This window comes from Manihot esculenta, chromosome 9 (assembly GCF_001659605.2).
Source record: "Manihot esculenta cultivar AM560-2 chromosome 9, M.esculenta_v8, whole genome shotgun sequence".
Taxonomy (NCBI): Eukaryota; Viridiplantae; Streptophyta; class Magnoliopsida; order Malpighiales; family Euphorbiaceae; genus Manihot; species Manihot esculenta.
This window is the reverse complement of record NC_035169.2, coordinates 15256137-15328225: the sequence shown is the minus strand read 5'-3', so window position 1 is coordinate 15328225 and position 72089 is coordinate 15256137. Positions and strand designations below refer to the sequence as shown.

At 36.7% G+C, this 72089-nt stretch overlaps 2 protein-coding genes and 1 long non-coding RNA gene across 3 annotated transcripts; 1 reads left to right on the top strand and 2 right to left on the bottom strand.

Moving 5' to 3' along the window:
* Nucleotides 1–50518: 50518 nt before the first annotated feature.
* Nucleotides 50519–53477, top strand: LOC110622083. The gene is made up of 4 exons (XR_002489051.2): nt 50519–50799; nt 51838–51893; nt 51975–52022; nt 52226–53477. It is a non-coding gene; the product is annotated as an uncharacterized LOC110622083 (long non-coding RNA).
* A 3491-nt stretch (nt 53478–56968) lies between these two features.
* Nucleotides 56969–60964, bottom strand: LOC110622082 (putative ribonuclease H protein At1g65750). The gene is made up of 6 exons (XM_043960142.1): nt 60846–60964; nt 60623–60736; nt 59567–60554; nt 58753–58865; nt 58588–58664; nt 56969–57093 (listed from the first exon to the last, which is right to left on the bottom strand). Exons 1-6 carry the CDS (start codon nt 60962–60964, stop codon nt 56969–56971), a joined length of 1536 nt encoding a protein of 511 aa, XP_043816077.1.
* Nucleotides 60965–61120: 156 nt separating this feature from the next.
* On the bottom strand, nt 61121–64427 carry LOC110623596 (probable pectinesterase 8). Its single transcript, XM_021768592.2, has 5 exons — nt 63993–64427; nt 63447–63618; nt 63046–63252; nt 62095–62354; nt 61121–61788 (listed from the first exon to the last, which is right to left on the bottom strand). Exons 1-5 carry the CDS (start codon nt 64418–64420, stop codon nt 61629–61631), a joined length of 1227 nt encoding a protein of 408 aa, XP_021624284.2. The 5' UTR covers nt 64421–64427; the 3' UTR covers nt 61121–61628.
* Nucleotides 64428–72089: the final 7662 nt, after the last annotated feature.

Sequence of the window (72089 nt, the reverse complement as noted above, 5' to 3'; positions counted from 1 at the left end):
TTGTGGATTTTGATCATATTCACTCTATATGCAATTTATATTTGTTGAATTTGAATAGATTATTTTTTATGACTTCCACACCCACCAATGATTCGAGTGTGCACAAATTCCACAAACTCAAACACATTGGGAACTTTCTACAATCGAAGTTTTGACTAAAGTAATGGTAAGTTCTGATAATTTTAACTCAATGTTTGATGTGTCTACCTCATTGACCCTCCTTATGAAACCGTGCCTTTCTCCATATTTATTGGAAAGTGATAGCCATAGTTTTTTCCCCTACAAAGAATAAAATTAATTAAAGACCGCTCTCCGATAATGGTGCCAAAATTTGATGGGTGTTGTATCCACCAAAAATAAATCTAACTTTTATCATAAATAACTATAGATTTAGTGAGTAGAGTCGAATCTACAAAAAAATATTTTAATCTTATTCCTAATAAAAACAAAGTAAAATAAAATAATAATAAAATATAAAAATGGGAGGTTTTGAATTGAAAATATCTAACTAAATAAAAGAGTAAACTAGAATAGTAAGCAATTAAAGTGACTATCAGATTGAGAAAACATCTAGTTTTAAGAATATTTTAGCTTTAATTCTGGGGATTGATCATAGATACAAAGATTTCTAAATTAAGTTTTAGTCAGCCAGTTATAATTATTAACACAGTCTAACAACCAAATAAATAAACCACATGATTAGCTCTATGGAATTTAATTTGCTAACAGTATTAAAAATTAGGAAGGTTTGACCCTAACCAAGAAGTTCATAGTAGCGCGGTTATGAAATTAGAATACGTTATTTCATAATAGAATATTGTTTGTCACAAGTATCAAACATATAAGTGATTACAGACTTTATAAATTTAAATGATTGTATACTATTCACTCAATTGAACAATTGACCAGATTGTATTAACTAAATAAATAATGATATCAAGAGGAACATAAATAACATAGAAATTAGAAATAAAGATGGAGAATTACGATTAATTTAATCTCATAATTCTTTCGAATCACACCTCAAAAATTCTCTAGCTAGATAAAAAGAGTTAGCCATTGAAGCTCATCGTATGCAACTAACATAAACTGATCAAAAAATATCCAAAAGGTTCCGCAACCTAAAAGAGTCTCCCATTTTTAAAGGGTTTTTTCCTAATCCAAAAATGAACAAAAGGAAATCTCATCCTAAAAGAGATGTAATAATCTCATAATAGTCTCTGTCTTTCAAAAATTATATCTGAAAATAATTTTCTTAAACTATAATCTGTAGAGATCTTAAAATCATATTTGAAAATCGCATAGCGTGACAAAAGACGCGTCTAAGGTCCGCATAAGTCTTGTACAAGGTTTATTTCATGGTTCCATTCACTTTCTAATATAAGTCATCATATGTAAGCTATACCCACAGAGTAAGCTGCACCTACAAAGTGAGATGTGTCCAAGGCTCCTTTTGCGACTTCACCTCTGATTTTTATTTAAAACTTTCAATTCGGAACTCTCCTTCTCAAATAATATAGAATTTATTAATATTGCAAAAAGAAAATAAATATTTATAATTTAGTAGAATCAAATTAAATTAAATATATTAAAATATATACTAAATAGAAAGAATTTATATCCTATCACACACACCTCGCTATACTAAAGAAAAATATTCCATATAATTCCTATGAAGAAAAATACAAAAGTAACTTATCCTGTAATCTGAAGAAAAATAATCAACGAGAGTGAAAGTTCAATTTAGTGAATTGAGATATTAAGTATTGATAAATATTTTCCTCTTCCTGGTCCATGATAGATCTGGTTTTCTTCTGGGTCCTTTCTTGTTGGGCTCCCTGATGGGTCTCTCCATGTTCTACCTGGTGAAAGGATCTGTAAAATAAGAAAGAATGGTCAGAGGCCTACCGGGGGTGCCCCGGCAGAGGCCCTCCGACGCTCAAGTCAGATTTTATGGCTCAGAGTAGTATATTTAGGCAAGGGTTACAGAAAGAATAAAAATGGTGTCCAGGAAGGAGAAAGAAGAAGAAGAGAGCCCCCCTTCTGCGTGGCCTCTACCGTGATATATATATCTGTCTCTCTGCCACAATGCTAGCTGTCTTCTGCCGCTTAGCTCCGTATGTACGGATGTGTCAGGCGCCTGCTCCATGCGTAACGACCATTAATTATCCTCTGATACGTATGATTCTCCTCTGATACGCATGCGGAAGGACCTACCAGCGGGGCATCTTGGTTATTTTCCCCTTTCCGGGCTAGGTTGAATGGTAGGGCTGAAGTTGAGCCTGGTGAGGGCCTGATTACTGGGCTGAGAGGTTTGGGCCGGTTTGATTGAGGAGTCTAGGCGGAGTCCGGCCCTGTGACTGAGCGGGCTGGACCTGGCTCTCGAGGGGAATATTGAAGCCTTCAGATCATGGACTGTTTTCATGGGCCTGGCCTTTATACCGGGGTGAAGAAATCCAGCGATCATCAATTGCCCCTTTATCTCCTCATCAGTTATTCCATGACTGGTGAGGGGATAAATCTTTAAACTCTATTCATGACCGTGAGGTCTGAGAACTGCTCCTGTCGAAAGTATCCCTCTCTTGCCTTTTTATTATTTTTGCCTGAGCGTTGGACTCTTGTGTATGTTTTTTGCCCCTGAGTATTTATGGGCTGTCTTCTTTCGAGCGTTTTGCGGGCTCTTTGTTGATTGGACCTTTCTCTAGGTCAGCTGAGTTGGTTTAGTGTGAGCGGTCAATTCTCGAGGTCGTTGCCTCTCATGATTGCCCCTGATTCTCTGTTTGGCTTTGTATTTTGGTATGCAGTTTGCTTAGGAATCGCCTTGCCTTAATTCGGTCTGTCTTATCGGGTTTACCAGTACTGCGCTCGTTTTCTTGAGATCGGCATGATGCTTTGGTACATTTGGCTGTTGTGTGAGATTAAAGTCTCTCTATCTGATGACTTGAGCTCCTTTGGGAGGTCGGAGTTTAGCTTTTTCATTTATGGTCCCGTGCCCCAATCTTTTATGTGAGATCAGAACTATGTTCTTTATGAGTTGTTTTTGCTTATTGCACCGGATGATCTTGGGGATTCTGGCTATTTTTGCTCCGGGAGATCTTTGAGATCTTTGCCGGTCTTCTACCTCAGTGAGGTCTTCTGCCTCATTGAGGTCTTCTGCCTCAGTGAGGTTTTCTGCCTCTTTGAGGTCTTCTGCCTCTTTGAGGTCTTCTGCCTTATTGAGGTCTTCTGCCTCATTGAGGTCTTCTGCCTTTTTGAGGTCTTCTGCCTCATTGAGGTCTTCTGCCTCTTGGAGGTCTTCTGCCTCTTGGAGGTCTTCTGCCTCATTGAGGTCTTCTGCCTCGTTGAGGTCTTCTGCCTCAGTGAGGTCTTCTACCCCATTGAGGTCTTCTGCCCCATTGAGGTCTTCTGCCTCTTTTGAGGTCTTCTGCCTCATTGAGGTCTTCTGCCTCATTGAGGTCTTCTGCCTCGTTGAGGTCTTATGCCTCAGTGTGGTCTTCTGCCCCATTGAGGTCTTCTGCCTCTTTTGAGGTCTTCTGCATCATTGAGGTCTTCTTTTGCTATGACCTCACCTCATTGAGGTCTTCTCTTGTCAAGACCTCATTGAGGTCTTCCTTTGCTAGGACCTCAGTGAGGTCTTCTCTTGTCAAGACCTTATTGAGGTCTTCCTTTGCTAGGACCTCAGTGAGGTCTTCTTTGTCAAGACCTTATTGAGGTCTTCCTTTGCTAGGATCTCAGTGAGGTCTTCTTTTGTCAAGACCTTATTGAGGTCTTCCTTGTCAAGACCTTATTGAGGTCTTCTCTTGTCAAGACCTTATTGAGGTCTTCCTTGTCAAGACCTTATTGAGGTCTTCCTTTGCTAGGACCTCAGTGAGGTCTTCTTTTGTCAAGACCTTATTGAGGTCTTCCTTTGCTAGGACCTCAGTGAGGTCTTCTTTTGTCAAGACCTTATTGAGGTCTTCCTTTGCTAGGACCTCAGTGAGGTCTTCTTTTGTCAAGACTTTATTGAGGTCTTCCTTTGCTAGGACCTCAGTGAGGTCTTCTTTTGTCAAGACCTTATTGAGGTCTTCTTTTGCTAGGACCTCAGTGAGGTTTTCTTTTGTCAAGACCTTATTGAGGTCTTCTTTTGCTAGGACCTCAGTGAGGTCTTCTTTTGTCAAGACCTTATTGAGGTCTTCCTTTGTCAAGACCTCATTGAGGTCTTCTCTTGTCAAGACTTTATTGAGGTCTTCCTTTGCTAGGACCTCGGTGAGGTCTTCTTTTGTCAAGACCTTATTGAGGTCTTCTCTTGTCAAGACCTCATTGAGGTCTTCTATTGTCAAGACCTTATTGAGGTCTTCCTTTGCTAGGACCTCAGTGAGGTCTTCTTTTGTCAAGACCTTATTGAGGTCTTCTTTTGCTAGGACCTCAGTGAGGTTTTCTTTTGTCAAGACCTTATTGAGGTCTTCTTTTGCTAGGACCTCAGTGAGGTCTTCTTTTGTCAAGACCTTATTGAGGTCTTCCTTTGTCAAGACCTCATTGAGGTCTTCTCTTGTCAAGACCTTATTGAGGTCTTCCTTTGCTAGGACCTCGGTGAGGTCTTCTTTTGTCAAGACCTTATTGAGGTCTTCTTTTGTCAAGACCTCATTGAGGTCTTCTATTGTCAAGACCTTATTGAGGTCTTCCTTTGCTAGGACCTCAGTGAGGTCTTCTTTTGTCAAGACCTTATTGAGGTCTTCTTTTGCCAGGAGATCTTGGGGACCCTGGTCTTCATGCTCCGAGAGGTCTTTTAAGATCCTCACCGGCCGTTTTTATTTTGTTTTCCCGGGAGTTCTAGGGGATCCCGGTCTTCTTTGTTTTCCCAGGAGTTCTAGGGGATCCCGGTCTTCATGCTCCGGGAGGCATCTTTAAGATCCTCACCGGCCGTTTTTGTTTTGTTTTCCCGGGAGTTCTAGGGGATCCCGGTCTTCATGCTCCGGGAGGCATCTTTAAGATCCTCGTCGGCCGTTTTTGTTTTGTTTTCCCGGGAGTTCTAGGGGATCCCGGTCTTCTTTGTTTTCCCGGGAGTTCTAGGGGATCCCGGTCTTCATGCTCCGGGAGGCATCTTTAAGATCCTCGCCGGCCGTTCCGGGGTGACCTTGAGGCCCCGCCGGCTGTTTTTTTTTTTTTTTTTTTTCCCGAGAGTTCTAGGGGATCCCGGTCTTCATGCTCCGGGAGGCATCTTTAAGATCCTCGCCGGCCGTTCCGGGGTGACCTCGGGGCCCCGCCGGCTGTTTTTTGTTTTGTTTTCCCGGGAGTTATAGGGGATCCCGGTCTTCTTTGTTTTCCCAGGAGTTCTAGGGGATCCCGGTCTTCATGCTCCGGGAGGCATCTTTAAGATCCTCGCCGGCCGTTCCGGGGTGACCTCGGGGCCCCGCCGGCAATTTTTTGTGCCTTCTTGAGGTTTTTGCACAAGATTCAGGCTCATTGGCCTTACTGTCGCTTCGTCATCTCAGCTGGTTTTGTGCCTAACTGAGGTCTTGTTCATTTTTCTGAATTTTTCTGCAAAATAAGAGCTTGTACCGAGCGTATATAACGAGGGTACTCATTTTTAATAATATCCGTCAATAAATAATATGTCACACATGTCACTTGGTTTCATTCTTCAGATGAACAAATGCAAGTATTAACTCTTACAACGTTAACCCATGCATTTTTAGAGATGCAATAAACAATATTTTGCATGTGTAAATTTCTTCAGGACTTTTCGATCTATAAAATGCAAGCTATTATCAGGATATCGAAACTCATAGAGATTTATTTTAAACTTAGTCTTACTATTTACATGCGAAGCATGCCTTTTAATCAATTTATAAAATCATCTGAAAAAATAATTACCAATAACCAAAGGCAATCTTGAAATTTAAATTCTATCTTACCTATTTGGGACTTCGAATACTAATTGTAAAAAGAATCGGTTAATTTATAAAAAAGTCTTTTTCTTTTTCTTTTTCTTTTCTTTTTTTTTTTTTTCATGCGTGTCTATATGTTATATTATCATGCACATGACATGGCATGAGATGAATGCATATGTAGACACATGCCTACATAGAACTACGAGAAGAGGAGATAGGAACCTGAATGGGAAAAGCATCCATGTCAGCTCTGATGGCAACAAACAGAGGCCCATCAGTGCCGATCTAAGCCCGAATACCCATTTTCTTCTGCTTTTTCTTTTCTCTTTTCATCCTTGTTGTCCTTTAATTCATTTGCAAAACTCTCTGGACCTTTCTTCTGGTTCTCCTCATTCAGATCTTTCACATAAGCTACACCAGAATGATTATCTTTTTTAAATAAATTGTCCTTCAATCCATTTCTGCACTTCTCTTCATTGGCACAGGATGATCCCGTCCCCTTGGTTTTCTTTGAATGGGTCATGAAGTCTTCATCGTCACTCAAATTTTCCTTATAAGAGACCTGTTGCTTACGCCGATCAGATCTCCTTGGGCGCTTTCCATAGCTACTCTAATTCACTTCTGCCTTAAACTCACCATCTTCATCAACTAGCATATCTTCTTCAGCAGGTGCGATTCTTCTTGCATTGATATAAATGTATATGTATTATTGGCATACAAAAAAGCCAATAGAGAGGACACTTGTCCTGCTGTTATAGGCTCTAGCCCATTCACGCGTTCACCTTCCTCATCTCCTTTTCCTTTCTCTGTTTAGTTCCCGAGAGCATTAAACTGCCTCCCAAATACTTGCTGGTGTTGTTTCTTGCAGTGGTGTTACTCACTACTCACTCTCTTACCCAATACAAGCCACCAATTAACAAGCCTCCTCCTGCAGAGAGATACGCCCCATTTGACCCAACAGACAAACACCACGGACTCCCAAAGAAGTGGCCACCCAGTTCGATTGATGGATCGATAGGAGCTGGTGATCATCAAGAGAAGGCATTCCCTGACAAAGACAAGCCATGAAAACGCAAGGGAGTGCCGTCACCACACAAGCCTGGAAATCTGAGGTGAAACAGAGCCACACAGATTCGATTCTGTCAATTCCAATGAAACAATACGCCCTTGGGAGCAAACGGACTCCAACCCATGAACAAATTGATCTTGGATTTGAGGAATTCCACGTTGTCGACTTGGCTGACCTGCTCAGTCAGGCCATCGTACTCCGCTAAATTCAAGTTTGAAAATTGCATGTCTTCAGGCTAGCCAACATCAACAACATCATTCCCTCCGATCTGAATCGCGAGTCCGAGCTCAAGCATGCTCCGACCTCGAACACAAATCTAACTCCGAGCTCGGGTCTGACCTCGACTTATAATACTGTAATTGCTGGATTTCTTGAGTTCCTTTCAGTCCTGCTCTTGAGCTTGGACTCAAAGATAACTCCGAGCTCGGGTCCGACCTCCACTTATCTTGAGGACAGTCTGGCCATCCGACTCAAAATGCGAGACCGACTTCTTCTTCCGACCTGTTGAGTTTGATCTGCTGGAGCCTTCCCACTCAAAAGTTGATCATCTGGTGGTGGTGTCTGCTTTAATTCTTGAAGGTTGTGGTTTCTTCCTTTGCATACGTGGTGTCAGCTCCATCATGCCTTCATATCTGGTCCAGTTCGGTGTCGTGACGACCTCACTTGTTGGAGCTTGACCAGACCAGCGACTTCTTCATCAGGTCGGCGCGCCTTTAGCACCATCATGTCTGTCTATCTGGTCCATTTCCATGTCGCTCCGGCCTCATTTGTCGGGTCTTGACCAGACCAGCAACTTCCTCCTCAGGTCAGTGCGTCTTTAGCAGCTCGAGCTCTTTCCACTCCTGCTATTTCTATATATATATATATTATTATTTTTTTTTTTTTTTTTATAACTTGGAATCTTACAGCCAACCTGCCCATCTAACCCTTTCAATATATATACGGCCGACCTCACAATCTCAACAAATATGTATATACTTCTCATTCTTTTTTTTTTTTTTTAAAAAAAAAATTAAAATCTACACTCAGAGACAAGCATTTCGATCTGAAGTTTCACCTTGTCAGATCTCAAAGAAAAAGTTAGTAGTAATAAAATTCAATAAATGTTAAAATAAACAACGAGGGTAGGAAAATGAAGATTAAGAGACTGTCAAGATATTCTTACACCAGCTGGGTCTTTCCTTTCAGCTGGGTTACTGTAAATCTCCAGCTTTCTTTTTCGTGTAAGCTTTCTTTTTTGTATTGTCTCCTTGTCGCCCCGATGCTTTCCATCTGTCCTGAAATGCGACTCCAACCTCGACCACGAATCTAGTTTCGAACATGGATCCGACCTCAACGAGCAATCTATCGCTGTGGTCGTCGGATTTGCTGAGTTCCTTTCTGTCTTGCTAAACACGGCTCCGACCTCCTTTTTTCTCACGGACGCCTCTTCTCTTTCTCTCACCTTCCTCTTCTCTCTTTTTTTTTTATATATATATATATACAGCGGACCTCAGAATTTCAACAATACATATATTCCTCACCCTTTTTTTTTTTTTACAGAAAATATTCACCAGACTTCAAAGAAAAAATCAGCCGTAATAAAATCTAATAAATATTAAAATAAATTATCTGAAAGACCATCAAAATATTCTTTAGCACAATGAACCTTTCTTTTCAGCTGGGTTATCTGCTCAAACTTTCGTACCTTATGTGGATCTCAATGGGTGGATCTGAAAACTTTTGAGATAGTAAAATCTCTTTCGTGGAGGGCACATTCCCGGCCAAGCTCGGCGAGGGGTTAAAAGGAATGGGTGGTTGGTTGTTTGGAGTTGTAGGACTGGAAAATAAGAACCGCTGCCCCTCTTGGGCAGAGCTCAGATTATTTGGAATGACGTTAAGGTTATTTTCTTGGTGGTTTGCCATTGTGGATCTCAGTGGGTTTTGAAAGTGAAAACTCCGGTGATGAAAAGATCTCCTTCGTTTCCCACAGACGGCGCCATTTGATAAATATTTTCCTCTTCCTAGTCCATGATAGATCTGGTTTTCTTCTGGGTCCTTTCTTGTTGGGCTCCCTGATGGGTCTCTCCATGTTCTACCTGGTGAAAGGATCTGTAAAATAAGAAAGAATGGTCAGAGGCCTACCGGGGGTGCCCCGGCAGAGGCCCTCTGACGCTCAAGTCAGATTTTATGGCTCAGAGTAGTATATTTAGGCAAGGGTTACAGAAAGAATAAAAATGGTGTCCAGAAAGGAGAAAGAAGAAGAAGAGAGCCCCCCTTCTGCGTGGCCTCTACCGTGATATATATATCTGTCTCTCTGCCACAATGCTAGCTGTCTTCTGTCACTTAGCTCCGTATGTACGGATGTGTCAGGCGCCTGCTCCATGCGTAACGGCCATTAATTATCCTCTGATACGTGTGATTCTCCTCTGATACGCATGCGGAAGGACCTACCAGCGGGGCATCTTGGTTATTTTCCCCTTTCCGGGCTGGGTTGAATGGTAGGGCTGAAGTTGAGCCTGGTGAGGGCCTGATTACTGGGCCGAGAGGTTTGGGCCGGTTTGATTGAGGAGTCTAGGCGGAGTCCGGCCCTGTGACTGAGCGGGCTGGACCTGGCTCTCGAGGGGAATATTGAAGCCTTCGGATCATGGACTGTTTTCATGGGTCTGGCCTTTATACCGGGGTGAAGAAATCCAGCGATCATCAAGTATTAATACAAATTTTTATAACTAACTAACCCTAATGTAGTCTTAGAAATGAAAAATTCTCCAAACATATAACACGTACTTAACTCGTAGTGACAAGAGTTAATAATAATATAATACACGTGCTTATCTCGCTCATTCATATCTATATTCATGGGAGTTAGAGAATATTCAAGTTATACCTATCTCTGAATTATATTACTCATCCATATATATAAATATAGAAACTCCAATTTATTCCTATAGCAGGTCTTGATATATAACTTTTAATTATTTTAAAACATTGATCATCTAAAATTAGTAGTAAGATTTAAAATATAATCAAAATTAAAAATTTGTCCTTTGAATATTTTTAAAAATATTTTAATAGGTTATTATAATTTAATTTTTTTTATTATTTAATTGCTAAAATATTTATTAGTATTTTTAAATATTAATACAAAATTTAAATAATAACAACAAATACTTTTAGCTTTCATTAATTCATCCCTCAAATTTTCTATTGGTATATAATAATTTATAATATATATATTTTAAAATTAAAATTAGACCACTAAAATTATTTAATTGTCATAAAAATATAAAATTAAATTAAATTAATTATTTTGAAGATTTATATTCACAAATTAAAATTTGATAAGTATTTTATTTTATAACTAAATATAAGTTAGTCTAGCCATTTCTTAACATTCAATTTAAACTTGAATTTTTTTTTTCACTCTACCTTAAATATATTTATTTATTCATTTGTATATGATATACTATATTATTATTTTATTAATATTTAACTTTTTCATATTAATTTAATTTTTTAATCTTACATCATTATGCCATATAATTTATCATTTTTTGATATATTTTTTTCTAACTTTTAAATCTTTAAATTTTATATAAATTTGATATAACATTGTGATGATGATATCTTTTAAATAATGAAAATTTTTTAAATATATAATGATCAAAATTATAAACCCACAATATTTATATTTATTATAGATGTTTTGTTTTGTTTTTTTTTGTTGAAATGGTAATTGGGAATTAGGAAAGTAGAATCTGATATCTCAGATTTATTTAGATATACTTACCGCCAGACTAAGCTTGTAAGTGCATTATAGATGTTTTGTTATAATGTTTTAATCAATATTAGGTTTTATTGTTTGATATTTTATATTATTTTTATTTCTATTATATATATGCATGTCCAGGAGTAAAAAAAAATGTTTCTCCCACTACTGCAATATATTTAATAATGTGACAATCAGGGAATACTCCTAAAATAATAACTCAATACATAAACATAAATAAATGTATAAACACACTAAAATTCACAAAACTGATCATCCGATTGAGTGGAAGAAGGAAGTTGTTTACCTTAGTCGCAATTGAATATTAATTAAAATAAAATAAATAAATTACAGAAACAAATATACAATCCTAATTTTGTTGAAACTTTAACAAAGTTTTCTTTTATAATTATATATTTAACGTTTTAGGTGAGTAATTGAAGTAAACAGAAAAAAAATTAAGATTTGAATTTATTAAGATTATAAAAACAAAACTAATTTAGAAAAATAAGCGAATTCAGTTCTGTTATTCTGTTTCTTTCACTTTAATGGATCATCCTTTTTGAAAAAAAGAGCTCTAGTTTTTTTTTTTTTTTTGAAAAAAAATTTCATTAAAAAATTAACAATAAAACAAATCTAGATTTCTAAAATTTAAATTATTACAAATCAAAAACTAAAAATTGCAAAATTTTATGTATTTGCTATAAACACAAGAAAAGCTTAATAGCTTGGTTACAAATCAGATATAATAGCCCTAAAACACCAACATTGTTACAGATCAAAGAATAAATATCTAGCCATAAACTTATATCCATGAATCCCAACTCATAAATGAAGACTTAGGAAGAACAACGATTAGCTACCAACTCAATTGGGTGAGCATGAGGGAGAAGGCGAGCGCGAGAGTTTGTTCATGCCTAGCCTTGCAATTCTCAACGAGAAAAGGCAATGGCAAGAGTGATGATGAAAAAGAGAGCAATAGCGAGGGCAACGCGAGAGGGAAGGAGTGACAACGAGATGGCAAGAGCAACAGCAACCTTGCAAGAGAGACTACAGATAGCGATATGACATCGATGGCACTAAATACAATAGGAGAGGAGAAGAATGGTCATAGCAAAAAAGAAAAAAAAAAAGCCTATTGGTACAAAAAGACCCCAACTTTACAAATTCACATTTATAGTATAAACTTTTAATTTTGGATCAAAACGCTCCAACTATTAAATTTGTTGTAATTGTAGTAACTTTACTATTAAATTTGTTGTAATTGTAGTAACTTTTTAAATTAATTTTGACCATATTTAAATTAGCTCACCCTTCACACTATGTTTCATTATTTTTACCATATAAATAATTTGATTAACTTAAATTAAATTTTGGTTAAAACCTTAAACCCCTAATTAATTATCTAAAATCCTCAATTAAGATTTTTATTTAAGTGTGAGAGAATTAAATATTTTAATTTTATAATTTAGGAATTTCTTATAATTAAGAGTTTAAGATATTAATTAAAATTTAATTCCAATTAATCAAGTTACTTATATAATAAAAATAATAATATGTAAGTTAATTTAAATCTGATTAAAATTAATTTAAAAACTTGCTACAATTACAACAAATTTAAAAGTTAAAACTTTTTGATTAAAAATTAAAAGTTTAGACTATAAATATAAAAACTCCTAAAGTTGAGGTCTCTTTTAACCAATAGATAAAAATAAATAAATAAATAAAAAAAAAAAAAAAAGAAAGAAAGAAAGAAAGAAAGAAAGAAAGTGGAAGACGAGAGGATGGAGAGTAGCCGAGTAAAGAGAAGGAGGGAAGGAGGCTAGAGTTTTAAAGACTATATTATGAATTTTAGATTATAAAAGGAATAAAGTGTCTATACTATAAAAGACAGAATTTTGAATGCCTACTTTATGGTTTTGCCTTCTAGCTTTCTTCAAATTGACTAATAAGCTTGAAGAATCCCATTGAAGGCACAAGAGTAGTTTCATTTGTATTTGGTTATGCTTGTATAATGATGTGTCATTGAGCATTTTGAAAGAATTGAGCATGATAATTTAATATCTTTAGGTTTAAATTTTAAAATGGGATACTTTGTCCTATATTCTCTGTGCTTTCAATAAATATATTAATCAAAAGTGTTTGCATGTGTCAACAAAGGTGAATGTGGCTCTTATGAATTCAGATATTAATTGAATTAATTTGTAAAATCTACTTAAGAGTAGGCTCATTCAATTAAAATTGAAATTTTACCAAGCATAATATTACATAAATACAAGAAAAAGCATAATATTGAGATAAATACTGCTTTAATTAACAAGATTATGGGTATTAGTGAAAAAAATATATTTTTTAAGCAACAACACTTATCGTTACCAATAATTATTTTTTAAGTAGTAATCACAATTTATTATAAAATATTATTGAAAATTAGAAGGAGTTGCACATGTGGGGTCAAACCCAATTCTATCAAAAGACATATCCTTTCTAAGGGATATATCTCATAGCCAATAGATGCCATATTAAAGAGATGCATCATATGGTTAAAAGACATTATCCCTTAGTATTTTTTTCTACATAAAGAGAAGATGAGTCATTTCTTTAGGGGTAAAGCATATCAAGGGATATATTTAAGGAAAAAAATGTATGCACTTTCATCTTCATCTTTTAGTAGACTCTTAATCAATCAAATGTTTGGAATTTTAGTAGACTCTTATTTAATCAAGTATGTAGAGCATTTTGATTCTTCAAATAAGGTAAACATCTAAATTGTGAAATCCCTAATATAGTTTATGTTACATACATATAATTATATTAGAGACTAGTGATACAAATAATGATTATAAAGTATTCTATATAGACATGGATTAAGATCAATTTATAAAAATATATGTATAAGATAGTTTATGATTTTTTCATTGGTATCAAATCTCTAATATGTGTTTTCCTAGTCCATAATATACATTAAACATGTCATAATATTTGAATTGAATTAAAATTATTTCAAAAATCTTTTTAGTAAAAATTTATGAATTTTGATAATTTCATCATATGCATTATTTTAGGATTTAATATCGCTATGTATAATTTGTATTATTAAAAAATAAATACATCAAGCTTTCTAATAATATAATATATGTTTAGTTTTAATGAGAAATAATAGAGATGTGACTTTAAATTTATGCAATAGTCTCAAACTTTTACCCTTAAAGAAAGCCCATATCTGAAAAATTGTTTATCGAAATTCCCTTAAATGATATATGAGAGTAGAAAGTCTACATGTTAGGATAAATTTAAAACATCATGTTGCTTCATATGAAATGATGTGTCATTTCATATGAAATGATATGTTTGTTCATTCGAAGCAATACATTTTTTAAATTGAAATGACGTGTCATTTCATCTATAAAAATGTATCATTTCATAGAACGTATGTGCTCTTGATGCGAGCACGAGGTGATATGATATGTTATGAGATGGAAAGACCAGGTGTGGCCGTATTTGCCCCTGGCAATATGTAAGAGAAGACCAGGTGTGGCCGTATTCGCCCCTGGCACAGTTGGACATGTTATGATATGCTATATGTAAGAGAAGACCAGTTGTGGCCGTATTCGCCCCTGGCACAGTTGGACATGTTATGATATGTTATACGTAAGAGAAGACCTGGTGTGGCCGTATTCGCCCCTAGCACAGTTGGACATGTTATGATATGTAGAGGGTTATTGGTGACAAGTCCATCCGAGATGTGAATTGTTTGTGATGTGATGCATTTCATGAAAGCATGTTTAATATACTATTTTTACTGTTCTGCTCACTAGGTTTTAGTAGCTCACCCCTTTCCTCTAACCCCCAGGTTTGCAGGGTTAAGGATAGCAAGAAGTCAGCAAAGGTAATGGTTATGTATATGTAATAGTCTAGTAGTGGACATAAAATGTAATAATATGATATAATGTAATGTAATGTAAAGAAATGTTTCATGGTTTAGTATTGTGCTTGGCCCTAATAGTAGTGGTAATCCCTTTTTGTACATGATCTATATGAAATGTTTTAATGATGATATATGTTGAACCAGGCTTGATGTATGTAATGTTGACCCACATACTACAGCAACTCTAGAAACTTATCAGTGTACTCGTCGACACTCATATCCTCTGTCTACCTTAGCTGCTCAAACTCAACAACTTTCAGCTCTCTGAAACTGTCTGGAAATGCCCATCCAACAAACTCATTTACAAACTCCTCCCAGGATAGGCTATCCAACCTTGGGTCCACATAATTTTTAAACCATTCTCATGCTTTCTTGCATTTCAATGTGAACCCCGCCATCTGAATGGCTCTACTGTCATTTGCCCCCAACTCATCTGTTATCATCTTTACCGTTTTGAGGTACTCAAACGGATCATCACTTGTCTTGAACTTGGGAGCATCTAGTGTAACATCCTCCAACCCATAGCTCGAGCAGTGTCATCATTAGGTATGAGTTAGACTATTTCATTACTAGAGTAAGTGGCATTAGGGGAGGTGCTAACTTAACTCTAAGCTGCTAATAATTGAATCATAGAAAACTCAAATAAAGAAACGGACATATCCAGAAATGAAGTAGCCAATGTGATTAGTGAGTCGGGAAAGAGTCACTTTCAGGAGGTGCTTAGGGTTTTCCGACGTGCTTGCTTGAGGTGCTTGTTTAAATCCGTCATGCTTATGGTATAATCAATACACACTGTTCCGGATGCACTAACTCTGTGTCCAGTTTAGGTTCACTTGAAATTTTCATCATCTTACCTATAGATTCAGAATTTGGTCAATTCATGAAAGTTTTAGATCTTTGTCTCAGCTTTCATTTGGTATATCTTAGGCCTAATTTCAATAAAAACACAATAAGTTATGAACTTGTTAACATAAACTGCCCTGTTAAAACCTATTCTGCCAGATTTGCACTTTTAGCTCTCATGTTAAATTTCTTTACTCTAAGCCTTTCAAACATCATTTTAACATTTATATAACATATTTATACAATCAAAGCGACATTTCCAGCAAGTAAAATCAACCTCTAATCTCACTTATTCATGGCAGAATCAAAAGAAAATAGAAAATCATGCAAACACCAAACCTTTCTTGAAATTTGTCTGAGGATGGCAAGGTATGGCATGCCATATAAACATACAGAGTTCACAGTACTGCTACCGATACATGATTTTATTTGAGGTTACATATCAGGTACCTCATAAGCACGGTCACAGAGCCCTGCTATCACAGTTTTGGCCTTTGAGCCTACCGTTCGGCACTCTGTGCCTACCGTTATAATTCCTTATCTACCTAGTCAACCCTACTATGTGTTTATAAAGGCTAAGGACCAAATTAAGATTGATACTTGTTTTGGTGAAATTATCAGTGAATGTTAACAACTTTTGATTAGCTGGAAATTGTTTACTTGATTTTCTATAGAAGTGACCTCGTTTGCTTTATTTTGTTATTTGTTTTCTATCACCCACTGAGCATTAGCTCAGCGTGTTGGTTCTTACCTCACGCAGGTTGTGGTGTTATATCTAGCTTCAGGTAATCTGTCATCTTTACCTTGCTCCCCACAGATGAGCTAGGTTTAGGTATTTGGATTTCTGGGGCTACAGGTTCTATGGGTGGTGGAGGAGGTGCAGCAATCCCTGGGTTAGGGTTTGCTGTATTTGGGTAGAAGGGTGAGGGTGGATACATAGGGTACTGTGGGTATGGTGGGTAAAAAGGAGGATAAGGCATGAAGGAGGGATATGGATTAAAGCTGGAGTAATCCAATATATCTCCCATCGGATACCCTGGGCCCTGTGGAAAGGGTTGATATTGGGGTGGATAACCAAACCCCGAGGCCTGAGCGCCTCCTTGCGACTCTCCCATGCCCTCTTCTGACATACTCATGCCCAAGCTACCATCTCTTCTCTGTTCATCCTCCTCTGATCCCCTCACATCAGCTGACATTCTACCCTGAATTGTTCCCCTCCTGCTTACATCAAAAGACCTTCTAGGGTCCCTTGACATTCCCTCTCTACTTGATCTACAGACATTGCCCTTGGCAAAGCAGGGGAACGGGTATCCATGCCCTCATTTTCCGGTGGAGCTCCTGTCAATCTAGCGGATCGACGTGAGCCTCTCATCCTGCTTCTGAAACACGACACAAAACACATAAACATTAACATCATATGGTTCATGTGAAAACACATGAACCCATATTATACATAGCATATCATTAATGCACATGCATATCATCATGGCATTTCACATCATCATCAAGACAGGACTCTACATCCTATCCTAGTGGCCATGATTTTTCCTATTGTGCTTGCCTTTCTATGACATCTATGAGTCTGACACTCTCTAGGTCCGACCATATGAACCTAAGCTCTTATACCACTATGTAAAGATCCAAAAATTAGACCACTACCGGCGCTAGGATCCAGATCGACTTAAGGTCGCCGGGACCCGTAGCAAGCCTAACATACATCCTGTACACCTGATAAAATCCCATACATGATCATATATTTCTATAAAAACTTAAACTTTTCATCTACCAAGCTTGACATGTGCATGCACCATAACTCTATACATACAAACCCCATGCTAGAGCCCTCATCAAATGCTCTAGTTGGGTCAACATTGCATACATCAAGCTTGGTTCAACATATATTATCATTAAAACATTTACATAAAGATCATGTACAACAGGGATTTACAATAAACATTAGGGCCAAGCACAATGCTAATCCTCATTACATTACTTTACATTACATCATTTTACATTTCATGTCCACTACTAGACTATTACATAACGTAGCCATAGCCATTACCCTTACTGACTCCCTGAGCTATCTCTGATCCTGCAAACATGGGGGTTAGGGGAGAGGAGTGAGCTATTAAAGCCCAGTGAGCAGAACAATAAAAACAGTTCATAAATATATGCTTTCATGAAATGCATCACAACACAAACAATTCACATCTCAGATGGACTTGTCACCAATAACCCTCTACATATCCAACCGCGCCAGGGGCGTAGCATGGGCCTCGTTCTAGACTTTCTCTTAACATAACATAACATAACATAACCAATCGTGCCAGGGGCATAGCATGGGCCTCGACCTGGACTTTCTCTTACATGGTGCCAGGGGCGTAGCATGGGCCTTGACCTGGACTTACATATCATATCATATCACATCATATCGAGGGCTAGTAGGTCATCCAATATCCATCCACATCAACAGCAAATTATGCAATGCGTCATATTCGTGAATTCTAATGCAAACAACCTATTACATATCATGATGCATGAACATGCTTAAAAGTTTGATTGCTTTGAAAATAAAAGAAGTTATGTTCTACTCATCTCTGGCCAACTCTGAAACAGCTAACACTGCTGGCCTCCTCGGTTCCTCGGGTCCGATCCTACACAGGTGGACTTAAATGAGGGACCAAACATAATCTAACATGACTCTAAACAACTCCCCAAAAATCCCCTAAAACATCATGAAACATGTATAGAAAACAGGCAAAGGGAGGCTTGACAGGGGACTTTCAACGGCAGGTTCGGTGGCCGAAAGTCCCTACAAAGCCGAAAGTCAGGCACTTTCGGGAGCAGGGTTCGGCGGCTGAAAGTTCTTCCAGAGCCGAAAGTCACCATCCTTAGGGGGTAGGTTTGACGGCCGAAACTCCCCCTCCAAAGCCGAAAGTCCAAAATTTACAGGGCAAGTTTAGGCGGCCGAACCTGAATCCTCCTGGGTGGCAGAACCCGATTCTGCCATCCCACATTCAACCATCCCAACTTTCCAACATGCATTCAACTATTCTAAAATATGCATAACCACTTATTCAAGCATATAGGGGCATAAAACTAACCTATACCCCAACATACATCACATAGCATCACATTTCTCATTAAACTAACATAAACCCTAACATTTTACATCTACTCTAAACATGCATTAAACATCCTTAAAACCCCTCAAAACTTACTTAAAACATAAAAGAAGGTGAGGATCTACGCTTACCTCTTGAAGATCGAGAGGAGAGGTGATCCAAACTTGGAGATTGGGAGAAATCGAGCTCCGGGGGTCTCCAAGCTTCAAAACTTTGATCTTAGCTTAAAAATCTTCAAAACAAAGTTAAACTCATCAAAAACTTGAAGGGATTGAAGAAAAACACAAAACAACCATTGGAGGGCGAAATCTCACCTATGCCCAAAAATAGAGAGAGAAAACTCGCCCATTTTTGGACAAGGGGCCTTTTATAGGTGGCTGGCCAGACCACCTTCGGGGGCCAAAGGTGCCTCCGCCACTCTACCATGTTCGGCGGCCGAACATGAGGTTCAGCGGCCGAACCTGGACTTTTCCTTCATGGTGTTTTCTTTCAAAACTCAATTTCTTTCTTCATTAAACCATAAAAACATATAAAAACATTTTAGAAAACCTTTATTTTACCCTTCTAAAAGGCTCCGACATCTGAGAAATTCTGGATTCCAACGGGAATTCTGCCGGAAGGTAGGAATTCCGATGCTGGGGTCTAGCCGGGTATTATATCATGTATGAGATATTTTAGTGTGTTTTGATGTCTTTTAGAATTCTATACATTTTAGGAGTCAAATTAGTAGGATTAGATGTACTTATCCTATTCAAATATGATCACCTTATGTATTCCTATTTCAACTAGGATTTGTCTTATTTTTCTATTTCAATTATGTAACGACCCGAAAATCGGACCGCTACCAGCGCTAGGATCCAGATCGACTTAAGGCCGCCGGGACCCGTAGCAAGCCTGACATACAACCCGTAAACCTGTGTAATCTCATACATGATCATACAAATACATAAACATGTGAACTTTTTCTTTCATAAATCAAGCTTAACCTGTGCATGCACACTAACATAACCATAAACCTCACACTTGAGCCCTCATCACATGCTCCAATGGGGTATCAATAACATATATTAAGCTTGATTACTCATCTCATCAATAATAATAGTGATCATGCATTAAAGGGATACCATACACATAGGGTCAAGCACACCCTCTAATCCTTAATATCATTTTACATATCATGACTATATAAGACATTACATTACAATTTCATCATGTCCACAACTTCTAACTATTACATAAAAACTGACTTTACTCCTGCTGGCCTCCTGGTCTACCCTGTACCTGCAAGCCTGGGGGATAAGGGGAAAGGGGTGAGCTACAAGAGCCCAGTGAGCAGAATAATAAAAACAATTAAAACACATGCTATCATGAAATGCATCACATCACAGCTAATCACATCAAGGATGAATTTGTCACCTATAGTCCTCAACATGGTCCAACTGTGCCAGGGGCGTAGAATGGGCCTCACTGGTCTTTCTCTTACATAATCATAACATAGCATAACATAACATCCCAACTGTGCCAGGGGCGTAGAATGGGCCTCACTGGTCTTCCTCTTACATAGTGCCAGGGGCGTAGAATGGGCCTCACTAGTATTCCGTACCGTATCATCATCATATCATAACATAGGAGGACTAGAGGATCATTCAACATTCATCCACATCATCAACATATTATGCAATGCAGCATATTCGTGAGTTCTAATGCAAATACCCTATTATATCTCATGGCATTCATGATGCGTGAATCATGCTAAAACTGATTTATTTATTTTAAAGCATAAGAGTTATTCCACTCACCTCTGGGTAGCTCTGACTAGACACTGGAGCAGCTGACTCACTGCTGGGGTCCTCGGTTCCTCAGGTTCGAACCTACACAGGTGGACTCAAATGAGGGACCAAACAACTAGAACATAACTCTAAAAACATCCCCCAAAAAACCCCTAAAACACCTTAAAACAATCATGCAAAACATGCAAAGGAAGGCTGAACAGGGCAGGTTCGGCGGCACCTTCGGCGGCCGAAAGTCCCTCTAGAGCCGAAACCCAAGCAGGTTTGGCGGCACCTTCGGCGACCGAAAGTCCCAAACAGAGACGAAAGTCTCTTTTCGGCAGCCGAAAGGCCTGCCTCCCAGGCAGGCTCGGCGGCCGAAAGTCCTTCGGCTGCCGAACCTGGTTTCTGCCAAAGGGCAGAAACTTGGTTCCCTTTGCAGAAAAACCTCTCCTTCCCATTCCAACATGCATATAACTCATTCAAATCATGCAAATATACATACATTGGCTCCTAGGGGCTTCAAACTATCTTAAACCCCAACTACAACACACAACAACAACACATTGCTCAAAAACACAACATAAGCTCATAAACCTAAACATAAGCTAAACATGCATTCTACCTCATAGATCTTACATAAAACTTACTTAAAACATGCAATGAGCTTAAGATCGGCTCTTACCTCTTCAAGATCGAGAGAGAGACGACCTAAACTCGGAGATGGGAGAGATTTGAGTTCTTGAACCTCAAAGCTCCAAAACTTGCTCAAAACTTGAAAATCTTCAAAACAAGATGAAAACTTGTGAAAATCGTGAAAGATTTGAAGGAAAAGTTCAAAGATTGGTGAGAGACGGCGGAGAGCTCGCCTTGGCAGACAATGGGGAGAAAAGCTCACCCATTTCGGCTAAGGGACCCTTTTATAGTGGCTAGCCAGGCCACGTTCGGGGGCCGAACGTGCCTCCGCATGCATGCCATGTTCGGCGACCGAACTTGAGGTTCGGCGGCCGAATCTGGACTTCCCTCACTTATGCCTTCGGGGGCCTAAGGCACACCCGCAATGCATGCATGTTCGGCGGCCGAACTTTGAGTTTCAACAGCCGAACCTGAATTTCCTCCAAGTTTGTTTTCATTCAAAAACTCATTTCCTCTTTACTTAAAATCATCAAAACACATTAAAACCTTTTTATGAAAACATGGTTTTACCCTTCTAGAAGTCTCCGACATCCGAGATTCCACCGGACGGTAGGAATTCCGATACTGGAGTCTAGCCGGGTATTACATTCTCCCCCCCCTTAAGAACATTCATCCCCGAATGTTCCTCAACTAACACATAGTATGGCATACACATATCATACACATAAAACACATGAAACATATAAGAACTAACCTTAGAAAAGATAAGGATATTGCTGGAGCATGGACTCCCGTGTCTCCCAGGTGCACTCTTCCATATTGTGGTGGTTCCAAAGGACTTTCACCATCGGGATTTCCTTGTTTCTCAGCTTCCTGATCTGGGTGTCTAGGATCCGTACTGGCTGCTCAACATAGGTGAGATCTTCTTGGATCTCCACATCAGGCTCACTAAGAACCTTGCTCGGATCTGACACAAACTTCCTCAACATTGAAACATGGAAAACCGGATGGATTCTTTCCATTGAAGCAGGTAAATTCAGCTTGTACGACACATTCCCAATCTTTTGCAAGACTTCAAAGGGTCCGATGTATCATGGAGCCAGTTTACCTTTCTTTCCGAACCGAACCACTCCTTTCATTGGAGACACCTTGAGCAATACCAGATCCCCCTCCTGAAACTCTACTTGCCGTCTGCGGATGTCTGCATAACTCTTCTGTCTGCTTGCAGCAGTCTTGATCCTTTCTCTAATTATGGGTACCACCGTGCTGGTAATCTCTACTAGCTCAGGCCCTGCCAAGGCCTTCTCTCCAACTTCTTCCCAGCAAACAGGTGATCTGCACTTCCTCCCATACAAAGCTTCATATGGAGCCATCCCGATGCTAGCATGATGGCTGTTATTGTAGGCAAACTCCACCAAGGGTAGATGCTGCCTCCAAGAACCGCCAAAAGTCCAGCACACACATTCTAAGCATATCCTCGATAGTCTGGATGGTCCTTTCTGACTGTCCATCAGTCTGGGGGTGGAAGGCAGTACTGAAATCCAACCTAGTACCCATGGCACTCTGCAGACTCCGCCAAAACCTGGAGGTGAACTGGGGTCCTCTATCCGACACTATTGAAACAGGAACCCGATGCAGCCTGACGATCTCATCAACATACACCTGCGCCAACTTGTCCACAGAATAGCCACTCCTGACAGGGATGAAGTGAGCAGATTTGGTGAGTCTGTCCACAATCACCCATATGGAGTCAAATCTGTTGGACGCCACCGGTAACCCCACTACAAAGTCCATAGCTATATTCTCCCATTTCCACTCTGGAATAGGTAGCGGGTTAAGCATTCCAGCCGGCTTCTGATGTTCCAGCTTCACCCTCTGACACACTTCGCAGGCTGACACAAACTGTGCCACTTCTTTCTTCATAGCTGGCCACCAATAAACTTTCTTCAAATCTTGGTACATTTTGGTGGCTCCAGGGTGAACGTTGTACCTTGCATTATGAGCCTCTCTCATAATGTCTCCTTTTAGCCCTATGTCATCTGGTACACATAGTCTGCTCCCATCGCGGAGGATCCCTTTGCTGTCGAATCTGAACTCACTATCTTTGCCTAACTGAACAGTCCTAGCAATCTTTACTAACTCTGGGTCCTCATGCTATTTCTGAGCCACCTGCTCCAGAAACACGAGTGCCACTCTCATCTGGGCTACCAAAGCACTTGTACCAGACAACTCCAACTGTAGACCTTCCTCAATGAGCTTGTAAAACTCCTTCACCACTGGTCTCTTTTCTGCCATGATGTGGGATAGACTGCCTAGTGACTTCCGGCTTAGGGCGTCTGCCACAACATTCGCCTTACCCGGATGGTACTGAATCTTGCAATCATAATCACTCAGCAGCTCTACCCACCTTCTCTGTCTCAAGTTCAAATCTCTTTGACTCAGGATGTACTGCAGGCTCTTATAATCTGTAAAGATCTCACATTTAACCCCATAAAGGTAGTGCCTCCACATCTTGAGTGCAAAGATTACTGCTGCCATCTCTAGGTCATGTGTGGGGTAATTCAACCATTGCTTCTTCAGCTACCTAGAAGCATAAGCAATCACCCTCTCATTCTGCATTAGTACACAACCCAGTCCCACACAGGACGCATCACAAAAGACTGTAAAGTCCTCATCACTAGATGGCAGACTAACACTGGTGCTGAAGTCAACCTCTTCTTGAGCTCTTCAAAACTCTCTTCGCACTGGTCGGTCCACACGAACTTCTGATTCTTCCTGGTTAACCTGGTCAGAGGAGCTGCTATTTTCGAGAAGTCCTAAACGAACCTCCTGTAGTAACCTGCTAAACCCAAGAAACTCCTGATCTCTGTCACTGTAGTGGGTCTAGGCTAGTTAGCTACAGCTTCCACTTTCTTGGGGTCTACCTCGATTCCATTTTCTGACACCACATGCCCCAAGAATGAAATGCTCCTCAGCCAGAACTCACACTTAGAGAACTTGGCATACAAGCCATGTCCCCTTAAGGTCTGCAAAACCAACCGCAGATGATGGGCATGCTCCTCTGCATTCCTGGAATACACTAAGATATCGTCTATGAAGACAATAACAAAGTGATCCAGGTATTGACTAAACACTCTGTTCATGAGATCCATGAATGCTGCAGGGGCGTTGGTTAACCCGAACGGCATTACAAGGAACTCAAAATGCCCATATCTGGTCCTGAAAGCTGTCTTTGGCACATCCTCCTCCCTTATCCTTAGCTGATGGTACCCCGATCTCATATCTATTTTGGAGAAACAACCTGCTCCGGCTAGCTGGTCAAATAGATCGTCGATCCTAGGCAACGGGTACTTATTCTTGGTAGTGACTTTGTTCAACTGCCTGTAGTCGATACAAAGTCTAAGGGATCCATCCTTCTTTCTGACAAACAAGACTGGTGCACCCCAAGGTGAGGTGCTCGGTCGGATGAAGCCCTTTTCTACCAGCTCTTGCAACTGTTCTTTCAATTCCTTCAACTCAGCTGGAGCCATCCTGTAGGGAGGGATAGAGATCGGTCGGGTTCCAGGCATCAATTCTATCTCGAACTCTATCTCCCTAGCAAGTGGTAAACCTAGCAGCTCGTCTGGGAACACATCCAAAAACTCTCTGACCACCGGCACCGAGGCGGGCTCTCTAACCTGACTGCTAAGCTCTCTCACATGAGCCAAATACCCCTGACATCCCTTCCTAAGCAACCTACGAGCCTGAAGAGCTGATATCAGACCTCTAGGTGTACCCCTCCTGTCTCCTCTAAAGACAACCTCTGACCCATCCTGACCTCTGAACCTGACTACCTTGTCTCTGCAGTCCAAGGTAGCACCATGGGTAGATAACCAGTCCATCCCTAGAATGATGTCAAAATCTGTCAAGTCTAGAACCACAAGGTCGGCGGAAAGGCATCTTCCCTCAACAAACACAAGACTACACCGGCAGACTGACTCTGCCACTGATGGATCACACTTGGGTCCACTGACCCAGAGAGGACACTCTAACCCAAATATCATCAACCCCAACCTCTCAACGGCTCTCAGAGCAATAAAAGAATGAGATGCACCAGGGTCCATCAAGGCATACACATCTGAACAACCAATGACTAAGTTACCTGCCACCACGGTGTTAGATGCATCTGCCTCCTGTTGAGTCATCGTGAATATCCGTGCTGGAGCTGATGGACCTTCACCTCTGAAACCCGCTGAAGAAGAGGATGCTCCTCTCCCTCTACCTCTGCCACTGGCCTGAGTCACAGCTGGAGCTGCTGGCTGAGCCACACTGCCAGAAGCTGTCTGCTGAGACTGTACTCCAAAAGCTGCCCTAGGACACTCCTGAGCCATGTGTCCCTCTTGCCCGCACCTGAAGCAGGCTGCTGTCCCAGCCCGGCAAACTCCCCTGTGTGGCCTACTACACTGTGCACAAACTGCATTATCCACACCAGAGCTCGAGCCCGAGTGTAACAGCCCGGAAACCAAACTGCTACCGGCACTAGGATCCAGATCGACTTAAGGTCGCCGGGACCCGTAGTAAGCCTGCTATACTGTCTGTGTACCTGTGAAATCCCATACATGATCATACATTTTCTGTCAAACTATTAAAACTTTTCTTTCCTCCAGGGCTTAACCTGTGCATGCACTAGTTCTTGCTACCTGAAGCTGCTGCACTAAAAGAAGAAGAGCCTGGGGTCTTAGAACCAGAAGGTTGTGCCACTGACTGCTTAACTGTCCCCTGAACGATGGCACCCTTTCATTCTGCATTAGCACACAACCCAAACCCATGCTTCTTCAGCATTAGCACACAACCCAAACTCATTCTGCATTAGCACACAACCCAAACCCATGTGTGGGGTAATTCAACTCATGCTTCTTCAGCTGCCTAGAAGCATAAGCAATCACCCTTTCATTCTTCATTAGCACACAACCCAAACCCACTCGAGATGCATCACAGAACACTGTGAAGTCCTCACTGCTAGCTGGCAGAGCTAACACTAGTGCTGACGTTAACCTCTTCTTAAGCTCTTCAAAACTCTCTTCGCACTGGTCGGTCCACACAAACTTCTGATTCTTCCTGGTTAGTCTGGTCAGAGGAGCTGCAATTTTTGAGAAGTCCTGAACGAACCTCCTGTAGTAACCTGCCAAACCCAAGAAACTTCTGATCTCTGACACTGAAGTGGGTCTAGGCCAGTTAGTCACAGCTTCTACCTTCTTGGGGTCCATCTCTATACCATTTTCTAAGACAACATGCCCCAAGAATGAGATGCTCCTCAACCAGAACTCACACTTGGAGAACTTGGCATACAAGCCATGCTCCTTCAAGGTCTGTAGAACCAACCTCAGATGATGGGCATGCTCCTCTACATTCCTGGAATACACCAAGATATCATCTATGAAGACAATCACAAAGTGATCCAGGTACTGGCTAAACACTCTGTTCATGAGATCCATGAATGCTGCAGGGGCGTTGGTTAACCCGAACGGCATTACAAGGAACTCAAAATGCCCATATCTGGTTCTGAAAGCCGTCTTTGGCACATCTTCCTCTCTTATCCTTAGTTGATGGTACCCAGATCTCAGATCTATTTTGGAGAAACATCCCGCTCCTGCTAGCTGGTCGAATAGATCATCGATCCTTGGCAAAGGGTACCTATTCTTGGTAGTGACTTTGTTCAACTGCCTGTAGTCGATACAAAGTCTGAGGGATCCATCCTTCTTCCTCACAAACAAAACTGGAGCACCCCAGGGTAAGGTACTCGGTCGGATGAAGCCCTTGTCTACCAGCTCTTGCAACTGTTCCTTAAGCTCCTTCAATTCTGCTAGTGCCATCCTGTAGGGAGGGATAGAGATCGGTCGGGTTCCAGGCATCAATTCTATCTCGAACTCTATCTCCCTAGCAGGCGGTAAACCTGGTAACTCGTCTGGGAAGACATCCAAAAATTCTCTAACCACCGGCACCGAGGCGGGCTCTCTAACCTGACTGCTAAGCTCTCTCACATGAGCCAAATACCTCTGACATCCCCTCCTAAGCAACCTACGAGCCTGAAGAGCTGATATCAGACCTCTAGGTGTACCCCTCCTGTCTCCCTGAAGATGACCTCTAACCCATCCTGACCTCTGAACCTGACTACCTTGTCCCTGCAGTCCAAGATAGCACCATGGGTAGATAACCAGTCCATCCCTAGAATGACATCAAAATCTGTCAAGTCTAGAACCACAAGGTCGGCGGACAAGCATCTTCCCTCAACAAATACAGGGCTGCACTGGCAGACTGACTCTGCCACTGATAGATCACACTTGGGTCCACTGACCCAGAGAGGACACTCTAACTCAGAGATCATCAACCCCAACCTCTTAACGGCTCTCGGTGCAATAAAAGAATGAGATGCACCAGGGTCCATCAAGGCATACACATCTGAACAACCAATGACTAAGTTACCTGCCACCACGGTGTTAGATGCATCTGCCTCCTCTGCGTCATTGTGAAGATCCGTGCTGGAGCTAATGGACCTTCACCTCTGAAACCCGCTGAAGAAGAGGCTGACCCTCTCCCTCTACCTCTGCCACTGGCCTGAGTCGTGGCTAGAGCTGCTGGCTGCGCTACACTACATGAAGCTGTCTGCTGGGACTGTGCCATCGGGACTGCTCTTGGACATTCTCGAGACATATGCCCCTCCTGACCACATCTGTAACAGGCTGTCATCCCAAACCGACATACTCCTTTGTGTGGCTTACCACACCTTGCACAAACTGCATTATCCGCACCAGAGCTTGAGCCACCTCCAAATCCCAGACTGGACTTGACTTTGTTCCAGAACTTGTTCTTCTTAGACTTCCTAGAGCCTCTGTCCCACTTTTTACTACCTGAAGCTGCTGCACTCAGAGAAGAAGAGCCTGGGGTCTTAGAACCAGAAGGTTGTGCCACTGACTGCTTGACTTTCCCCTCGATGATAGCACTAGCCTCCATCCTCCTAGCCATATCCACTATGGCATGGAAGCTCTCCCTATCTGCGGACTGAATCAAGGAGGAATACCTGGAGTGAAGTTTCATGATATACCTCCTTGACTTCTTCTGATCGGTGTCAAGAGTTTGCCCTGCAAACGGCAACAGCTCCAAGAATCTGTCGGTGTACTCATCTACACTCATTTCCTCTATCTGCCTTAACTGTTCAAACTCGATCATCTTCAATTCTCTTGAACTGTCGGGAAAAGCCCATCCTGCAAATTCATTTGCAAACTCCTCCCATGATAAGCTGTCCAACCTCGGGCTCACATAGTTCTTAAACCACTCACGGGCCTTTTTGCATTTGAGTGTGAACCCAGCCATCTGAATGGCTCTACTGTCATCAGCTCCTATCTCATCTGTAATTGTTTTGACCCTTTCAAGGTACACAAACGGGTCATCACCGGTTTCAAACTAGGGAGCACCCAGCTTCATGTAGTCGGTCATCTTGACCTTGCTCCCACCAGATGAGCTAGGCTTAGGCATATGGGTTGCTGGAACTGTGGGTTCTGCTGATGGTGGAGGAGGTGCAACATTTTCTGAGGTAGGGTTAGCTGGATTTGGATAGTAGGGTGGGGGTGGATACATTGGGTGCTATGGGTATGGTGGGTAGTAGGGAGGGTATGGCATGTGTGTGGGATAAGGGGTAAAGCTAGGGTAATCCGATGTGGCTCCCATCGAATACCCGGGATTTTGTGAGAAGTGTGGGTAGTGGGGTGGCTGAGCAAATCCCGAGGCCTGAGTGCCTCCTTGGGACTCTCCCATTCCCTCTTCTGACATGCTAACTCCCAGACTGCCATCTCTCCTCTGCTATACATCCATATCATCCCCCATGTCCTCTGACATTCCTCCCTGAACTGTTCCCCTCACTGATCTGCTTCTACCCAGATCCAGAGACCTTCTAGGGTCTCTTGCTGCTCTTTCTCTGCTAGCCCTACTAGACATTGCCCTAGGCAATGCAGGAGGACGGGCGCTCATGCCCTCATCCTCAGGTGGCACTCCAGTCAATCGTGCAGATCGACGAGTTCCTCTCATCTTGTTTTCTGAAACACAGTACACATCACATAAACGTTAGCATCATATGGTTCATGTGGGCACACATGAACCCGCATCACATACATATCATTCATATCATAGCATTAATGCACATGTATATAATCATGGCATTTCACATCATCATACAAGACAGGACTCCACATCCTATCCTAGTGGACATGACCTTTCCTATTGTGCTTGACCTTCTATAACATCTATGAGCCCGACACTCTAGGTCCGACCATATGAACCTAGGGCTCTGATACCATTCTGTAACGACCCGAAAATCGGACCGCTACCGGCATTAGGATCCAGATCGACTTAAGGCCGTCGGGACCCGTAGCAAGCCTGACATACAACCCGTAAACCTGTGTAATCCCATACATGATCATACAAATACATAAACATGTGAACTTTTTCTTTCATAAATCAAGCTTAACCTGTGTATGCACACTAACATAACCATAAACCTCACACTGGAGCCCTCATCACATGCTCCAATGGGATATCAATAACATACATTAAGCTTGATTACTCATCTCATCAATAATAATAGTGATCATGCATTAAAGGGATACCATACACATAGGGTCAAGCACACCCTCTAATCCTCAATATCATTTTACATATCATGACTATATAAGACATTACATTACAATTTCATCATGTCCACAACTTCTAACTATTACATAAAAACTGACTTTACTCCTGCTGACCTCCTGGTCTACCCTGTACCTGCAAACCTGGGGGATAAGGGGAAAGGGGTGAGCTACTAGAGCCCAGTGAGCAGAATAATAAAAACAATTAAAACACATGCTATCATGTAATGCATCACATCACAACCATATCACATCAAGGATGGACTTGTCACCAAGGGTCCTCTACATAGTCCAACTGTGCCAGGGGCGTAGTGCAGGCCACACCTGGTCTTTCTCTTACATATCTCATAACATACATGTCCAACTGTGTCGGGGGCGTAGTGTAGGCCACACCCGGACTTTCACTTACATAATGCCAGGGGCGTAGTGCAGGCCACACCTGGACTTCCATATCATATCATATCATGTCTCATCATACTGAGGACCAATGGGTCATCCAATATCCATCCATATCAACATCAAGATATGCAATGCAACATATTCGTGAATTCTAATGCAAGCAACCTAAGATATCACATGGCATTCATGATGCATGATTCATGCTAAAGTTTTTCATTTATTTAAAACTTAAGAGTTTATTCTACTCACAAGCATCATACATTGCTCAAAAACTTAACATAACCCTTAAACCAACCAAAAACTTAAACATGCATTTCTACCCCAAAGATCAACTTAAAACTTACTTAAAACATGCCATAAGCTCAAGATCGGCCCTTACCTCTTGAAGATCGAGAGGAGAACGACCCTAGCTCGGAAAATGGGAGAGAGAGAGTTCCTTGAACCTCCAAGCTCCAAAACTTGCTCAAATGCTCAAAATCTTCAAAACAAGGGTAAAACTAATGAAAATCGAGAAAGATTTGAAGGAAGAAACTCAAAACCGGCGAGGGATGGCGGAGAGCTCACCTTGGCCGAAAATGGGGAGAAAAGCTCGCCCGTTTTCGGCTAAGGGACCCCTTTATAGGTGGCTGGCCAGGCCACGTTCGGGAGCTGAAAGTGCCTCCGCTTGCATGCCATGTTCGGCGGCCGAACAGAAGGTTCGGCGACCGAACATAAGGTTCGGCGGCCGAACCTGGTTTCCCTCACTTATGCTTTCGGGGGCCTAAGGCACACCCGAAACGCATGCATGTTCGGCGGCCGAACTTGAGGTTCGGCGGCCGAACCTGAGTTTTCCCTCCAAGGTTGTTTTCATGCAAAAACTCATTTCCTTTTTACTTAAAACCATGAAATACATTGAAACATTTTATGAAAACATGTTTCTACCCTACTAGAGGCTTCCGACATCCGAGATTCCACCGGACGGTAGGAATTCCGATACAGGAGTCTAGCCGAGCATTACAAATTAGGATTTATTTTGTTTTCCTATTTCAACTAGGATTAGAAGATATTTTGCAATAAATAGCATTTATTTTGTATGTAGGAGAGCAGAAGTTAATAAGTAAAGATTTAATATTTTTCTCCATAATGAGAATTTATTCTTAGAACTTTAGTTCTTCTTCGTTATTTAGCAACTTATCAAGGTTCAATCTTGTGACATTCTAATATGGATATCCTCCATGCTTGGTTAACTTATCAAGAATTTCTTGTGGCATTCTCTAACTAAAATTGCTTGATTATCTATGTTACTAATCACATTGGTTGGTTAGGGGTATAGTAGAGCTACCTTTGGAAGATATGTTAGCCTCGTTTTTTGTCAAGTTATATGACGGGGTTTTTAATTACGAGTTGATCCCGGATTCTGTATGACATGGAGCAACTAGTCTTGGACTTTACGGCAGATTTGGACCGGGTCTAACATTTGCTGTCGACGTCCGATGGAGACCGACGATAGCTTTTCGAAAAGGAAATTTCGAGACGCACGACTTTCAAAACTGTGACAAGCACAAAGTTTGATATGGAAATTTCATCGTTTAGGGGGTCAATTTTGCATTTTAATTATTTTTTTAGATATTTTTATAATTTTGCATAATAGGGTTTTTTTTTTCGATTATAAATAGTCTCCCTTGACTTTAGAAACTCATTTTTCAATCTTTAAAGAATTTTAATAAGATTTTTCGGTTTCTAGCCTATCTTTCTCTTATATCGTCTTAGCCAAGTGATATTGGTTAAAACTTATGACGGAGTTTAAATAGTCATTTATCACTGTAACAATTAATATCAGAGTATGGTGATAGATAAATTCATATTTATCTATATTTATTTATTTCATAAGTTTTATTTTTATTTTTATTTAATTTTAGTTTTATCTCGTTATTTCAGTTTGCAAGAAAAAATAAAGAAAGAAAAAGAGAAAAAAAAAATCAATTACATTTATGTTAAAAAAAAGTCAAAGTTCCCTGCTTCATTCGAAAAATTTCTATTGAATTCAATGATTTCATGAAAATCTTAGAGAAAATCATCTATACAAAGAATGCAAGAGCCATCGATTGTGATGTCATTCAATCTAAACAAGAGCGAGAAATTTAATTTGAATCGAGTTTAGAAGATTGCTCTATAAAAGATATCATAGATGATGAGCTTATGCAAAATTTAAAAGCCATTGAAATCAAAATTTTCTCTGAAGTTATTGAACAAGACAACAAGCACGAAGATATATTTATGATTGATACTCCTTTATCTAGTATTGATAATTTTTCTTTGCAGGATCCTATACATGCACCCTCAATCTAAAAGCTTATTTATTTACCTACGTTTGATCTTGAAGGAGATTGGCAATCACTCCATCTATATTAAATCTTCTCTCATGATCATAACTGAAGATTCGAGGACGAATCTTTTTAAGGAATGAGAGAATGATGTGAGCATAGAATGACATGATTCTTTAACAACAAGTTCTGCATTGAAGTTTTTATACTCTTCAAAGGTTCAATACAGGAAACTTCAAATCATGAGAAATCAAGGACAATTCAACTTATTCATATTGAATACCACATTTGGGAGAAAAGAAAAAGAAATGGGCTTATTTACTTAAAATTCGTGGCTCTAATTTTAATCATTACAAATTCACTTTTGGAAACTCATGTATAAGTTATTTTAATTTATTTTAATATATTTTATAATCCTATATGGATTAGGAGTCAAATTAGTAGGATTAGATGTAGTTTTTCTGTTCAAATAGGATTACCTTATGTTTTCCAATTTCAACTAGGATTTGCCTTATTTTCCAATTTCAATTAGGATTTGTTTTGTTTTCCTATTCCAACTAGGATTAGAAGATATTTGGCTATAAATAGCCTTTATTTTGTATGTAGGAGAAAAGAAGTTAATAAATAAAGATTCTATATTTTTCTCCATAATGAGAATTTATTCTTAGAACTTTGGTTCTTCTCCATTGTTTAGCAACTTATCAAGGTTCAACCTTGTAGCATTCTAATATGGATTTCATCGATGTTTAGTTAACTTATCTAAAAGTTCTTGCGGCGTTCTCTAACTAAAATTGCTTGATATCTATTTTATTAATCATATTAGTTTGTTAGGAGTGTAGTAGAGCAACCTTTGGAAGATATCTTAGCCTCGTTATTTATCAAGTTGTGTGACAGGATTTTTTATCACAAGTTGGTATCAGAGCACATAATAGATAAATTCCTATTTATCTATGTTTATTTGTTCATAAGTTTTTTTTTTTTTTTTAGTTTTAGTTTTATCTCATTATTTCAGTTTGTGAAAAAAAAAACAAAGAAAAAAGTTATATTTTTATTAAAAAAAATGTCAAAGATCGTTGTTTCATTCGAAAAATTTCAGGTTGAATTCAATGATTTTATGAAAATATTGGAGAAAGCCACTATAAAGAGAATGCAAGAGCTATCGATTGTGATATCATTCAATATGAACAAGAGCGAGAAATTTAATTTGAATCGAGTTTGGAAGATTGTTCTATTGAAGATATCAAAGATGATGAGTCTGTGCAAAATTTAAAAGCCATTGAAATCAAAATTTCCTCAGAAATTATGGGTCAAGACAATAAGCACGAAGACATGTTTATGATCGATACTCACTTTATCTAGTGTTAATAATTTTTCTTTGCAGGATCTTATACATGCACCCTTAATCAAAAAACTTGTTTGTATACCTACGTTTGATCTTGGAGGAGTTGCAAATCAAGAACACAATAGTGGCAATCACTCCATCTACATTATATCTTCTCTCATTATCATAGTTGAAGATTCATGGAAGAATCTTTTCGAGGAAGGAGAGAATGATGTCAGCACATGAATAACATGATTCTTCAATAATAAGTTGTATATTGAAGTTTTCACACTTTTCAAAGATTTAATATGTGAAACTTCAAATTGTGAGAAATCATGGAGAATTTGAGTTATTCATGTTGAATGCTACATTTGAAAGATAAAAAAAGAAAATAAATGTATTTATTTACTTAAAATTCGTGGGTTCAATTTCAACCATTATAAATTCACTTTTGGAAGCTCATATATGAGATATTTTAGTGTGTTTTGATGTCTTTTATAATCTTATATGGATTAAAAATTAAATTAGTAGGATTAGATGTAGCTTTCCTATTCAAATAGGATCACCTTATATTTTCTTATTTCAACTAGGATTTATCTTATTTTTCTATTTTAATTAAGATTTTTTTTATTCCAAGTAGGATTAGGAGATATTTGGCTATAAATAGTGTTTATTTTGTATGTACGAGAGAAGAAGTTAATAAGTAAATATTTAATATTTTTCTCTATAATAAAATTTATTATTAGAACTTTAGTTTTTCTCCATGTTTAGGAATTTATTAAGGTCAACCTTATGGCGTTCTAATATGGATTTCCTCCATACTTAGTGAACTTATCAAGAATTTCTTCTAGCATTCTCTAGTTGGAATTGGTTCATTATCTATGTTACTAATCACATTGGTTGGTTAGGGGGTGCAGTAGAGTAACTTTTGAAAGATATCTTAGTCTCGTTCTCGATCAATTTGTGTAACATGATTTTTAATCATGATTTAATCTTGGATTCTGCATGAGTTCTCTCATATGAAAAGACGTATCTTTTAACCTGAAAAGGCATATGTCATTTCAATTAAAAAGAAGTATACTTTAAATTGAAAGAGTTGTTTTTTCCATCGAAAAGATATGTCCATTACATTGAAAAAACATTTTCATTCCATCGAATGTTTTTAAAACTATAGCGGCGCATTATTTGGTCCTCACATAAGTGTCATAGTCTAAATACATATCCTCATCCACATTCATTGGAGTAATATGAGGGCAAATGCAACAATTCTAAAAAATTTTTTATGACCGTAATAAAATTTTAGAATTTTTTTATGACCATAATAAAATTTTAGAAACTTTATATTTTAATAGTATTTATTTTTTGAAAATAAATAAAATTACTTTTATTATATAAATAATATAAATTGTCCAAAATTTATAACTATTTTTGATGTGGAGCAATTAGTTTTAGATTTTATGGCAGACTTGGACCGGACTTAACTTTTACTGCCCATGTCCATTGGAGGCCTATGATAGCTTTTTAGAAAGGGAATTTTGGAACGCACGACTTTCAAATGTGTGACAAGGGATGCAGACTTGTCACAAAGTTCGATGCGAAAATTTCATCATTTAGTGGCCAATTTTACATTTTTATTATTTTTTGGATTTTTTCATAATTTTTCATATTAGGGTTTTTGCTATTATAAATAGCTCTTTTCTTGGCTATTTGACACACTTTTCAATTTTTAAGAGTTCAATAAGAGATTTTGGCTTCTAGCCTTTCGTTTTTTAAATTTCATCTTAGCTAAACGTTATTAGTTAAAACTCCTGACATAGTCTAATCAGTCCTATTTCAATTGATATCATAGCAAAGTTCATCTATGGCCAACAACCAAAAGGTGCGACTCGCTATAATTGAGGCATCCTTGGCAGAATTGAGGGAGATGATCGGATAGTTAGCCCTACAATAGGGCAACAACAAACCTACTGCAGCCGAACGCCCATAGCCAGTTCCAAATATTACGATTGCAAATCCTATGGTCGCAAATCTTGTTGTAACGACCCGGAAACCGATACCCCTCTGTAACGGCCCGAACCGCTACCGGCGCTAGGATCCAGATCGGCTTAAGGCCGCCGGGACCCGTAGCAAGCCTAACATACATCCTATCACCTGGTCAAATCCCATACATGATCAAAACTTTAACATAAAAAACTGTAACATCTTATGTAAATACTGAGCTTGACCTGTATGCGGCATAACTGGAAACATAAAAGAACCCCATACTAGAGCCCTCATCAAAACTTTAGCTGGGTCAACACAACATACATCAAGCCGAAGTCACATCCAATGAACCAAAACTAACCTGTGCATGCATCAAAAACCATGAGCATAGGACCTCCACTAGGGCCCTCATCAACTCTAACGTGGTAAACAACACATGCCACAAGTTTAATTCAAATACAACTCAACATCTGACATAACATACATCATGTACTAAACAGGGACTAACCAAGTCTTAGGGCCAAACACAGTACTAATACATAACACAACTCTATTATACTTTACATTACATTACATTATCTTACAATTCATTATCTCAGTTTACATTACATGTCCACACTAAAACACTACTCTATTACATAAGCATAACCTTAACTCTTGAGACTTCCCGATCGACCTCATACCTGCAACACTGGGGTTAGGGGAGAGGGGTAAGCTAAAAAGCCCAGTGAGTAGAAATAATGAAAACAGTTCATTAATTACATGCTTTCATGAAATGCGTCACAGCACAACCAATTCACATCACGGATTGGACATGACCTCCAAAGCTCCCTCTGTCGGTGCCCGGCCCCCAAAGGAGCTCACACAGGACTTTCATTACATAACATGGTGTCCGGCCCTCAAAGGAGCTCCACAAGACTTCTCTTGTCGTGACAGACTTATAGGCCATTGGGGTCGCCTTGGTCCATCCACATCAACAGTAAATAATGCAATGCGTCATATTCGTGAAACTAGTGCAATCAACCTATTACATATAAACATGATGCATGAATATGCTTTAGGCATTTGATTTCGTAATATAAAAGATTAAGTTAGTTCTACTCACCTCTGGCAAACGCTGGACTGACTCTACAACTGCTAACACTGATGGCCTCCTCGGTCCCTCGGGTCCAATCCTACACAGATGGACTCGAATGAGGTGCCAAACACACTCTAAACAACTCATAAACAACTACCCAAAAACTCCCTAAAACATCACTTAAACATGCATAGAAAACAACCTTGAAAGGGCTGGACAGGGCACTTTCGGCGGCACTTTCGGCCGCCGAAGGTCCCTTCCAGAGACGAAAGTCATGCAGGTTCGGCGGCAGGTTCGGCAGCCAAAACCTCACTACAGATCCGAAAGTCAGGCACTTTCGGCGGCCGAACATCACCTTCGGCGGCCGAAAGTCTGCTCCAGATTCGAAACACAACTTTCGGGGGCAAGGTTAGGCGGCCAATCCATGCATCCATAAGCAGCTTCGGCGGCCAAACTTGAGTTCATCCAGAACTCAGCCTCTCATGCATTCAAGCCTCCCAAACCTTCCAAACACCCCAAAACAAGCACCCAGCCTTTTAAAAACATGCATAAACCCTTAACCATGCACAAAGGAGCTTAAACAAGCTTAAACACCAACAAAGAACATCATAGAGCATACATAAATAGCTTATGACCCACATAAGCCAAAACCATCAAAACTACTCAAAACCTCACTTGCTCTCTCCCAATCATGCATACACTCTCCCACATGCATAAAGGAGCATAAACTAACATAAACTCCTAACACAACCATCACATAAACATACATTGGGCATAAAACCCATAAAACCTAAACATGCATATCTACCCATAATCAACCATTAAAACATCTTTAAACTTACTTAAAACTTCATTAAAACACAAGGAAAGCAAGGATCTACACTTACCTCTTGAAGACCAAGGGGTGGTGCGATCCCTAACTCGGAGGTGTGGAGGATCCAAGCTCCAAAAGCCTCCAAACTCCCAAAACTCCTATTTAAGCTTCAAAACTTCAAAACAAGGGTAGAACTCATGAAAACTTGAGGGATGGGCAGAGAAAACATGAAAACGACCAAAGGAGGGCATAAACTCACCTGAGCTCGAGAATGGGGAGAAAACTCGTCCATTTCCGATCTGAGGGCTCTTTATAGGTGGCCTGGTCAAAGACCTTCGGCAGCCTAACGTGCCCCCTAAACTCATGCATGTTCGGCGGCCGAACTTAAGATTCGGCGGCCGAACCTTGGCTCGTTCAAACAAAGCTTTCGGAGGCCAAAAGCGCTCCCAAAACCTTTCCATGTTCGGCGGCCGAACTTCACTTTCGGCAGCCGAACCTGGCAAATGTCTCCTTGGTCTTTTCTTTTCAAAACTCAATTCTTTTTCATTTAAAAACATGAAATCAAGTGAAACCATTTTAGAAACACATTTTACCCCTCTAGAAGCCTCTGGCATCTTCAGAATTCCAGATTCCAACGGAGATTCCGCCGGAAGGTAGGGATTCCGATGCCTGAATCTAGCCGGGTATTACATTTTTCCCCCCTTTAAGAACATTCATCCCCGAATGTTCCACAAACAAACAAGCAATCTGAAATCATAGCATCAATCATACATAAACAAGCAAGCAAAACCTAAAACCTCTCTCCTAAAAGAGAGACACTGGTACTGCTGGAGTAAAACTCCCGGGTCTTACAAGCATTCACTACCAACCAGTGGTGATTTCCAAAAGCCTTTCACCATCGGGATTTCCTGGTTCCTCAGCTTCTTGACTTATGTGTCCATGATCTGCACTAACTGCTCAACATAGGTGAGATCCCTTGAGGTCTCCACCTCTGGTTCTTTAAGAACCTCACTTGGATCTGACACGAGCTTCCATACACGGAACCCGGAAATCCGAACGGATTTTTCTCCATAGGAAATCACCCTTACCAAAAGAAACACCTCAGCAATACCCAACCTTCTCCTGAAACTCAACACGCTTCCAAAGCGCTACTCTGCTCCTTTCTCTTCTCTCTTCTTCTCTACTAACTGGCTTCTTCTCTAACTCTCAACAGGTAAGGAATACCTGCTCTTGGTAGTGACCTTGTCCGACTGCCTCAAGTCGCCACAGGGTCTCAAGGACTCATCCTGCTTTTCCCACAACAACACTGGAGCAATCCAGGGTGAGGTACTAGGCCGGATAAAACCCCTTTTCTACCAAGTCTCGCCCCCTACTCTGACTACTACCTCTCTCTAAGCAGGCGCCATCCTGAAGGGGAGAATAGAAATGGTTCTGGGTCCAGACACCACTCCTAAGCTCAACTCTAACTCCCTAACAGGTGGTAAACCTGACAACTAGCCTGGGAAGACATTTAAGAACTCTCTAACAACTGGCACTGAGGCTGGTTCTCCGACTCAACTACTAAACTCTCACACAAGAGCTAGAACCCTCAGACAACCCCTCCTATGCACCCTATGAGCCTAACAGGCCGACATCAAACCTCTAGGCATCCCTACACTATCCTCTCAGAAGACCACCTCTGACCCATCCTGTCCTCTGAACCTGACTACCTTGTCTCTACAGACCAAGATAGCACTACGAGTAGAAAACTCAGTCCAACCCTAAACTGACGTCCAGACAGTCAAGTCTAGGACCTTAAAGTCGGGTGGGGGCATCTACCCTCAACTGTCACAGAACTGAACCGGCAGACTGACTCTGCCACAGATGGATCACACTTGGGTTTACTGACCCAAAGAGAACACTCTAGCCCAGAAGCTATCAACTCAACCTCTCGATGGCTCCTAGAGCAACTAAAGAAAGAGAACCACCAGAGTTCACAAAACATACACATCAGAACATTTGAAAGTGAGCGTACCTGGCACCACTGTGTTCGATGTGTCTGCCTCCTGCTGAGCTTGGGTGAAGATCCGAGCTGCAGCTGACGGACCTTCTCCACGGGAACTTGAGGAATGAGGGACTGACCCTCTCCCTCTGCCTCGACCACTAACCTGAACCATGGCTGGAGCTGCTGGCTGAGCCGCTCTACCTGAAGCCGTCCACTGGGATTGAGCCATCCAGGGCGCAGTGGGACACTCACGTGCTATGTGCCCCTCCTGTCCGCACCTAAAACAAGTTGTAGTCCCCACTCGACAGACTCCTTTGTGCGGCCTTCCACACCTCATGCATTTCGAACTGCCTGAGCCAGAGCTTGAGCCACCAAAACCCAGACTAGCCTTCAACCGATTCCACAACTTGCTCTTCTTTGACCTTATCAGGCCTCTGTTCCCCTTTTTAGTGGTGTTTCCCCACCTTTTATCTCTTGTGGCAGCTGTACTCAGAGTGGAGGGATCAATCCCCCCCGAACCTGAGATTCTGGAATTCTGAGTCTGAGCATCCTCCTGAGAATCTCCCATGCCTTCCTCTGGCGCTCTGATTCCCAAACTGATATCTCTTCTCTGAACATCCAACTCTACTTCCCTCATACTAGCTGACATCCTTCTTGGAGACATTCCTTCTCTGCTTACATCAAAAGACCTTGCAGACCCCTTGATGTTCCTCATCTGCTGACACCCCACGACTGCGCTCTTGGCAGAGTAGGGGGAAAGGTGCCCATACCTTCCCTCTCAGATGGAACTCCAGTCGATTCCACAGATCGACGAGCACCTCGCATTCTGGCTCCTCTGAAGAACAACACACAAGCATACAAACATTAGCATCATACGGTTCAGGTGGAAACACATGAACCTGCAACATACACAGCATACATAGCATATCATACATAAAATTAATGCACATGCATAAACTCATGGCATTTCACATCATCATCATACAAGACAGGACTCTACATCCTATCCTAGTGGACATGATTTTTTCTATTGTGCTTGCCCTTCTATGACATCTAAACCAACCTCTTTCCGATGTGGGATATCTCTAATCCTTGAGCATCTTTGCTCAACACACCGTACTAATGAGGCCCAAAGCTCTGATACCACTCTGTAACGACCCGAAAACCGATACCCCTCTATAACGGCCCGAACCGCTACCGGCGCTAGAATCAAGATTGGCTTAAGGCCGCCGGGACCCGTAGCAAGCCTAACATACATCCTATCACCTGGTCAAATCCCATACATGATCAAAACTTTAACATAAAAAACTGTAACATCTGATGTAAATACCGAGCTTGACCTGTATGCGGCATAACTGGAAACATAAAAGAACCCCATACTAGAGCCCTCATCAAAACTCTAGCTGGGTCAACACAACATACATCAAGCCGGAGTCACATCCAATGAACCAAAACTAACCTGTGCATGCATCAAAAACCATAAGCATAGGACCTCCACTAGGGCCCTCATCAACTATAACGTGGTAAACAACACATGCCACAAGTTTAATTCAAACACAACTCAACATCTGACATAACATACATCATGTACTAAACAGGGACTAACCAAGTCTTAGGGCCAAGCACAGTACTAATACATAACACAACTCTATTATACTTTACATTACATTACATTATCTTATAATTCATTATCTCAGTTTACATTACATGTCCACACTAAAACACTACTCTATAACATAAGCATAACCTTAACTTTTGAGACTTCCCGATCGACCTCATACCTGCAACACTGGGGTTAGGGGAGAGGGGTAAGCTAAAAAGCCCAGTGAGTAGAAACAATGAAAACAGTTCATTAATTACATGCTTTCATGAAATGCGTCACAACACAACCAATTCACATCACGGATTGGACATGACCTCCAAAGCTCCCTCTGTCGGTGCCCGGCCCCCAAAGGAGCTCACACAGGACTTTCATTACATAACATGGTGCCCGGCCCTCAAAGGAGCTCCACAGGACTTCTCTTGTCATGACAGACTTATGGGCCATTGGGGTCGCCTTGGTCCATCCACATCAACAGTAAATAATGCAATGCGTCATATTCGTGAAACTAGTGCAATCAACCTATTACATATAAACATGATGCATGAACATGCTTTAGGCATTTGATTTCGTAATATAAAAGATTAAGTTAGTTCTACTCACCTCTGGCAGACGCTGGACTGACTCTACAACTGCTAACACTGATGGCATCCTCGGTCCCTCGGGTCCAATCCTACACAGGTGGACTGGAATGAGGTGCCAAACACACTCTAAACAACTCATAAACAACTACCCAAAAACCCCCTAAAACATCACTTAAACATGCATAGAAAACAACCTTGAAAGGGCTGGACAGGGCACTTTCGGCGGCACTTTCGGCGGCCAAAGGTCCCTTCCAGAGACGAAAGTCATGCAGGTTCGGCGATAGGTTCGGCAGCCGAAACCTCACTCCAGATTCGAAAGTCAGGCACTTTCAGCGGCTGAACATCACCTTCGGCGGCTGAAAGTCTGCTCCAGATCCGAAACACAACTTTCGGGGGCAAGGTTAGGGGGCCAATCCATGCATCCACAGGCAGCTTCGGCGGCCGAACCTGAGTTCGTCCAGAACTCAGCCTCTCATGCATTCAAGTCTCCCAAACCTTCCAAACACCCTAAAACAAGCACCCAGCCTTTTAAAAACATGCATAAACCCTTAACCATGCACAAAGGAGCTTAAACAAGCTTAAACTCCAACAAAGAACATCATAGAGCATACATAAATAGCTTATGACCCACATAAGCCAAAACCATCAAAACTACTCAAAACCTCACGTGCTCTCTCCCAATCATGCATACACTCTCCCACATGCATAAAGGAGTATAAACTAATATAAACTCCTAACACAACCATCACATAAACATACATTGGGCATAAAACCCACAAAACCTAAACATGCATATCTACCCATACTCAACCATTAAAACATCTTTAAACTTACTTAAAACTTCATTAAAACACAAGGAAAGCAAGGATCTACACTTACCTCTTGAAGATCGAGGGGTGGTGCGATCCCTAACTTGGAGGTGTGGAGGATCCAAGCTCCAAAAGCCTCCAAGCTCCCAAAACTCCTATTTAAGCTTCAAAACTTCAAAACAAGGGTAGAACTCATGAAAACTTGAGGGATGGGTAGAGAAAACATGAAAATGACCAAAGGAGGGCATAAACTCACCTGAGCTCGAGAATGGGGAGAAAACTCGCCCATTTTCGATCTAAGGGCTCTTTATAGGTGGCCTGGTCAAAGACCTTCGGCAGCCTAACGTGCCCCCTAAACTCATGCATGTTCGGCGGCCGAACCTTGGCTCGTTCAAACAAAGCTTTCGGAGGCCAAAAGCGCTCCCAAAACCTTTCCATGTTCGGCGGCCGAACTTCACTTTCGGCGGCCGAACCTGGCAAATGTCTCATTGGTCTTTTCTTTTCAAAACTCAATTCTTTTTCATTTAAAACCATGAAATCAAGTGAAACCATTTTAGAAACACATTTTACCCCTCTAGAAGCCTCTGGCATCTTCAGAATTCCAGATTCCAATGGAGATTTCGCTGGAAGGTAGGAATTCCGATGCCGAAATCTAGTCGGGTATTACATTCTTCCCCCCTTTAAGAACATTCGTCCCCGAATTGAGGCATCCTTAGCAGAATTAAGGGAGATGATCGGATAGTTAGCCCTACAATAGGGTAACAACAAACCTACTGCAGCCGAACGCCCATAGCCAGTTCCAAATATTATGATTGCAAATCCTATGGTTGCAAATCTTGTGGTCGCCAATCTTGTGGCTGCAAATCCCCAATAGGATTATCACGAAGATTACAAAATAAAGATAGACCTTCAAAACTTTTTTGGTTCGTTAGATGTAGAATCTGTCCTTGATTGATTGGCAGAGGTTGATTGGTTCTTTGAAGTTATGAACGTGAAAGAGGATCGAAAGGTTCCAATTGTGGCTTATAAATTAAAGGGTGGTGCAACAGCATGGTGGAATTCTGTTCAAAATGAACAATATCGCAGGAGGCTAGAATCTATACGAAACTGGTTGTTGATAAAGTAGATGATTGAACAACAATCTTTGCCTAGTGATCACGCTCAGGTTTTGTATGACCGGTATCATGACTGTATTTAAAGGAGTTGAAGGGTGGATAAATATACAGAGAAATTTTTAAAGTTGCAGGCGAGGTGTGAAAACTATGAAAATGAAGCCCAGCAGGTTGTTCATTATCAGAAGGGCATGAATCACAAAATTTGTTGTATAATGGGAGTAGCTGTGATTTTTACTTTGAATGATGCCATTGAGATGGCAAAAAGAGCTTAAGAACGTGTTGATTGGCAGCCTCAAAATCAGTCTAATAAGGATTTTAATTATAGAAATTATGGTTCGATAGAAACTCAGCAGTATAGAGGTAATTACAGCGGACAGCCTTCTAGGATTATAAATTCTAGCAATCCTCAGAATATTATGGAAGAAAGAGAGACAATAAGGGAAAAGCAGTCACCACTATAGCAAAAAAAGGAGGCAAAACCAATCCTTATCAGAAACCAACAGAAGACATATGTTATCACTACATGCTGGTCATCGATCAAATAATTGTCTAGAATGCAGAGGAGTTAATAATGATCGCCGACAAGTTAATATGGTTAAGCAGGTGGTTGAATCTGAGGAGGAAGTGGATGACGATGATGGATCTATTACTGGTTCTGAAGATGGAGAGTCACCTATATGGTGAAGAAAATTCTATGCTCGACAAAATAGGATGATGAGACGCAAAGAAGAAAGATTTTCTAGGCGAAGTGTTGAGTGGGAGAAGCGATTTGTAGGCTAATTATCAATAGTTGTAGTTGTGAGAATCTGATAGTTAAGCAATTGCTGGAGAAGTTACAGTTGCCTACACAGTCTCACCCTTCACCATACAAAGTTAAGTGGATTAAGGAAGGTCTGATAATTAAAGTCAATAAAATCTCCAGCGTGTCTATTTCGATCTGTAAATCTTACACTGAATCTGTTAATTGTGATGTTGTGAATATGGATTGCTGTGGAATATTGTTAGGTCGACCTTGGTAGTTTGATGTTGATGCATTACATAAGGGGAATGAGAATTCATACATGTTTATATGGAATCGGGAGAAGATTACCATTTTACCTTGTGGTTCTATGAAACATTCTAAAGTGGAAAGGAAAACTGCTGTTGTTGTTTCTACAGGGGTTCAAAGGCTATTAGGTGCAGCTGAGAAATTTGGAGGTACACTGGCTTTATTAGTGAGAGTAAAAAGTGCAATGAAGGATGTACCATCTTTACCACCACCTGTAAAAGAGCTGTTAAAGGAGTTTCCTAGGATAGTAGAGAAACCCTCAAAGCTTCCACCTTTATGGGATTCAACATCGGATTGATATCATTATTAGATCAAAATTACCGAATCTGCCTTATTACAAGATGATTCCAAAGGAGAGTGAAATCCTCCAAGAACAGGATGAAGAGTTATTGAAGAAGGAGCATATTCAGGAGAGCATTAGCTCCTGCGGAGTCCCTGCCTAATTGGTTCCAAAGAAATATGGAACTTGGAGAATTTGCGTGGATAGTAGAGCCATCAACAAAATTACAGTTCAGTATCGATTTCCTATTTCTCGGCTGGATGACATGTTGGATCAGTTATCAAGGCCTAAAGTCTTCTCTAAGATCGACCTTAAAAGTGGCTACGACCAAATTCGGATTAAGGAGGGAGATTAAAGGAAGATAGCCTTCAAAACTAAGGAAGGTTTGTACAAGTGGTTGGTTATGCTGTTTGGTTTGAAGAATGCACCTAGCACCTTCATGCGACTTATGAACTAGGTTTTGCGTCCTTTCTTACTCAAATTCGTGGTTGTTTATTTTGATGACATCTTGATTTTTAGTCGCAATGAAGAAGAACATTTACAGCACCTCCGTCAAGTCATGACAGCCTTGCAAGAAAGTGAGCTGGTTATTAATTTAAAAAAATACATCTATATGATGGAGCGCATTTTATTTCTTGAATTTATTATTAGCAAAAGAGATACATGTTGATGAGAAGAAGGTAGAAGCAATATGGAACTGGCCTATTTTCAAAACTATTTTAGAAGTTCGCAGCTTTCGTGGACTTGCTACTTTCTATTAGCGATTTATTAGAAATTTCAGCAGTATCATTGCCCCTATCACAGATTGTTTGAAGAAAGAGAGAGTGTAGAAATTTACTTGGACTGACACTGCCAAGAAGAGCTTTGAAGAGATTAAAGATAAGCTTCCTTCTGCCCCTATTCTTATTTTACCCGATTTGATAAATTGTTTAAGGTTGAATGTGATGCTTGGTGGAGTTGGAACTGGAGCTATATTATTGCAGTCTAATAGGCCTATTGCCTTCTTTAGTGAGAAATTGAATGATGCTAGAAAGAAGTAGTTTATTTATGAGCAGAAATTATATGCAGTATTCCGGGCCTGTAAAACTTGGAAACAGTATCTGATGGGGCGAGAGTTTATTATTCACATATATCATCAATCTTTGATTTATTTTAAGACTCAAAAGTATGTGAATAAGATGCATGCTCGATGGGCAGCTTATTTTGGTATTTTTCATTATGTCATAAAATATAAGGCTGGTCCTAGTAATAAGGTAGCAGACGCTTTGAGTAGGAGGGCTGCTCTGTTGATTATAGTTAGTCAGAAGGTCGTGGATTTTGAATTTTTGAAGGACTTGTATGCTGCATATGATGATTTTGCTGATATATGGGAAGGTCCAAGCTCACTAGCCTCCTGATGAGTTCTTGATACATGATGTCTTTCTTTTTAAAGAAAATAGGTTATGCATTCGTGCTCTTCTCTGCGAGAAAAATTGATTCGAGAGGTCCATGGAGGAGGTTTGAGTGGTCATTTGGGGCGTGATAAGACTATTGCTAATTTAGAGGAGCGTTTTTATTGGCTACAATTAAAGAAAGATATAGGTTGGATGGTCTAGAAGTGCCCAGTTTGTCAAACTCAAAAGGGTCATTCACGGGCTTATACATTCTATTGCCTATTCCAGAATATCCTTGGGAGGACTTGTTTATGGATTTTATTCTTGGTCTTCCATGTACTCAACGTGGATCTAATTTCATTTTTGTTGTTATTGACAGGTTCTCCAAAATGCGCATTTCATTCCTTGCAAAAAAACTAATAATGTTTCTCATATTGCAAAAATGTTTTTTCAAGAAGTTGTTCGTTTACATGGCATTCCTAAGACCATATAGAGATGTGAAGTTTCTAGCTCACTTTGGGTGACTTTATAGAAGCATTTTGGGACTGAACTTTAATACAGTAGTGCTACACATTCCCAAACTGATGTTCAAACTGAAGTGGTGAACCAAACTCTTGCCAATCTTCTGCGTTGCATCTGTAATGATAAGAAAACTGCTTGGGATTTTGCTCTTACCTAAGCAAAATTTGCTTACAATAGTTCTGTCCACAGCTTTACAAAAATGTCACCCTTTGCAATTGTATACAGAAAAATTTTTGCGCATACAATTGATCTTATTGTTCTTCCTACAGGTTTTCATAACAGTATTGCAGCAAACAACTTGGCAAATCAGTATTTGGACGTTTTCAAACAGGTACAATAATGCCTTACGAAAGCCAATGGTAAGTATAAAGTTGCAGCTGATAAACATAGGCATTTCAAGTCCTTCAACGTCAAGGATCAAGTTATGGTGTATTTGCGCAAGGAACGTGGTGGATGACAGAAAAAGCTTGATCCAAAGAAGATTGGTGTAATGACCCAGAAACCGGACCGCTACCGGCGCTGGATCCAGATCGACTTAAGGTCGCCGGGACCCGTAGCAAGCCTAACATACATCCTGTATACCTGTTAAATCCCATACAGAAAAAGCTTGATCCAAAGAAGATTGGTGTAATGACCCGAAAACCGGACCGCTATCGGCGCTAGGATCCAGATCGACTTAAGGTCGCTGGGACCCGTAGCAAGCCTAACATACATCTATGGGATTTAACAGGTATACAGGATGTATGTTAGGCTTGCTACGGGTCCCAGCGACCTTAAGTCGATCTGGATCCTAGCGCCGGTAGCGGTCCGGTTTTTGGATCATTACAATTGGTCCATTCTGGATTATGCAAAAGATTAATGACAATGCCTATGTTCTTGACCTCCCAGATTATATGAAAATTTTCGAGACATTTAACGTGGCGAATTTATTTCAGTATTATCCTACTGATGACAACTCGAGGTCGAGTTCTTTACAAGTGGAAGGGAATGATGCGGAGTAATTAGTCTTAGATTTTATGGCAAATTTGGATTGGGCTTAACTTCTGCTGTCGATGTCCATTGGAGGCCCACGATAGCTTTTCAAAAAGAGAATTTGAAGATGCATGACTTTCAAAAGTGTGACAAGGGTCATAGGCCTATCACCAAGTTCGACGCGAAAATTCCATCATTTAGGGGATCAATTTGTATTTTTATTATTTTTTTGAATTTTTTTTCATAATTTTGCATATTAGGATTTTTGCTATTATAAATAGCCCTTTTCTTAACTGTTTGACACACTTTTCAATTTTCAAGAATTCAATAAGAGATTTCGACTTCTAATCCTTCATTTCCTAAATTTCATCTTAGTCATACGTTATTGGTTAAAACTCCTAACGGAGTCTAATCAGTCCTATTTTAATTTTTTAATTAAGTCACCATATTTCCTTAAAATTATTTATTTTATATAAATAAATTCTTTTATTGGCATTTAATTTTTTGTATGTCGTATAAAAAAATTTTGGCAAAATTTGTGAGGATATCAATAATAATATGCACTTTATAATAGTGGTTTAGAATGATTGGAGATTACTATAATTTAATTAATCTACCGATGGTTCTAGTTGTTAAAGAATGACCTAAATTGCTTTGTGAAGCAAATCATTAGGTCAATGAGTAAATTTATGATATAATTTGATAAAGATAACTGATATATAGAGATATAAAGCTCTTAAGTTTAGTTTTACTAATATCCTATCAAGAGGAAAATATTTGATATGTTGTGATATAAGTTGGACGCAATGTTAGTAATTCCTATAAGTTTTTTGTTTAAAACCTTCTCAAAAAATGAGTCAACCGGGTATTAAGGAAGACTGGATATCATCCTATTAAATTGGTCATAAGGGATACTAAAGTCAAAGTTTTATGAAGCAATATTATGTAAAGTTGACAATGAGCTGCATCTAGGCCTACATCTAGATCTCATTAGTCTTGTAAAAATCTATTAAAATTTTTCGATCATGTTTATTTTATATTGAACAATATGTTTATTCTCATAAAGTCTTTATATAATGAGGCACATATATGTATTTATGTTTTTATTAAATAGTTTAATATATATTATTGAATAAATATTAATGTTTAATCTTAAATTTAAGTAATTTAAGATTATCATTCCTTTACATAATTATTAAACTAATTACGTATTAGAATACTATATGGTAATTGGGAATTTAGTGAATTTTTTATTCTAAATTTAATATGAAATAAGTATTAAAATATTTAATTATTATATATATGTTTAATTATTATATATATATATGTGTGAATTTAGACTTATTATATTATATCTCTTTAGTTTATATTTATGCATCAGTATGAAAATGCAATATGTATCGAATGAGCAAGAGGCTCTCGAGGTGAAGGTTTAAGAACTAAAACTTTATTACTATTAATTCATTTTAGCATTTGTAATTTAATGAATGCGAAGACAAGACAAGACGATGTGCAAGCAAGTCTGTTTATTGCCTATTGAGGTAATAAATTACTTTACATTTCATTTTTATTTAATCGAGTACCTTTTAAGTAAGTTACTATTAATTCCATATAAGTTATAGATTAATAAGAAAATCTAGTTTAAGTGTTTTAAAACCTTAAATGTGTGTTGTTTTTGTTCATAATTCTTTTCATAAATGTGGAAAATTATATCCAAACAGAAAGAAGTGTATTTTTATAAGATATTATTACAGTCAAAATGATATTTTTATTAGTTAACATGATAATGATAATATAACTGAATTTAAGTAAATATTAATGTTTAATCTTAAATTTAAAATTATCCTTCCTTTAAGTAATTAATTATGTTAAACTTATTACATATTAAAATACTAGATGATAATTGAGAATTTAGTGAGCTTTTTATTCTAAATCTAATATGAAATAAGTACTAGCATATTTAATTATATATATATATATGAATTTAAACTTATTATATTATGTCTCTTTAATTTATATGTATGTATCAATATGAAAATACAATATGTATTTGATGAGCAAGAGAATCTCAAGGTGAAGGTTTAAGAACTGAAACTTTATTGCTATTAATTCATTTTAGCATTTATAATTCAATAAATGCGAAGACAAGGCAATTTAATGTACAGCCAAATCTGTTTATTATCTGTGATGGTAATATATTATTTTAATATTTTATTTTTACTTAACCGAATACCTTTTAAAGTAAGTTCCTACTAATTTCATACAAGTTATGCACTAATAAAAAAATTTAATTTAAGTGTTTTAAAACCTTATAAATGTGTTATTTTTGTTTAATATCATTATCATAAATGTGAAAAATTATATTCGAGTGGAAAAAAGTGTATCCTTATAAGATATTATAACAATTAAAATGATATATTTTTATTTGTTAATATAATAATGGCATGGTAGCTGAATTTGAATAACGATATATTATATTTCATTATAAGACATTAAATTTCTAGCGATCATATTTTAGCGATGGACGTCAAAATGGATCGGAATTGAATATTTTTAGATACTAAATTAATTTTGTGTCATAAAATTATAAACTTTTAGAGGCGGGCAAAATTCCCCTTGGCTGTTAGTTAAAGTGCCCGTCCCTGTTATTCCACCAAACTCGCATTTTACATTGTGTTGGCGCTGGCTCCAATATTACCAAAAAAAATAAAAAGAAAATCTTCTCATAAAAAATAACAAAAATAGCATCCATTTTAGAAAGACAAAAAGAAAGTTGGAAAAGAGACTTAGGGTTCTCAACGAAATACTCATAAATTTATGCTTTTATTCTGAATCTTCAAACAAAAAATCAATAGCAGACACTGGGTACCCGATCTGCAAATTTTTCTACCACAAATCTGCTAGCAAAAGCTCGACAAAATCCGTGTGATTAGGTTGCAGGTCGACGGTTCTGCGTGCTTCCGAAGGTGGGACAATCTGCTGCCTCCATTTCTTCCCCCTATATCTTGCAGAGGTTTGACGGTTCTAGGTGAATTTAGCTTGAAAATGGTGTTTAGGTGTTACTGATATGGGTGTTTATTGTGCTTTAATTGGAAAGTGGGCCATGTGAGACTGCTTTTGATGGTTTAAATATGGATTGTCTATGTGTTTAATGACTTATGGGTTGTTTTCTTGGAGGTTTAATGTGATACTCGTAGTAGTTGTAAGATGGAATGGATTAATAGGTGTAGGTCCTGCTGGTTTTGAATCCTTAGATGTGTTTACATGCTGTCACTGGTTGATGTGAATGAATGTGGATTTTTTTTTTTTGTGCTTTTGCTGCAGAATTAGCAGGTAGGGATAACAGATTGTTGGCTGCAGATTTTTTTATTTATTTTTTTAATTATGGGTGTAACTCTTCATATGTTTTGCTGGGTTACTGTTGCTATTTGTAAATGGGTAAGGTTTTATTTTTTTTCTCTTTTTGCTGGATTTGTTACTGTGGATAGGTTAGAGTTGAGCTTTTGTTCTTTGGTAATAAATTTCATTTTTATTGACAAAAAAAAACTTTATTACTGTGGAATTGAATTTGTTATATAAATAGATGTATATATGGTGTAATTTATATGTTAACTTTATTTTTTAATATATAGTTTATGAGATACTTTACATAAGTATTGGGCATACATTAGTGCTTCATAAATTATGTTTCAACTGATTTAAAGTTAAGTTTAATTTCTCCTAGAGGTGTTATCTGATTTAAAGTTAATTTAATAATGTCGTTTTCAACGGTGCACAAGTACAAGAGTGCACTTGCTGCATAACAAATGCAGTAGTGCATTGTAGTGTTGCAAGTGCACTGCACAACAAGTGCAACACTGCACTTGTGTGCAACAAGTGCAGCACTGCCCTTGCTGCATAAATCTGATGGCTTGTTGCATAAATATGATGGCTTCACCTACGTAATTTTGCTCGAATAAATGGATCGTTTTTATCTCTTTACACTAATGTACTTTTTTCTTCAGACAGGAAATTTAAAAGAACTGATTTTGGTACAGTAGTATTCACTGAAATTAACCTAGTAAGTCATTGTCTACCAACTGAGAACTGTGGCCATTCATCCTTCTTTGGCATCCATATTGATTTTTTTTTCTATTTTCAGATTAGCGGAATGGAGTAGACCAGCTTTTTATTTCAACAAGTTTCAAAGGTACTTTTTGTAATATTTTGTGCTATGGCCTTGAACTATATAATTAGCCTTCTCTGCATTATAACAATTTGATTTTGCCTTTGTTATATTTTTTTCTATGCAGACTGCTTGCAGTATTGTGAATGTGAATACCTGAATACTTGTTCCATTATCAAATATTTGCAATTATAGATTTCTTTCACTGAATCTAATGATCATATCAGGATAACTATCTGAACACCCTTTTAGAGGGTCTTTACACTGGAGCATGCAATAAAAGAGATTGTCAAATATGAACATGGAATCTTGCAGCCATTTTGTTGAAGCTTCTTTATTATTTAAGGACTTGGACTTCATATTTGCTCTGGTATGATACTGAACTGTCCTCCTAGCAATGCCCTCAACTTTTTCATGGATGCATTATTTGTTCCACTAAATGCCTGAGAAATTATATAGGATACTTAATTGGTTTAAGTTTCAAGGTTTTTATGGTAATATACCTTAATTTGAATTTACTATTTTAGCACTAATTAGCAATTTTGATCAATTTATGCAGAAACATTTTTTTGCCTAGAATTTTCATGCTTCTCTTTTCTAGGCAAAAAAAATGTTTACTAGAATTTTCATATCTTGGATTTTAGTAAATTTACCACTGATAGATTATACAGATAAGAGGAAGTAGTTGTTTTGATAAACCAAGATATAAGGGATATCTAGGAGTGAAGCAAGTGCATTGGGCAGTTGTTTGCACTTGCAGCAAGTGCAAGCAAGGCTGAGCACTTGCAGCATTTCAGCAAGTGCTAGCAAGTGTGCACTTGCTTGTACTTGCTGCACTGCTAGCAAGTGCAGCTGTACACTTGTTGCACTTATTGCTTTGGGCACTTGTTGCACAGAATTTTAGATCTAATTTCATCTTTTATTGTATTTGGGTTGAATACAATATAGAAATTATTAAGATGATTCCAATAATCTACTTCAAATTTGAGTTGATAGATTGAACAAGCATGTGTTTTGAATATTATATTCGCATAGTGGGTTGTATTGATATTTAGGTTCTTTGTTGAGATTTGAGCCACTTTTTAAACCTAGTGATGCTATTAAGTGGTATAATCATATAAGTCATATTGAAATGAATAAAAAATTAAATAAATTTAATCTAAATAAATAATATGCTATTTATGCTTTGTGTGTACTTTTTATGTTTTTTTTTCCCTTCTTTTGGAACATTCTAAATTTTATATGTTGTTATTTATCTGAGGTGTACGAATAAATCAGCCATACATTAATCTTTCATTTGGATATGAAGTTCGTTTATACTCTTTTTGGAATGAACTTTATCTATTGGATATATGTAATTAAGATTTTTTTTCATTTTATTTAGAGCTAATTTACATTGATTGTATAAGAGAATGTTTTTGGATTAGACATCGTATAACAAATATTTTTTAATTGATATATATAGAAATTGTTTCATTATGCTTGCTTTTTTTATTCTTTATGTTACATGCAACATTAAAGTATAGAAAAATGTAAAATATTTTAAATTGTACTAATAGTTAGGTTCAAGAAAATTCAATATTGAACTTGTTATTTATGAAAAAAAGTGATCATATCCTAAAATGATAAGACGATCGGATTTTTGGTTGCAATTGCATGGGAATATAGGTTTGTGATTCAATTGCGAAGGTATTACCATCGCAATTGTCTTTAGGATACGGTCACAACTGAAATTTTAGCGATCAATAATACATATTTTTCCTAAAATTCAATTGAGACTAGTTTTTTTTTTTTGTGGCATAAAACTTTTAACGGCGGAGCTTGTTGCTTTTTGCAATGGGAAATTGTTATTTAGAGATGAGATTTTTTTTTGCTAGAAAGCCATTTTCTTGTAGTGTTCTTAGAAAATGAACTTCCTAAACAATGTAAGATAGGTCAAAAAATAATTCCTATATGAGTCTGTGGACTAAATTTCTTTCGCTATAAGAACCTAAAATGGATTCTTTTCAGTGGGAGTAAGTATAACATTGATAAATCAATATATTAATTTTAATCGCGATAAATGAGTTGATCGTGCATTCCCCATTATCGCTATGAGATTCACTCCACAAGAATATAAGGTTCTCACATGTCTTGTTAAGAAAAAATAGAAGCAATAAAAGATGAGATAGAAATTAATAACATCAAACCAAGTTTAGGAACTGGTTGATTTATCAATATTATGAAAAACTATTGAGAATAATGATTTCTTTTTTTTTTTAGCACTATCTACAGTTGTATAAGTAGCTTAGTGGCTAATATGATTCCTAATATAATTGGGTATATGCAATAAGATTATTGGACTAGTGACTATTTATTGTGATGGTCAAGTTACAATAGCTTATAAAAGAATTCCAATTACTATGGAAAAATAAAGCATATAGATATTAAATATAATTTTGTAAGAGACATAGTTGCAAAGAAAGAAGTGAACATGAAGTATATATCTATGTATGATATGGCTATAAATTTCTTTACAAAGCCTATTAAGAAGATTGTTTATAATAAGCATACTAAGCTATTGGATTTGCATCAAGGTTTTAAATCGCGGTCGCGGCCATGTTCGCGGTCGTAGTCGCGGGTAACAGAAACAAACCTATAACGGCCGTAACGTAACGGCAACGGTCTGGCGCTACGCAAATTTTTTAAAAAAATTTGCAAAGTTCATAAATAAAATGATATTGATTAGATTTAATTTAGAACAATGTATACAAATGCATAATAAACATAAATATATAAAATATAGATTATTTTACTTAAGTTAAACATCATATAGTTTAAAATAATAAAAATCAACATAATCTTTATAGATCGAGTAAACTAATAGTTCAAAATATAATTTTAACTCAAAACTAACACTTTAATCCACAAAAACTTACAAAAAAAAAAAAACAATTAAAAACTAAAATAGATAAAATTTAACTAACTTTTTAGAAGAAATAAGCTTGGAAATAGAGTAATTTATAATGGATCTAAGTTTATATGAGAAATATGCAGGGAAGATTGAAATTTGAAAGAGAAAGGGAAGAGAAAAATTAAAAAATATAGTATTTGAAGCTGCTAAAAAGTGTAGAAACTATTGAAAATGAGAATGGAGCAAAAGATAAAAGATATAAAAAAATTTTAATTATTGGCAACGGCCGTTACCGTTACATAACGGTCTGTAACAGTCGTTACGCCTGCAAATCAGGAGAGGCCGTTATATAACGGGATAACGGGTAACGGCCCCCCAAAATCCATTACATAACGGCCATTACGTCTGTTATGTAAAACCATGATTTGCATAGATATTCATGTAAATCATATTAATATACATTAAGATTTGAGAAGCATGTCAGACAAATAAAGTATCGGCATTTTCACATAGGCAAACACCTTTATTTTTTAAGTGACCAATAAAGATAAAATAATTATAAATTCAATATTGTCAAGAGTGATAATTAGAGCTCGAAGTTTACAACATTAATATCACATTCGGAAATGAATTTAATTATTTTGATTAAATTAAATAATGTCTTAACACTAGATGTGAGGTCTATTACATGTAACTTGGAGAGATATGTGAACTCAAAGTTAAACATTAAATATTTGAACTATTATCTACACAAGATTGAATAATATAAAGACATGTGTTCCATAGGAAAAAGAGTTAATATTATGGTATATGATTCATACTGCATATGTGATAAGTGTCTAATAAGGATAATGCAAGTTTAATTTGTACTTGATATTGTATGAAACCCTAAAGGCTATAAGTAATCTTCACCCAGTGTCCTTATTACTACGATCAGTTACTCGAGATTTAATTTAATTTTTGTTATTTTAGACTATTACCAAAGAATTATGAATGATTCAAACCCAAGGGATATGTCTAGATAATAAACTAAATTAAGGTTAAGAGGATTATGAGATAAGGAAGATCATCAAGTACTATCATATTAATTAATGTTCATTGACCAATCAATTATGTTTTTCTTTGAAATAAAGACATAATTATAAACAAGAAAATATTGAAATTAGATTGTGAGAGATATGAATGTGATAAATGATTTAAGGTACTGCATATTGCATTTATTCTTAGTTCTATCAGTCGAGATGCTAACAAAATGGCATGACTTGAAAAGGATAACCAAGAGACAATGTGAAGAGAAACCTTAATAAACCAAAAAATAGTTGTGCAGTATCATGGCCATATAAGGATATTCGTTTCATGTAATCCTCTCCAAAGCAACAAATTCAAACTAAAAACACCAAGTAAACAAAATCATGACTTACAGGATTGATTAAAAGCTCTTCTAATTTAAAATGTTTGTACTGAGACTTCTTCTTAGCCAGTTCACTTAACCAAAGTGAGCAATCAGCTGGCAAAAATTCCAATAAGAGCTGCCAAAATAACTTAAAAAATTAAGTAACCATGCTACGTTAAATCCACACATGATAGGGGGAATTCATCCGAAAATTGCTTGTAACTTGAATGTGAAATTCTTGTTGATAATTCCATAATCAATTACCTCAAAATCATCTTAAAAAACTATTCTACATGTGCTCTCTGTGTGTGTGTATACATATACAGGCAATTTACATATTTACTGCAATCCATTATGCATCCCATAAAATGAATGCTTTCTATAAACTTTTTGCAGGAGTTAATGCTATTTTTGCAGTGTGCACAGGAGGATGTATTTTATGTAATTATTATCTCAACTTAAAATAGCAAAAAATTCACTATAAGTTTTGCGGCGTGCATTTTCTGTTCACTATAAGCCTCTCCTCAATTTAGCTAATAGACTAGTACCTTTTATTCTAATATGACAGATTTCGATGTAAAATGCAATTGCTAGTATTACATGGCATTTTAGTTCAACAAAAAGGCAAGAAACGAATTCTAATTTCTGTGCATGTATAAAAAACAATTTTCCATCCATTATCAATTAAATCTTGAAAAACAATTCAATATTTAGTTGCTGCTTAATTTCCACATTGTCAAGACCACATAGCTCTTGCATAATAGGCATGCTAATTTCCACTTTAATTAGTTTAATGCGCCACTTGCAAGCTGCTTATTTTCCACATAGCTTAATCTTTATAATTTAATAGTAATACAAACACCACATGTGGTGCTGCATCTAATACCTGCTAGTACACATTCTTCAGCAGTAGTAACACTTGCTACTGCACCTGCTTTCATCCACAATAGGTGCAACTTGCTACTACACCTACTTCAACAGTAACAAGTGTGCTACTGCACCTGTTTTCAGCTGCAGCAGGCCCTACAGGTGCATTAGCACCTGCTTCCAGGTGCACACCTGCTACTACTAGTGCAATATGTACCTACAGTAGAGCAGGCACCTGGTATAGGTGCTAATATAGCTGCCTGCTTTAGCAGGTGTACACCTGCTACTAAAGTATATAGTCTAAGACTTTAGTTTAATTCAAGACAATACATCAACCAAGCTACACATTTCTAAGATGTCTCCCTTTCACACCAAAGACCTTGATTTTCCATAGTTTAGTTCATGACAATACACCATTTTAAAATACATGTTTTTAAAATATAATAGATAACATGGATTTATAAGTAAGAAACTACAAGCGTCACCTCTTCCAAAATACTTAAAATATTAGAGGATAAAAGCCAAACCACCATCTTCGAGATGAATTGAACATCTTTAAATGCATAATTAATATAACTTTTTTTATTCTGTTTTGAGAACTGAATTAAAAAAGATGAATCGTGTAGCAACAAGTGCAAATGCACCTGCACCAGGCCTTCCAGGAGCAGAATGCACCTGCAGGAGAGTAGGCACCTCTTTCTAAGTGCAAAATGCATCAGCAGCAGCCAAAAAATGGGAGTAATTTACTAATCTTAATGGCTTTGGCATCTTGTGTCATTGTTAGTAACTTGGTTTTCTATAGCCACGCAATTGAATCACCAAAGCAATTATTAGTACACTCGGAATTAGATTATGAGATAAGACTCCACAGAGACACCTCCTAAAATATTTATATTACTCAAAGAAACCTCCTTCAAGAAATATATTGAAGGTGGCTTTCATAGTTTTAATTTCTTAAGCCACTAATTTAAGACAATTAATTCCATCACCTAGTTCTTATGTTGGTTCATTCTTCTCTCTACTTTAAGTTGTATAGCATATTAAAATGTTGTGAAATTACTTTAACCACTAGTTAAATAGTAGATAATAATGTAGTGTTAACAGATTAGTTATAATTTGGTGATTATCATATTTCTAACATTATTGGAAGTGAAATTAATTTTTTTTTAAATCTGTTAATTAAAAGAATGATGGAAGGAAGTTGATTCAATTGCTCAAGGAAACTTTCCAATCTCAAAGACGGCAAAAATAAAATTAACAAGAAAATAGAAAGACATATATATAATAGTAATGTATTGTAAATCTTGCTTATTTTCTAATTAGAAAATTAATCATTTTGCCAAGCAAAATGGTATTAACTAAAAGAAACTAGCAAACTAATGATATTGCTAAGCAAAACCATGTTAATGAAAGAATTTATAAGAATAAAATTCTACCTATTTGTATTGATGCAATGCAATTAGAAGCAATCTCTAGTTCCAAATCAACAACACCCAATAGATCCCTCTCTTGGCTACAAAAAATATTCATAAAATCGACAAATTACAACAACCAAAAAATTCACCAACTATGAGTATTAGGTGACAACAATAATGCGTAACCTTGAGAAGAACACTACCTCAGCAATGGGTCTTCCAATCTTGAAAATTCTCCAATCTTGACAATCCTCCAGTCTCGACAAACTAGTAATTCTAATCTCAGCAGATTGAGTCCTCTATTGTCACAGCAAGCTAGCAGGTCCCAAGCAGATTCCTCACAATCTCGGAGAGACCAGATCCCAACAGCAAGTAGGTCGACCTCTCCTCCCAAACTCGCAACAATAAGGTCCCAAGCAGGTCTCCTCCCAAACCCCAGAATCATGCAAGTCCTAATCTCCTCCCAAACTCGAGCAAGTATGTCCCAATTTCGTAGTCAGTAAGAGAAAGCAGGTATTTTATAATGTCGGCACAATTTTCTGGTTTTGTCATTCCTAATCTCGCAATAATATGCCCTTGATGGTCAATCTAGGTAGAGACTAACACTGGGCACAATGGAGAGAGAGATATCGATGGAGAAACCCTACAATAATGTTCTTGTTTACGAGAGGATTGAGATTAGGTCTCAAGGAAGTCACCATTAGGAGATAAGCTCCCGCGAGAAGGAAAAGAAAATTTCTTTAAAAAATAAAAAATAATTTTCTTAAGAATATCATAATTGTGGTTAAGATAAAAATTAAATTTAACGACCATAATTTTTTTTTTTTTTTTGAACTAAAAATGTAATTGCATTCAAATTTTGAAGTCTAACATCAAAGCATGAACAATCAATAATCAATTGTGGAGGGGTGCTCAGCCACTCTATCCTGTATGAAATAGTAGTGGCAGCTCTAGCTATAAGATGTGCCACACTATTGGCAGATCGAGGAACAAAACTCACAGATACTGAATTCATCTCTGCTATTAGAGATTTACAATCATCAACAAGGGACCCAAAACTAGAAAAATCAGAAGTTGAAGAAGAAAGCAAAGCCTTCACTACCGTAAGAGCATCTGATTCCAACACTATCTGATCATAACCCAGCCTCTTAATCCAACTCAGAACTTCTCTAATAGCAATTAGCTCAACTGTTTTAGGAGAGAAGTAACCAAGGAGTCTATGTTGACAAGCGCCAACAAAAGAGCCATCATATGAGCGAAGCACTCCACCAACCCCAATGAAGCCATCAGGGAAGACTGCTGCATCTACATTAGCTTTCAAGAATCCTTGAAGCGGTGGAACCCAGAAATGTAACGGTGGAGGAGCTGGCACAGCATCAGAAGAACTGTCATCAACGTGTAGCGCATTACACCAATCGTAGAGGATTGTCCTAGCCCGATACACCACAGCAGTAGGGCTCGACCACTTCGAAGACCAGACCACATCATTCCTTGCCTGCCAAAGAGCCCAGCAGATCATTACCACCATAGCTTGGTCGTCATTTCTCACCAGCTGCAAAACTGAGCACAACCATGCCAAAAATGACGCCGACTGAGGAAAAAGCCATCCAATCGAAGATGCAAGCCATACCCTCTTGGCAAAAGGGCATGTAACCAGCACATGGAGCACAGATTCACTAACAGAATTACATAAAGGACATGAATTATGCACAGGAACATGTCGCTGTTGAAGCAGCTGCAAAACTGGTATGGCATTATTGGCTGCCCTCCACACTAAGTCGCGACACTTAGGAGGAGCCCTGACGTTCCATAATTTCCGCCACATCGCACTAATATGACCTCCCACAACTCCATCCCCAATATTAGTTAGGAATTTATAAACTGATTTAACTGAATATTGACCCTTTGGCTCCAACTTCCAGATCAATCTGTCACTAGCAGCAAATCGAGGGAGGGGAATAGACAGTATGGCCTGTTGCTCTTCCATACTAAAAATTGAACGTAACAATGGCAAATTCCAAAAACCATTAATCATCAAATCATGAACAAAGTTTACCTGTGAGTTAACAGGCTGCGATGTTTGCACCCAGGAGGAAGGCAAATTTGGGATCCAAGGATCTTCTCAGACTCGAATTTGTTGTCCATTTCCAACTTTCCAACACATACCGGCCTTAATAACAGATTGTGCTTCCCAAATGCTTCGCCAAAAATAGCTCGGATTGGACCCCAGACGAGCCGTGATAAAATTAGCATCAGGAAAATAACGAGCTTTAATTAACCTTGCCACCAAAGAAGAAGGATTAGTCACAATATTCCAAGCTTGCTTTCCAACCATAGCCAAGTTGAACTCCCTTAACTTCTTGAAGCCCAACCCTCCAACAAATTTTGGTTGACTCATCCTATCCCAACTCATCCAATGGATTCCCCTTTCATGGTTAATACCTTTACCCCACCAAAACATATTCATCATCTGTTGGAGGTCGTGACAAAGAGTCTTAGGGATTAGGAACATGCTCATCACATAATTAGGAAGTGCTTGGAGTAATTTCATCATTAACGTTTGGTTGCTAAAAATCACAATTTTATTTTCTTTCTATTTGCCACTAGTTTGAACAATAATTGTAATTTCATATCTTTAAAATATCTTGTGATGTGCTCATCATTATATATTCATCATAAAAAAATCATTTCATTGCCTATAATTATGCAATTGATTTTGTAAAATTTAACTCTCTTAATATAGCTTCATAATATAAGTTAGCGTTTGAAAACACAAATACAAACATTATATTGAGATCTATTAAAATTTAAAGAAATTAATAAATTTAGAACCAAAAATAGAAAAAAGTCTTGCTGTGGTCTCTTATGCTAAACCAAATGAGGATATGTATTAATTTTTAAAGATTTAAATTAAATTATAAAATAATAAAAAGTTTTGAATTTTGTATATAATGGGTCTTTATTCAATACTTAAATTTCAGTAAATGAAATTTCTATAAAATAGAATAATTTTTATTGTTGAATATTGGGCTAATAAAAGAATGATATATTTAGAGATTGAGCTAACTATTATTGTAGGACAGCAACCATTGATCTCCATCAATAAAAGAGATATTTAGGAAAGTAGAAGCTTGTGTATCATTGAGTCTTTGAACATAGGCTGCTCTCGTACTCGTATTGGCTCCCGCTCCCGAGCAATTATATTCTCCATAGAAAATAGTCCTACATTTCAAGTTTCAATAAATTCTATAAAAACCAACTAATTATTGTTAACAGACTAAACAATTTGTGTGCCTATATTATATATATATTATATAATAAATTAATATTTTAATATAATAAATTGATATATACTCTTATTAGTCTGTTTACAGATTAACAATAATAATTAAAAATAATAACATTTAAAATATATTAGTTACAATCAATTATTAGAAATTCTATTGGTTATAAGCTATTAGTAACCGCTTATAAAATTTTTCTGTATGATAAAAAAGAGAGAGAGAGAGAGAGATTAAAGGAGCATACTGGTCTCTCGAGGGATCATTGAAGTCGTTCCAACCTTCAGGGGCAATAATATCAGACATAGAAGTGAAAGCGAAAACAACACGAGAAAATGGTCTCCAAGCTCTTCCAAGCCATATTCTTCCACTCCCTCCTATGCTGCAATTCACAAATGCAAACCCTGTGTTTTCTTCCTTTGAACTCCGTCCATGTGCCGTCACTGCTCCGTTTATCACCCTTTGTCCTGCTGCTACAGGGTTCGCCATCGATATCAATTGACAATCCTGCATTCAATTTAAGTATAAGATAAGAAGATAAGAAGATAGAATTAATGGCTAATTTTTATCGCAGTCCTTCAACTTTGAGTATTGTTTTTAATTTGGTCATTAAACTTTACTTTATTTTTAAATACACCTCCAACTTCAATTTAAATATCTGCTTCCTGCTATTATAGTTTCTAGGTCAATACAAACAAAGAATTATTCAATTATTTTCTTTTTTTATTATTTAAATTTTGATTATTAAATAATTACTTTTAAATCTCAAGTATTATTAAAATTAATCTATTATTTTTTATAATTTGTTATTATGAAAAACAATTTAAAACTTTATCTAATTAAATATTATTTAAAATTAATTTTCCAAACAATTATTTAATAAAATAATAACCATCGTTAAGCGGATTGGAAAGCAGGCCTACAAGGCACGAACTTTATCTGTAATCTCGTACGACGGAGAGAAAGGTGAGAGAAATGTAATTAAGTGAGATGAGAGGAGAGGAGATGTTTATTAAATTGTTGATAAATTTGTAATCTTGCGATAATAGATAATAAGGATGTTGATGATATTTAAATTAAAGTCAAGGAATTTAAAAAATAAAATGAACTTGAATTATCAAATTGGAAATAAATTCAAAATTGAAGGAGTGTAGGTGAAAATAAGCCAAAATCCATAAGATGGTGAAAAGAAATTAACCTCGTAAAATGACCTAGCATCCCCGAAGATAAAATCAATAGAACCTTGGATATAACACTCCTTAAAGTAATGGCGGCCTCTGTCGTCATGAAGAGTGTCTTGTGCTCCAAAGAATCCACACCCCCAGAAGGCTGCTTGGTCTCCTGCTATTCTTATTGCCACTGCTTGTGCTCCAATATCCCCTGGCCCTGGAATTGGTGCAACATTCTGCATCCCCATAACCATGCAAATTATTACAACATAATTAAACCAAGTCAATAAAATAAAAAAATCCATCATATCATTTAAAAAAATAACACTAAGTTGAGAATATGTTATATTATTTTCTTTTGAAATTAAATAATATTATTAAAACAAATTTACTAAACTATAATTCTATCATACGCTAATATACATCTCACCATGAAGCTAATGTTCTTAGCAATAAAATTGTTGGAGAAGACTTGCACGGAGCCACTGTAAAATGTGCCGTGTGAAGAATTGGCCGTGTCATTCCATACAATAGCAGTAGATGTATAGCCTTGTCCTTGAAATGTAATATTCTGTTTGTTTCTTGGAACAGTGACTTTCTCGCTGAAACAAGACAATGCCACCATGCATGTTTTATACTTCAAGTGAGAAAAAAAAATAAAAAATATATACATATAAAATAATTTTTAAATGATAAATTGCAGCGACAAAGACTTTAGAGTTCTTCATATTCAACAAGTTCGAACCTGTGTGGGGTGTGGTGAAGGATTCACAGGGAATTAAGGAATATGTGCATGCATGTCCAGAAATTTTTTACTTAGACTCGGTTTATCGTAGACCTAATAAATCCCTAGATATAACATATATAGTAGAATTCACCTGACCTATAAATATTTATTTTAATTCAATGATAGACCCGGTGTAACTTTTCTTTTTTTTTGTTTCTTTTGGGCATGGATGCTTGGAAATTAACTTACTAGTAAATGCCAGAATTTATCCATATGATGGTTCTTTTCTGGCTAAAATTTGCTACTGCATCAACGGCTGATTGCACTGTTGTGAAGTTGCAGCATCCGTTTCGATCCACGCAAAGAGTAGACGTAATATTGGTGTCTGGAGGAGGAATATCAGGTGGAAAATCATCACAAATATTAACTATCTGGTCTTTGCTGGGATGCTTATTATGATGGTGCTGGTGGTAAAAGTGAGCTTCAATAGTAAAACCAAGTTCAATGAGTTGTTTAAGAAAAAGTGATGGGCTAGGATTTATCACAAAAGTTGATGCCAGAACTGCAGATATGGCAACAGCAAAAGTGAGAGAGATGCTTTTAAGACTCATCATCAGAACTTGCCCTCTTTCTTTATTATGATGTTGTGCAAGATGATGGTATGCATAGAGATGCATTCTTTTATAGCCAATTGATGTGTATATAAATTGTAAATAATGCACTTGAAGTGAAAGGATTGATAACATGCCTTGCAAATCACCCTGTCCCTGTGCATTCTTAGCATAATTTCCAAGCTACCAAACTTGATGTTGGAGATGCTTGAATTCAGATTACAGTTGATAATTAAGTAGTTAATTAAACTTTGGGTTAATATTACGCATTAGGAAACCAACTAATATTGAGATAGGTGATTTGACAATACTATTCTCTCTTAGTCAAGGTGAGATTCTGGTGATGAATCGCTTTGGTTGTTTCTTTTGATAAATTTATTGCCTTACGAGATTTTAGCGATGAATTGCATTGATTTTTCTCTTAACGAACTTATTGAATTGTCTTAATTTTTTGCTTGACAATTTTATCACCTTGTGAGGTTTTTAGTAATTAATTGCCTTGATTTTTTCTTTATTTCTTTTGATAAATTTATTGCCTTACGAGATTTTAGCGATGAATTGTATTGATTTTTCTCTTAACGAACTTATTGAATTGTCTTAATTTTTTACTTGACAATTTTATCACCTTGTGAGGTTTTTAGTAATTAATTGCCTTGATTTTTTTTTTTGTTTCTTTTGATAAATTTATTGACTTACGAGATTTGAGCGATGAATTGCATTGATTTTTCTCTTAACGAACTTATTGAATTGTCTTAATTTTTTGCTTGACAATTTTATCACCTTGTGAGGTTTTTAGTAATTAATTGCCTTGATTTTTTCTTTGATAATTTTATTATCTTTATGGGATTTCAATCAGATTGAACCTATCGAAAGAAATAGAAAAATAAAATTTTAACCAACATGGATCATATTTAAATGAAGAAAGCAATAATATTGAAGAGAAGATAAATATTTTTTATTTTCTTTGCAGCAAAAACATGAGATCGTTCGTCTTGGTTGAGTTGTCGCAAATTACAAACCGTCCAAGTGTCCGGTTTCTAACAATGTCTACATTGAATAGCGATCAAAAAATCCCGAAACTAGGGGTGTATAGTTTCCATTCCATGACGGTTTCGAAAGTTAGTTCTTTAAATTTTTTGAAATTAGAACCAAATTTTACTATAGTTCTAGTGCGATTCTATGTGTTTTCGGTTTCGGTTTTGTTTTAGTATCTATTTTTTTTTCTAATTTCATTACAATCTTCGGTTCCTATAATAAAGTTTAAACTTGAACAAAATAACTAGATACCTATAATATAGTACTACTATTATTTATATCAAACTAACAAGTTTCACATTACAATTTCAAAATAATATCAAATATCCACAATATTATATAATATTTCCATCTAATATAATATATTTTTCCTATTATAATTTTCAAACTTTAAAGGAAAAATAAATAAAAATTTTCAATAGGCCTTCCAAAAACTTTGTTGCAATGTTTCCACAGAAAATAAACACTAACTAAATGAATTTTTATCATTCATCTGATATATTATAAATATATTTAATTTTTATAGCAAAATTACGTAATTTAGTATCTTAAATTATGTAATTTAGCTTAATAGTATTTTTATTAAATAGACACAATTATTTTAATTTATCTAATTTTATTAAATTATATGTTATTATTATATAATTTAATTAACAATTATATATATATGGATAATAATAATAATTACAAGTAGATTTTAATAATTTATATTCTATTAGTATAAATTCTATTAATATGGAGATGGTATATAATTTATAATTTATTTAAATAGGATGAAGTATAATTGACAAATTAAATTAGTTAATTATACTTTTATAAATTTTTAGTGATGGACTAGTGATTAAAATATATAATAATTATATATATATATATACATATATATATATATATACTAATAACAATTATAAGTACACATATCAATCTATATATAATTATAAATTTATATTTTATTAGTATAATTCTAGTTCAATAAAGTAGTGTACATATATAATCTATTTAGATAGAATAAATTTTAATTAACTAATTAAATTAATTAAATTATACTATTATAAATATTTAATAATGGATTAATGATTAAAAGGTATAATAATTTTATATTATTATTATATATATATATGTATATAGATAATAATAACAATTATAAGTATATATATAATTATTTTAGTAATTTATACTTTAATAATATTATATGTATTATATATGTGTAATCTATTCAAATAAAACAAATTATAATCAACTAAATAAATTGGCTAAATAAAATGGTAAGAAGTATTTAATAATTAAATAATATTATAATTTTATGTGTGTAATTTTATTGAAATTATAAGATATATAAAACATATTATTGGAAGTATATATTAGAATTATAATATCACTATAAATTATTTATATATATATATATCGATTTTTCAGTACGATTCTAGTTATATACGATTCCGGTTCAGTTTCTGTACGATTTTTGACAAAAAAATCAAAACTAGAATCAAATAGATAAATAAATTCAGTTCGGTTCGGTTCTTACACCATCGGGTTTTTTTTCGGTTTCAGTTCGGTTCGGTACGGTTCTTTAGTTCGATTTGAGACTCGAAGAACCGTGCACAGCCTATTTAGAACCATTCCAAGGATTTGAGAAGGGGAGAGGCTCTCTGCATTTCCTACAAATTCTGGAAGCTCTCAAAAAATATTTCTTAGGATCTTATAATAGATTCTTTTATATTAAAACATTAGAATTTCAGTATAACAATATTTATTTATTTATTTAACTAATTAAATAAATAAATTATAATTATGGTCCAGAATTTTATAAACATGCCATATAAATTTTAGATAATTTTAGTTAAGTCCATACTTAATTAATTAGATCAAAATCATAATTCTTTCAAATTACAATTTTATCTCAATATCAATTAATATGCAATCATGCAAGTTTTCCTTGACTTAATTTTTTGTTTTATTTTCACATGCAATTCGTTACGTGTGGAATCTATTAGATTCCAAATATATTAGTAATAAATATAATTAACTAATTAATTAATTTGAAAGTCAAGAACATTGTCTAGCAACATATCAAGACCATCCAAATATTTGGAATGTCAAAAGTAGTTTGGATTAATATTTCAGTGCATGGTTTCTTAGTGTAATTAATGTCTCTTCATCACAAATATTCTGATTTAACATTTAATACATGAAATATATTTGCAACATTAAATCATATTAGATCTCATCTATTAGTCATTGACCGATTGAATGAAATTTTACATCTCATTTGCTAATTACATTGCACCTTGCGCAAGAATTTTATGATTAATGCTAGCAGAGAATAAATGGGACGTTCTCTAATTTAATTTAGGGTGATAAATCTTATCTCAATCACATAAACACCTTCATACAGTTCTTAATATATCCAATTCATCCACATTCATTACTCATGAACTAAGTAACATATAAGATGAATCAAAATATTAAAAATCACAATATAAGACTATTTATTGATTTCAAGTCAAATGATCACTTACACAACCATCACTTGAGTAATCCATAGACATGGGTTATTTTTCATATAGATTTCTGAGGAGGGTCAGTTCAATACACTTATCTATGAAATAAGTAACTATATATTAGTTCTAAATATCTTATTTCAACCCGTGAGATCAGTTGTTTCCTCTAAAAAAAAGAATATAATATGCATCAGTTTGGACAACTGTAATCATTTCAATCATCATAAGAACATCGATCAGGAACATTTGGAGACATTATTAAATAATAGGAATATCACAATTATAACCACATTATAATTTTTTTTTGCACAGTAATATAATCTCATAAACTTTATCTTTACTCAAGATTCAATTAAACTAACACTAAAAATAAATAATAGCCTCTATATAATGTATTTAAATATTTAAAATACATGAAAAATAATATCCAATTATAACTAACAGATTGACTCTAGGGCATATTACTAAGTCTTGTGGGATTTCTGACAATGAATTACCTTGATTTTTTCCTTAACAAGTTATCATCTTGTGAGATTCTACGATGAATCGCTTTGATGGTTCCCTTTAACGAACTTATCACCTTGCGGAATTCTAGCAACGAATCACCTTAGTCATTATTCCTTTTGATGAATTTGTCTCCTTGCGAGATTTTGGCGATCAATTGCCTTGATCTTTCCCTTGACAAACTCGTCACATTATAGGATTATGGTGATGAATAGCCTTAGTGATTCCTTTTGATGAACTTGTCACTTTGCAGGATTCTGGTAACAAATTACCTTAATGGTTCCCTTTGACAAACTTGTCTCCTTGCAAGATTCTGGTGACAAATCTCCTTAATATTTCCCTTTGATGAACTTGTCGCCTCAAGGGATTCTGGCGATGAATCACCTTGATCTTTCCCTTGACGAACTTGTTGCCTTGTGAAATTCTGGCGATTAATTGTTTTAGTGGTTCCTTTTGATAAATTTATCGCCTTGCGAGATTCTGACTACAAATTGCCTTGATGGTTTTAAACTCTTTAGTGGCATCATAGCCTTCAAGAGATTTATCTGCAAAAAATAATTCTTGTAGAAATACTTTTTCAGAATAATTATATAATATATGTTGAGATTTCTTTCAATGTTTTGTTACTAAATACCACGATAGGTATACATATTAAATAATAATCAACCTTAATTTTAAGAAAGATGTATAAGTAACACATTATTCCTGTATTGAGATGCTTATGTATGTATGTGCATGTATATAATTTAATATTAAAGAAAAGTTCAACCTTGTGTAATATATCCAATGTAATATGAAGAGTAACATTGAAGAGCATGAATTAAGAGAATGAATTCCAAAATTATTTAGATGCTTATGCAATTTATTATTTGTTGGTAATATAGGAGTAAGTCATTTAATCTAATTTACATTTTTACTCCTCCATTTTTAAAAATGTTGGTTTCAACATTTTGCTAAATTAATCTATCAAAAAAATTTCAGCTCTGTCAATACAAAATTATATAATTATATATTTTATTTTGGGACTATTAATTACAAATTAATTTGTATCCTTAAAAAAATCATGTAAATGTTGTGCTAATCTCTTCCATCAAAAAGATGATAACACTTTACAAGTATGGTGCACATTGTGCTGTAAAAAAAATTATTCCTTTAAATTTCCAAAAGGAAGCGCAATTATGTTTCTAAATGAAAAATTCTCAATGCAGCACTTTCTAGTAGTAAATTTTGTAATTTCTTTAAAATCATAACTTCTTTGTCAATTCATTGATCAATGTCACTTTGGCAAATATTTTTCTAACATAAAGAGTTCTCTAATTGTGTCACGTGATTATAAACCAAAAGTTTATTGTCTTTTAGCTATTGGATTAGTAGAATTTATAATTTAAACAAGCCAAAAGCAAAAAGCAGAAGCCGAATTTAAAAATATTGTGATGGTGTGTAAAGTTATAAATATGATAAAGTCACGATATTTTCACATGGAAAAACATATTTGATGATGTTTGAATATATATAATGACAATTAATTATAATAGTAAAAATTTCATGCATTAAATAATGAAGGTATATCTATAATTTCCTTATGGACATGGATCATTGCCTTCGAGCTCTCTCCTTTATTATGCCATGATATATACACTGGAAAGGGCCCTTGACGATAGTATGATCATTATTGGACTTGGTATCTTTAATCAAATAGTTTTGTGTAAAATGAAAGGGAAAAAGACACTAGCTTTTTGTATCGATTCTCATAGACAGCGCCAATGATTTTATTCGCATCATATTTTTTTGAGTATGGACTTGCAAAATAATAGAATATTGGATGGGTTAGTTTGGCCATTTCTCCAATATTTAAGTAAATATGGATATTGAATAAATAACAAAATGAACTACTGAGAGAATAACATACCTTAGAGTTGTCAGCTCCTTTTATAATATATTGAATAGAGTTTGGATATTATTAGAAGTGTATGAGATAATTATATTGGTATAAGATATGAAATCCTATATAAAATATGATATGAAATTCTAAATAAGATAAGATATGAAATTCTATACAGATAAGAATAATATTCTGACATAGATAATATCATATTGTGATTAAAATTCTACCATTTTATTAAAAGTATTATTTATCCGAATAATTGGCAAGATTCGAGTTGTACTAAAATCTGAATATATTTTAATATCGATCTATAACAGTAATTACCAAAAAGTTTTAAATTTATTTATATTAATAGATCAAAATTTATTGATAATTTATTGGTAATTTCAATTACTAATGAATTTTGAATGCTCACTAACAAAAAAAAAAAAAAATCTATTTGTAATCCTTAAAAATCTTGTACATAATAGGAAATCACATAATGGTTTGGCTGCGCAATAATTTAATCATGAAGTAAGATCTACATAGATAAATCTTGAAGTTTATAAAACATTTCAATCTACAAGAAATTTTATAATACAATTATTATATATATAATGATTATATTAAAACTATTGATCATGATGGATCTCCTATAGGTCTCACCATAATTAATGATTAGTATGTAACCATTATACATATAACAATTGCTTAAAATTATGTTTTTCCAATCCATGTACATAAATAAAGGTTTGCAAATGAACTAGCATGGGGGAACTCAAAATGAAATGTTTACCAATTTTATAAGGTATTACTCTCTTTAGGAGGATGGAAACAACTTACTTGAACTCTGTCTACTATGAACTGAAAATACATAAAAGTGAATTCTTTATGAAAATATCAGATGGAATCTACGTTTATATGTTTTGGATTTATAGTGGACCAAATACATCTAAAAATTCCCCCTATAGGAATATGCGTCTAAATGCATAACCCAAAAATGATTATATAAATATAATATTGCATCTATTATGGGGTTTATAATTTGTGTTCATTGGTCGATCAATTATATTTATTTTAAGATAAAAATATAATTATAAACACAAACATTTTTAAAAGAGATTATGAGAGATATGAATGTAATAAATGATCTAGGGCACTATAGACTGTATCTACTCTAAGGTTCATCAATAGAGATGCTATATCATCCTAACAAATATAGAGCAACCAATCTCTCGAAGTATGCAATGATCATAAAATCTGCTTGTGAAGCATGAAATTTACAAAATTTGAAATGAGAGTTAATCCATGTAAGTGGGAGAAATTCAAAATTGGAATGAGTCACCTATGTGGGTCAATCCAATTCCACGAGACATGTTTTTACTAAGGGACATATCCTTTGGTTATATATAGAGAGTTATATCTTTTCATTATAATCTTTGGAACTCTATATATATGTGTTAAAGCCAAAGTTTTTTTTTTTTTTAAATGAATTAAAGCCAAAGTTATAATACACTTTTTTTGAATGCACAAATATTGTATAAAATAATGTATAAGAAAAGTGAGAAAAGATTTTAGTATTTGGTTTTTAAAAATTTTTATCGAAGTGAAATATTTTGGCTCTGCAAATACGTTACATGTCTAGACTGTGAAATGCTCAATATAATTCATGTTAAATGTATTTGTTTATATTAGAATCTAGTAATACAAATGATGATTCTAATATATTATGTATAGACATAGATTAAGATCCACGTATATAAGAACTGATATGTTAGATACTTCATATTTTTCTTCACTTCCTTCTCTAAAGAAGGACAATAATCTTCTGTTA

Bases quoted from the DNA above. Each gene is read 5' to 3' on its own strand.
- LOC110622082 (XM_043960142.1), bottom strand. From the start codon at position 60,964: ATGAGTCAACCAAAATTTGTTGGAGGGTTGGGCTTCAAGAAGTTAAGG. The intron at 60,737-60,845 runs GTTAATTAAAGC...TCTGTTATTAAG, and splicing joins CCTTCTTCTTTGGTGGCAAG to GCCGGTATGTGTTGGAAAGT. The intron at 57,094-58,587 runs GTAGAATTTTAT...GAAAATAAGCAG, and splicing joins CATTGCATCAATACAAATAG to CTTGCAAGTGGCGCATTAAA.
- LOC110623596 (XM_021768592.2), bottom strand. From the start codon at position 64,420: ATGCATCTCTATGCATACCATCATCTTGCACAACATCATAATAAAGAA. The intron at 63,253-63,446 runs GTGAGATGTATA...ATGGGGATGCAG, and splicing joins CTAAGAACATTAGCTTCATG to AATGTTGCACCAATTCCAGG. The intron at 62,355-63,045 runs GTTAATTTCTTT...AATTGAATGCAG, and splicing joins ATGCTAGGTCATTTTACGAG to GATTGTCAATTGATATCGAT.